At 41.7% G+C, this 60,948-nt stretch overlaps 1 protein-coding gene across 3 annotated transcripts; it reads left to right on the forward strand.

Annotated features, from left to right (window-relative positions):
- The first annotated feature begins 24,153 nt into the window (after nt 1-24,153).
- LOC121576323 lies at nt 24,154-57,955 on the forward strand. 3 transcript variants are annotated; one of them, XM_045215251.1, is made up of 7 exons: nt 24,154-24,707; nt 42,438-42,603; nt 54,713-55,054; nt 55,145-55,491; nt 55,620-55,680; nt 55,800-56,048; nt 56,274-57,955. In XM_045215251.1, exons 3-7 carry the CDS (start codon nt 55,046-55,048, stop codon nt 56,289-56,291), a joined length of 684 nt encoding a protein of 227 aa, XP_045071186.1. In that variant the 5' UTR covers nt 24,154-24,707; nt 42,438-42,603; nt 54,713-55,045; the 3' UTR covers nt 56,292-57,955. The 3 variants fall into 3 exon arrangements, with proteins under 3 accessions (XP_045071186.1, XP_045071184.1, XP_045071185.1); XM_045215249.1 differs by lacking the exons at nt 42,438-42,603; nt 56,274-57,955 and having other exon boundaries at nt 55,800-56,186; XM_045215250.1 differs by lacking the exons at nt 24,154-24,707; nt 42,438-42,603; nt 56,274-57,955 and adding an exon at nt 51,915-52,028 and having other exon boundaries at nt 55,800-56,186.
- The last annotated feature ends 2,993 nt before the right edge of the window (nt 57,956-60,948 follow it).

Raw genomic sequence — 60,948 nt, forward strand, 5'->3', positions numbered from 1 at the left:
CATTAACTTCTATTATCCATTAAATAATGTAGAATAATGTTTAAATAATAGTAGGTGTATATTAATGTGTGAGGGAAATAGCCTTGAATTGTACATCTTGTCTCTAAAAATTTGAGGGGGAGACGGTCATGTCCCCCTCAGAACTTTTGGCAGAACGCCCAGAATATGTTCCATAAGTTAAGATAGGAGACAGTGCCAGTCATATGCAGGAACCAACTGTTAATTATGAACTAATTATGAATAATGAATCATGTAAATCATGCAAATATAATATGTCTGTGTAAGCAGTATATAAGAGAACTAACGGGACTGCCCCGAAAGAGCTCCCGACCGATGTGTACTGTGGTGCATTAAGTTTGTTGGAACCTCTCCAGCTTGCTGATAATAAATAAATATTCATTTAATTTTGGCTTTGATTCCCTGGTGGTAATTTCCACGACACGTATTCAATACAAAAATTAATTAAATCCATTATCTTTTTTTATTTTTTATTTTCTTTGGGGGGAATGGATCAGCTTAATATTGCAGATAGATTGTATCTTCTATCAATGTAATTGTCTGCATCACTTCCAATCCCCCATGTTTATTTTTATTTTTTATATATATACTCCCCTTTATTACTTTTCAACCCCACCATCCTTTCCCTACTTGGAGTAAATTAGTGAACAACAATGCCCAGGCCTCTACTTCCGGTCTATACTTAATATCTACACCTTATGGACAGAGTTAATTTTACAATAATTCTATTATATATATATATATATATATATATATATATATATATATATATATATATATATATATATATATATATTATTATTATTATTTTTTTTGCTCCTGAACTTCTTCTACTCTCAACCTCTCCGATCATTTTCATGGTGTCCATCCGGTTTGCTTCTATATGCCATATCTTTCTAACTGTGCTCCTTCCCACAAGCTCCCAACATACAACCTATATACTTATTATGGACACAGTATGCTTACATTATTAGCTATCTTTGTTATTATTTGTTGTTATTTGTTATTAGTCCCATCCTTCAACTCTATTCAATACCTCCCATCTATCACCTTGCTGTCCCCAGTCCGCCTGGCCTTGCTGCTATTCCAGTTTCAACTGTTCTGCCTGCGGCTACGAAACCCCTACCTGTCCCAGACCTGCTGTTTTCAACTCTTTAATGATCGGCTATGAAAAGCCAACTGAGAGACCTGAGCCCTAGGACCATACGTCGGGACTACCGGCCGTGGTGACTCCTTGCTGTCCCCAGTCCGCCTGGCCTTGCTGCTATTCCAGTTTCAACTGTTCTGCCTGCGGTTATGGAACCCCTACCTGTCCCAGACCTGCTGTTTTCAACTCTTAATGATCGGCTATGAAAAGCCAACTGAGATTTATTCCTGATTATTATTTGACCATGCTTGTCACTTATGAACATTTTTGAACATCTTGGCATGGTTCTGTTATAATCTCCACCCGGCACAGCCAGAAGAGGACTGGCCACCCCTCATAGCCTGGTTCCTCTCTAGGTTTCTTCCTAGGCTTTCGCCTTTCTAGGGAGTTTTTCCTAGCCACCGTGCTTCTACACCTGCATTACTAGCTGTTTGGGGTTTTAGGCTGGGTTTCTGTACAGCACTTCGAGATATTAGCTGATGTAAGAAGGGCTATATAAAATAAAATTGATTGATTGATCTATCTCTTAACACCATCCATATAGGATTTCTATTTGCCATATATATTTCGACCGTACTGTGATGTTTTACAAAAATTCTGAACCTTTCTATTCTCATTGCTTCTACAGATTGTGAATTAAAAATAAACATTTTTGCTAAAAGTATTATTATATTATTGATTGATTGACTATGATTTTTCAGATCACCCAGTAATGCTATCTGCAAGGTTAGTTCCAGGTAAATATTGCAATCCTTTAGCCATTCCTGGACCTGTGTCCAAAAACAAGCTACAAATGGACAGAACCAAAAAAAATGATCTAATGATTCTGTCTCTTCACAGCAAAACCTGCAGAGCTGGGAAGATTGTATCCCCCATATAAATAACATTCTATTGGTAGCAAGAATTTTATATAATAATTTAAATTGAAAGATTCTAATTTTTGAATCCGGTGTCGTTTTGCGTGTCAGTTCATAAACACTATGCCATGGGATCGGTACGTCAAAGATCTCTTCCCAACTATTTTGCAATCTATATGGGACGGCTGTCAATCCTTTGGTCCTTAAGTGAAACTGATATACTTTTTTATTTATCACAGTTTTCCTTAACCAATTATGTTCTTTAATGCAAGGCCGACAGACAAGTTCCTTACTTTCTCCCCCTTCCACTTTCCTCTTCCACTTTTGCGGTAAGGCTGCAATTATTTGGTTGTAATTTTGGGTAGAGCAGACATTTCCATATGTTTTTGTTAGCTGCATGTGCGACATAACTCCACCAGTCCTACCGATGATATCATTTACGAAGATTATACCTTTTTTAAACATTCTGTCAAAAAAATAAAGGTTTTTTGTCAATTAGTATATTTGAATTTAACCACAATATTTGTTGCATTATTTGTTCTGTCGTTTCTGGAGGATTAAATTGAAATTGCAACCAACTTTCTATGGCTTGTTTTAGAAATAGTGACATTTGGGAGATTATTTCCTTTTCAAATAACTGAAAGTGAGAGGTTGTAATCTGAATAAAGGGAAAAAGGCCTTTCTTGAACATTGGGTGAGACAATCTTACTAATTTGCTTGAGAACCAGTTCGGATTTAAGTATAACTTTTGTATGACTGAAGCTTTTAGTGATAGGTCTAATGCTTTAATATTTAATAATTTCTGTCCTCCGAATTCATATTCATTATATAAATATGCTCTTTTAATTTTGTCTGGCTTGCCGTTCCAAATAAAATTGAATATTTTTTTCTCATATAATTTAAAAAACTGTTCGCTAGGCGTAGGCAAGACCATAAGCAAATAGGTAAACTGGGATAATACTAAAGAGTTAATCAGGGTGATTTTTCCACAAATTGACAGGTATTTTCCTTTCCATGGTAGTAAGATCTTATCTATTTTTGCTAACTTTCTATTAAGATTTATTGAAGTGAGATCATTTATTTCCTTTGGGATATGTATTCCGAGTATATCCACATCACCATCAGACCATTTTATTGGTAAACTACATGGTAATGTAAAATAGTTTTTTTTTAGTGATCCAATACGTAATATAGTACATTTGTCATAATTTGGTTGTAATCCAGAGAGGTTAGAAAATGTATCTAGATCCTCTATGAGGCTGTGGAGGGATTCTAGTTGTGGATTTAAAAGAAAACATGAATCATCAGCGTACAATGACACCTTTGTTTTTAAGCCCTGTATTTCTAATCCTCTGATATTATTATTGGATCTGATTTTAATAGCTAACATCTCGATGGCCACAATAAATAGATATGCCGATAGTGGACATCCTTGTTTCACTCCTCTTGACAGTTTAAAACTTTCGGAGAAATAGCCATTATTTACTATTTTACACCTAGGGTTACTATACATGATTTTGACCCATTTTATAAGAGATTCTCCAAAATTGAAATGCTCCAGGCATTAATATATAAACCCCAGTCGAACTTTATCAAATGCCTTTTCGAAGTCTGCTATGAATAGCAGGCCTGGTTTCCCATATTTTCCATAGTGTTCTATTGTTTCCAATACTTGCCTTATATTATCTCCAATGTATCTTCCATGTAAAAAACCTGTCTGATTAGAATGAATAATATCCGACAATACCTTTTTAATTCTATGCGCTATACATTTTGCTAGGATTTTTGCATCACAACACTGAAGTGTAAGGGGCCTCCAATTTTGTAAATGGACTGGATCTTTATATTTTCCACTTGTATCCTGTTTCAATAATAATGAGATCAGACCTTCTTCTTGAGTGTCAGATAATCTACCATTTACATAGGAGTGGTTAAAACATGCTAATAACGGTCCGCTTAGTATATCAAAAAAGTTTTGGTATACCTCGACTGGTATGCCATCCAACCCTGGAGTTTTCCCGGACTTAAAGTCTTTAATTGCATCCAGAAGTTCCTCCTCTGTAATTTCACCTTCACATGAGTCTTTCTGTGGGGCTGTTAATTTGACATTATCAATAGAAAAAAAATCTCTACAATTAGCTTCAGTTAGAGGAGATGGAGGCGACTGAAAAGAAAACATATGCTTAAAGTACTTTGTTTCTTCCTTCAAAATATCATTTGGTGAATTATGGGTGACTCCGTCAATTGTAACCAGTTTCATTAAGTTCTTTTTGGTAGCATTTCTATGTTAAAGATTAAATTATTTTGTGCATTTTTCCCCATATTCCATCCAGTTTGCTTTATTTTTATAATATATTACACTTGATCTTTCTTGAATAAGTTTCTCCATTTCTTTTTGTTTTTCCTCTAATTTATTCTGAGCCTCTATGTTACAGTTTTTATTGCCATCTATCTGTTCTGTTAGATTTTCTATTTCCTTTCTTAGTATAAACTCTTTTGACCTAAATTGCTTTTGTTTTCGAGATGAGTACTGAATTGCATGGCCTCTAAAGGCACATTTAAAGGTGTCCCATACAATAAGGGGATTCGCTGTACCTATGTTATGTTGGAAAAAGTCAGTTACAGTGGGGGAAAAAAGTATTTAGTCAGCCACCAATTGTGCAAGTTCTCCCACTTAAAAAGATGAGAGAGGCCTGTAATTTTCATCATAGGTACACATCAACTATGACAGACAAATTGAGGGAAAAAAATCCAGAATATCACATTGTAGGATTTTTAATGAAATTATTTGCAAATTATGGTGGAAAATAAGTATTTGGTCACCGACAAACAAGCAAGATTTCTGGCTCTCAAAGACCTGTAACTTCTTCTTTAAGAGGCTCCTCTGTCCTCCACTCGTTACCTGTATTAATGGCACCTGTTTGAACTTGTTATCAGTATAAAAGACACCTGTCCACAACCTCAAACAGTCACACTCCAAACTCCACTATGGCCAAGACCAAAGAGCTGTCAAAGGACACCAGAAACAAAATTGTAGACCTGCACCAGGCTGGGAAGACTGAATCTGCAATAGGTAAGCAGCTTGGTTTGAAGAAATCAACTGTGGGAGCAATTATTAGGAAATGGAAGACATACAAGACCACTGATAATCTCCCACGATCTGGGGCTCCACGCAAGATCTCACCCCGTGGGGTCAAAATGATCACAAGAACGGTGAGCAAAAATCCCGAACCACACAGGGGGACCTAGTGAATGACCTGCAGAGAGCTGGGACCAAAGTAACAAAGCCTACCATTAGTAACACACTACGCCGCCAGGGACTAAAATCCTGCAGTGCCAGACGTGTCCCCCTGCTTAAGCCAGTACATGTCCAGGCCTGTCTGAAGTTTGCTCGAGTGCATTTGGATGATCCAGAAAAGGATTGGGAGAATGTCATATGAAACCAAAATAGAACTTTTTGGTAAAAACTCAACTCGTCGTGTTTGGAGGACAAAGAATGCTGAGTTGCATCCAAAGAACACCATACCTACTGTGAAGCATTGGGGTGGAAACATCATGCTTTGGGGCTGTTTTTCTGCAAATGGACCAGGACGACTGATCCGTGTAAAGGAAAGAATAAATGGGACCATGTATCGTGAGATTTTGAGTGAAAACCTCCTTCCATCAGCAAGGGCATTGAAGATGAAACGTGGCTGGGTCTTTCAGCATGACAATGATCCCAAACACACCGCCCGGGCAACGAAGGAGTGGCTTCGTAAGAAGCATTTCAAGGTCCTGGAGTGGCCTAGCCAGTCTCCAGATCTCAACCCCATAGAAAATCTTTGGAGGGAGTTGAAAGTCCGTGTTGCCCAGCGACAGCCCCAAAACATCACTGCTCTAGAGGAGATCTGCATGGAGGAATGGGCCAAAATACCAGCAATAGTGTGTGAAAACCTTGTGAAGACTTACAGAAAACGTTTGACCTGTGTCATTGCCAACAAAGGGTATATAACAAAGTATTGAGAAACTTTTGTCATTGACCAAATACTTATTTTCCACCATAATTTGCAAATAAATTCATAGAAAATCCTACAATGTGATTTTCTGGATTTTTTCTCCTCATTTTGTCTGTCATAGTTGACGAGTACCTATGATGAAAATTACAGGCCTCTCTCATCTTTTTAAGTGGGAGAACTTGCACAATTGGTGGCTGACTAAATACTTATTTTCCCCACTGTATATATTCCTTTGTTCTAATTATGAATAAATTATCATCCATTATCTTACGTGAAGGAGATATGTCACACTGCATGAGGCAAAGGATGGTCACACCAGATACTGACTACCTTTTTTAAAAGGTATATGTGACCAACAGATGCGTATCTGTATTCCCAATCATGTAAAATCAATAGATTAGAGCCGAATTCATTTATTTCAATTGACTGATTTTTTTATATTACATTTTAGTCATTTAGCAGACGCTCTTATCCAGAGCGACTTACAGTTAGTGAGTGCATACATTTTTATATATATTTTTTTTCATACTGCCCCCCCCGTGGGAATCGAACCCACAACCCTGGCGTTGCAAACGCCATGCTCTACCAACTGAGCTACATCCCTGCCGGCCATTCCCTCCCCTACCCTGGACGATGAACTGTAACTCAGTAAAATCTTAGAAATGGTTGCATGTTGCGTTTATATTTTTGTTGAGTGGAAGAATAATTGAAGAAACTAATGAATAAATGAATGGGCCTATTACTGTTTTAGGTGTTCTATGTCAGAACTGTTTCAACGTGACTTACACCCATCAGAGTATCTGTGCTATGAAGGGCTCAACAGTGGAACTGCCCTGCACATATCAACATCCAAGTTATCATGTTGTCTCAGAACCAAACTGGTATATCCAAGAGAAATGTAATGAGGCGCCTAAAATCCTGGGCTCAGTGCCAGAGTATGCAGGTCATGCAGAGTACCTTGGGACTAAAGAGAAAGACTGCACCCTGAGAATCACAGGCCTGAGAGAGAGCAATTCAACTGAGTACAAGTTCAGATTTAAAACACAGTATGCAGAATGTGGGTACAGCTTCCCTGGTACAACTGACTGTCACAGGTAATATATAATATCTAATTGTAATAATTCATTAGAATCATTCAGACCTGCAGGTGAAGGTGTCTTCCTCCACAGAGGAAAAGTAGAGAACACTGACCTGTAGCACCACCTGTCTTCTGACCGACAACCCCAACCCCACCTACATCTGTAACAAGAACGGACAACATCTCCATGACCCTACTTCCCAACAATACTCCTGGAATAGAGAGAGAAGGGAGGAAAGTGTAGTCACAAGGCTGAGACTGGGACACACAAGGCTCAATAGTACATTGAAATTGGTGGGAAACATCCTACTGGGAGGTGTGATCATTGTCAGGAGGAGCTGGAGACAGTGGAACAGTGTGTGAGGGAATGTACATTTTGAGGAGTAATGGGGTTGAAGAGCCAGGATTAAGTGAACTGCTGGGGAAATCTTCAGGGGATGTAGTATTTAATTATGCATTTCATTACCTAAGGGAGACAAGAATATTGGGCAGGATTTAGACCTACACTGTCTCTGGTCCACACTCCAGTTCAGTTGGTGGTGGTACTGCACCTTAAAGTTGGTTACCAACCAACATATAAAATCCACAGAAGAAGAAGAAGAAGAATAAAGAGAGAGAGAGAGACAGACCACTGTGACTGACCAAAACTTAAGGAAAGCTTTGACTATGTACAGACTCAGTGAGCATAGCCTTGCTATTGAGAAAGGCCGCCGTAGGCAGACCTGGCTCTCAAGAGAAGACAGGCTATGTGCACAATGCCCAAAAAAGGAGGTGGAAACTGAGCTGCAATGACCATATTAAAGAGACATGTTTACTTCAGATTACACAGACCCACAAAGAAATCGAAAACAAACCCAATTTTGATAAACTCCCATATATATTGGGTGAAATACCACAGTGTGCCATCACAGCAGCAACATATATGACCTGTTGCCACAAGAAAAGGGCATTCGTCAGAAAACGAACTAGTAGCCAGTTGTTGTTGTCCATGGTGGAATCATATCCAACCCACAGACTCCTGAAGCTTATGTTATGTCCCCACATGAGCTCCCGAGTCTAGCTAACATGACATTAGCTAGCGTCGCGAATTTCGCTTCCTAGCTAAGCTGTTTCATGACAAAACGGATGATATGAATCAAATACTGTAGCTAGCTGGCAAGCCATCCTCGGTGACAATGTTATTGTGGCGCAGTAATGTCAGATTTGTTTTTTAATTTTATGTTAACTGTCATTGATGTTTACTACTGGTTTCAGATCTGAAGCAAAATAAATTACCCGCCATGTTTTGGGTTTTGTTAAGGGTCAGAGTGACGTCAAGCACTTAAGAAAGCACAACCAATCATCCGAATTCTGCCATCTTTATGCACTTTAGTCATTAATTTATTAATTATATATTGATGAAAATATCTGGGTAGTTCCACCCATTTTTAAAAGTGTAACTTGGTCAAAACATTTTAACATTGTGTAATAAAAAGCACATGTTGAACTTCATAAAAAACATGTTTTCCCATCTCAAGATATTGAATAACATTTTTACTATACTAAGTGCCTATGTGCCAAATATAGTAACATGGTTGACCGTAACAGGGGACTACTGAAAACACAACCACCAGATTACATGGGTAAAATAGTTTTTTAATCAGCCATAAAACTGCTTGTGATAGGGGGAATCAAAGGTTGTTTTGTGAAACAGGGAGTGGCAATTGAATGCAATCTTCACCAAAAAATGTAATTGTTAAAACATTTCTGGCATGTCTATGTATGGGTGAAAGGGCTGACTTGCTCAGTTTTCCACCACAAAACAGCAGTAAATTGACAAAAAGAGTAGAACCAGCTCACCTGATTTTACTCTATGATTTGACTTATATGGTCAATGTTTATTTTGAAAACATGTTTTTTTAAGGAATAGTTAAAAAATATTAAAATGAGAGTTCAGTTCATGTAACAGGATTGACCTTAAAATGAGGGACAGATGTAAATGAATCACAAATCACATTCATAAAAATCTTCAGAAATGATTGTCAAAGCAAAAAAATAACTAGTGCTTTACAATGAGTATTTTTACATATGTTCGTTTCTGAACAAACAGAGTAAAAACTCACAGACAACCAGAAAAAGCCATACATCTGCAAAGACAAAGACATGATTACACAAGCACATATATTTATACACTTCTACTAGGCAGAGTCAACTCCTTGCACATCTAGACAGCCAATAAATATCTGTTCCTAGTCAGGAACTTAATTGGTTCCTCTAACTGGTGTAGTCATGTTCCTGCCTGATGCTAGAACCTTTGTGGGCGTAGAAGTATATGTGTGTGAAATAGGACTGTTTCTTCTCACTTCATCTGACCTGACCTCGGGATGAATTCCTCACTCCTCTCTAATCCACGGCTGTCCTACCTTATCAGTGACTGAAACCAGACTGTTGCCCTTTGTCTCCCTCCTTAGGATCCATGAAATGAACAATAACATGTTTGACAGAATGTACTCTTTCTGCACTCCCCCTTGTCTCACTCAGAAACTTTACATACACTTAGTTCCTATCCACACTCCATTGACCCCAACATATACATTCCTTATACATGGAAAGTAATCAATAAGTTATAGTATAATAACATGAATAGGTATATTTCAAGCTAGAATCCAACACATGCACACTCATAATTTGACATTAAACCAGTTATAGCAGTAGGCTGAGCATGGCATTAGTCATGTAAACACCTTACTCTGCTTATCTTCATTGGCTTAAGGTGACAATCGAAGTAACGCTGTTAAAAACACCTGGTTTTCTGAGCAATCTTTAGAATTATTAGGACACTTAAATGCCTTGATCAGATTCATGTAGGCATATTTAATCTGTTCATGCGCTAGCACAAGCAGCGCAAACTTCCTTAGAAATAGTTTTCACATACAAACTTTATATGTCGGAATTGAGGAGCCCTGACTGCACACCAACGCATACACACAGGAGAGAAGCCTTATAGCTGTAATGAGTGTGGGAAGAGCTTTGCTCTATCTGGAAACCTGACTACACACCAACGCATACACACAGGAGAGAAGCCTTATAGCTGTGATCACTGTGGGAAGAGTTTTGCTCGAGATTTCACCCTGACTACACACCAGCGAATACGCACAGGAGAGAAGCTTTATAGCTGTGATCAGTGTGGGAAGAGTTTTGCTCGAAATTTCACCCTGACTGCACACCAGCTCACACACACTGGAGAGAAGCCTTACTCCTGTCTATGTGGAAAGATCTTTGCTCATTCAGGGTCACTGAAAAATCACCAGAAAGCACAAACATGTCATCTTTTATCTCCCTCCTCTCCTGCACTGGTTCCAGATCCCTAAATAATGTTTCAATAGAAAACATTTAGTAAAGAGTCATCCATCTCCCGTGCTCTAACAGTTTACTAAGTCTGAATACCATGGTAACCTGTGTAGCATAATATGAAGCTCTGGATCCATATATATCAAGTGTGTTGGAGTATGAGTGCTGATCTAGGAGCAGGTCGCGTGTCCATTTATTCTCATGCATTTTGATCTAAATGGCTAAATGTCATCATGGAAAATGTCATAGTGAACCATTTGTGTGTAGAGGGGGATGTTGAGGTGGGTCGGGGTGTTCAGTGCTGGATCTTATTTAATTAACTCCTATTATCCATTCAATAATTGTATAATGTAAAATAATGTTTCAACAATACTAGGTGTGTATTGATGTATTAAATTGATCACTAAATTAAATCCATTATCTGCTCAACAACATCTGTTTATCACTTCATTTATATGTTGTTTTTTATATGGACCTGTTCTAGAATAAATTTGCTCCAAAAAGATCAAGACATATTTATTGTAAAACCTTTTACCAGGTTTTAATGAAGCTGATGGGACATAAAGAAGTACAGAATAATGCAGCTATATGAATTGTAGTTGTGGTTCTCATCCTGTCTCTCTGGCTTCATGTGGTTCAGATGAGCATCTTTCTAAGACTTGTCTTTCACTTTATCATTTTTATTTGTTACTAACTTGATTGTTATTCAATGATTTATTCATTCATTTGTGTAAAAAACATGAAGAAAGCCCCCAAAACGTTAGTTAAACCTGTAGTCCGCACACAGACAGTGTCAATGTTACAATCAACTAACATTAGTTAGCTAGCATTCGAGGGTTGACTGTTCTCAAATATTTGTGCTGTATAAAAAGAAAATGTTGGTAATTGGTGTAATCTGACTACTGCAGTGGCCTACTGCTTGTCCATGTGCTAGCTGACAGCAAGAAACCCAGACGAGAGAAACGTGAAAGCATCCAGGCAGCAGAGATGAGCTTGTCATTAGCTAGCTAACGTTAGCTATATTGTAGCTATAAAGCATTATGTTTACTGTTATTTTGAAATGACATCTTTATTTTATTGTATACAAGTTATATACATTGGCAAAAGGGGGTTAGTTATAAATACAGTATATTTGGCTGTAGCTTAGTTTAGTTTTTGACCAGGGAATTACTTGTGAAATAGGTTTGATTCACAAGTTGCAAAGACTTGCATAAATAGCTCTTTGTCATATATGTGCTGGTAGTGTACAGCAGTTGCCATTAATCGTCATTCCCAGACATCCCCTCACTAGAGAAAGGCCTGTTGAGATACTCCCTCTTTGCTCATCGTTTCCAAGTGGCTGTCAGGTTAAAGTAGATGATAGCAGACAACAGGAGTCTTAGTGAAAGGGGGTGTTGTTGAACGTTTTTTTGACATTACTCGACTTTTACAGATCACGTAAAATGTTATCCAGGACATTTCTGCATATTCTGCGGTATTTAAATATATGTTTGATTGCTCTGGTCTAGGAGTGCATCAATTGCAGCCTTGAGACTGGAATTCTCTCCCGGCAACCCCCTAATCCTTATCTGAACACTGTGACAACAAAGTAACTGTATATGGTTGAGGCAGCGATGCCAGAGTCCCCTGGTGCGAGGAGTACGGTGGAATTAACTTTAGACAAAGATTTGGTTGGAGAGCCTCGTAAAGGCATCCCTTGAGAAAGCAAGAACAAGATGTATGTCAGGAGAAGTGCATCATAAGGAGACGTATATTGGAGGGAAAAAAGAGAGGCAGAGGAGGTCTAAGAGAGAGAGGGAGGAAGATTGTAAGCTTGAGTCGGTTAAAAATGGCAGAAAAAGGTAGAAGGTTTGTTAAAGAAGAATGGTAGAAAATGTAAGCAGAGTAAGCTGAAGACAGGAGGAGAAATGGAAGTGAATGAGGATGAATGAGGGTGAAGTATCGGAGGTGGTTGGTGTGGTGAAGTTCTCGGATCCCGAGGCTTGCACCGAGGGTCAGGAGAAAGATGAGTCTGTGACAGTAGGAGTGAAGTCTGGAAAAAGTGGACCATTGCCTTTTGGCTGATCCATTTGTGGTTTCAGGGTGGGTGAAAACAGATTTGGGTACAGTGGAATCGGTGAGGGTAATCAGAAATGATAATTGTTTGTGTTTCTGCTGGTCAGAGGGAGAAGGCGCTCTCAAGAAAAGCGCACCATTGAAAGGAGTGATTACTGGGGTAGCAGTAAATGTAAAAGTTGACCAACTGAAGGGGAAGATTCCCGGTGTTTGTGATGCTCATCGTTTGGTGCGACGCAAACAGGGTGGCGAGAGTGGTGAAACAGAAGAGTCATTGTATGTTCTTTTGAGTTTTGAAGTTGAGTCTTTGCCCGAAAAACTGAAGTTAGGATATACAGTGGCTTGCAAAAGTATTCACCCCCCTTGGCATTTTTCCTACTTTGTTGCCTTACAACCTGGAATTAAAATTGATTTTTGGGGAGTTTGTATCATTTGATTTACACAACATGCCTACCACTTTGAAGATGCAAAATATTTTTTGTTTGTTAAACAAACAAGAAATAAGAAGAAAAAAAACAGAACCCCCCCGCCCCCCCACCAAAGTCAATACTTTGTAGAGCCAACTTTTGCAGCAATTACAGCTGCAAGTCTCTTTGGGTATGTCTCTATAAGCTTGGCACATCTAGCCACTGGGATTTTTGCCCATTCTTCAAGGCAAAACTGCTCCTGCTCCTTCAAGTTGGATGGGTTCCGCTGGTGTACAGCAATCTTTAAGTCATACCACAGATTCTCAATTGGATTGAGGTCTGGGCTTTGACTAGGCCATTCCAAGACATTTAAATGTTTCCCCTTAAACCACTCGAGTGTTGCTTTAGCAGTATGTTTGGGTCATTGTCCTGCTGGAAGGTGAACCTCCATCCCAGTCTCAAATCTCTGGAAGACTGAAACAAGTTTCCCTCAAGAATGTCCCTGCCGATGAAAAACATACCCACAACATGATGCTGCCACCACCATGCTTCACTTTGGGGATGGTGTTCTCTGGGTGATGAGAGGTGTTGGGTTTAACGCCAGACATAGCATTTTCCTTGATGGCCCAAAAGCTACATTTTTGTCTCATCTGACCAGAGTACCTTCTTCCATATGTTTGGATGTTGGGGGAGTCTCCCACATGCCTTTTGGCGAACACCAAACGTGTTTGCTTATTTTTTCCTTAAGCAATGGCTTTTTTTCTGGCCACTCTTCCGTAAAGCCCACCTCTGTGGAGTGTACGGCTTAAAGTTGTCCTATGGACAGATACTCCAATCTCCGCTGTGGAGCTTTGCAGCTCCTTCAGGGTTATCTTTGGTCTCTTTGTTGCCTCTCTGATTAATGCCCTCCTTGCCTGGTTCGTGTGTTTTGGTGGGCGGCCCTCTCTTGGCAGGTTTGTTGTGGTGCCATATTCTTTCAATTTTTTTATAATGGATTTAATGGTGCTCCGTGGGATGTTCAAAGTTTCGGATATGTTTTTATAATCCAACCCTGATCTGTACTTCTCCACAACTTTGTCCCTGACCTGTTTGGAGAGCTCCTTGCTCTTCATGGTGCCGCTTGCTTGGTGGTGCCCCTTGCTTAGTGGTGTTGCAGACTCTGGGGCCTTTCAGAACAGGTGTGTATATATACTGAGATCATGTGACAGATCATGTGACACTTAGATTGCACACAGGTGGACTTTATTTAACTAACTATGTGACTTCGGAAGGTAATTGGTTGCACCAAATCTTATTAAGGGGCTGAATACATATGTACGCACCACTTTTCCATATTTTATTTTTTAGAATGTTTTGAAACAAGTAATTTTTTTCATTAAACTTCCCCAATTTGAACTATTTTGTGTATGTCCATTACATGAAATAAAAATAAAAATAAATTTAAATTACAGGTTGTAATGCAACAAAATAGGAAACACGCCAAGGGGGATTAATACTTTTGCAAGGCACTGTATAAGTTATCCTGTACGAGCTTATGTGCCGAAAACATTACGTTGTTACAGGTGTCAAACTTATGAGCATGTGGCAGCAGGGTGTTGGAGGGAGGTTCCAAGGTGTGAGAAGTGTGCAGAAGGGCATGAGACAAAGGAATGTGGAGCATTGGGGAAAGTAGTCATATGTGCTAATTGTAGGGGTGCCTATGGGGCTGGGGATCAGAAATGTCCCGTGCGAGAGAGGCAGGTTGAGGTTTCCAGGGTAAGAGTAGTGCAGAAGTTGTCATATGCTGAGGCAGTGAAGAAAGTAGAGGAAGATGGGTCAAGGGGGCGGAATGGTGAGAGTAGTAGATCTGTACCAGTACAGAGAGATAGGCCAACAAGTGATTTATGTTTCAGTAAGAATGGATTTTTAGCATTTATAGTAATGGTTATCAACTGTACTGAAGGGAAGGAATGTAAGTCGCAGAAAATTGAAGTTGTGGTGTCAGCTGCAGAGAGGTATTTAGGTGTGGGAGACTTGACATCAGAATAGTTATAGGGTGTGTTAAGTGGTGATGTCCTATCCTTTGAGGCCGTGAGGTAGGAATAAATATATTTAAATAGTTGAGTAGGGTGGTGTTAATCTTTTATTATTTTTCAATTTTTTAATTTATGTGAGTGTAGTGTTAGATGGTAGAGTATTTTCTTTATTTAATCTTTTTATTTTTCAAGAAAAGTATAAGGGAGTTGTACTCCAGTCTAGTAGGTGGCAGTAATGCAACATATTGGATGCCAACCACCGTTAAACCTCATCAAAGAAGAAGAAGAGTGATAGCAACAGACAGAGAGAGAGAGAGAGAGAGAGAGATAATTCACTCACCAACCAAGAAATCACAAAATGGGACAAACGCCAAATTGAGACTGCATGCTGAATTGTTTTTATTTGGCTGTTCCCATAGCAGAACCCTTTTTTGTTCCAGGTAGAACCCTTTTTGGTTCCAGAGCTCACAGAGAGAGGATTGAAAAGGAAATTAATTAATTTCGCAACAATGGACTTTCCACTGACTAGTACGCAGCATCCATTTTCATATTCCCCACTAGAGAAAACAGAGATGTGAAACATCTAATATAAGGAGAGTGTTGGCAAAGAAAGAGAAGTAAAAGAGAGGGAGATGGGGTGAGTGTGAGAGAGTGATGGAGGGATAGAATGATAGACAGACCGGGGGAGTTGAAGAAGGTCCTGGCCAGTTTGTGGTCTGTGGTGATGTTGTTGATCTCTGCTACCACGTCAACCAACCTCCTTACAGCCGGAGGGATCCTCCTGTACCCTAACACCCTGAGAGAGAAGGATCAGTATCTCACATCATTGGTTTCAGCATGGCTTGTCCTTAGATAGGAAAGGACATCACAAGCTTGAGCTGGGTCACTCCGGACTTCTGCACTGAGAATCACAGAGAGAGAGAGAGACGAGCTACCATGGCAATGCTTCACACTCACACCATTGCAACACCACGGCAACCAGCATCGTCGTCATCATCATCACAACATTTTCAGTCGGAACACTTGAAAGAAGAGGTGTGTGAGTTATCATAGCTTTAACCTAACACACACAGAGTACACACATGGAAACATAGTTTACTCAAACGCAAACATACACGCACGCACACACACAGACACACATATGATTCACACTGGGTTACTCAGTAAAACTGAAAAGGTCATCTGGTTGGCTTGTTTTCATCCTGCAGTTCTTCTATTAATCCACCAGTGGTCCCCCTACACCTGACTCAAAAAACATTTACATTTTAGTCATTTAGCAGACGCTCTTATCCAGAGTGCATACATTATTTTATTTTTTTCATATTGGCCCCCCATGGGAATCGAACCCACAACCCTGGCGTTGCAAACGCCATGCTCTACCAACTGAGCTACATCCCTGGACCAATTGTGCATCGCCCCATGGGTCTCCCGGTCGCGGCCGGCTATGACAGAGCCTGGATTCGAAACCAGGATATCTAGCGGCACAGCTAGCACTGTGATAGAGTGCCTTAGACCACTGCGCCACTCAGGAGACTACAGTCTATTAATCCACTAGTGGTCTCCCTACACCTGACTCAAAACACCACAACTACAGTCTATTAATCCACTAGTGGTCTCCCTACACCTGACTCAAAACACCACAACTACAGTCTATTAATCCACTAGTGGTCTCTCTACATCTGAATCAAAACACCACAACTACAGTCTATTAATCCACTAGTGGTCTCACTACACCTGACTCAAAACACCACAACTACAGTCTATTAATCCACTAGTGGTCTCCCTACATCTGACTCAAAACACCACAACTACAGTCTACTATTCCACAAGTGGTCTCCCTACACCTGACTCAAAACACAACAACTACAGTCTATTAATCCACTAGTGGTCTCCGTACACCTGACTCAAAACACCACAACTACAGTCTATTTATCCACTAGTGGTCTCTCTACACCTGACTCAAAACACAACAACTACAGTCTATTAATCCACTAGTGGTCTCCGTACACCTGACTCAAAACACCAAAACTACAGTCTATTAATCCACTAGTGGTCTCACTACACTTAACTCAAAACACAACAATTAAAGTATATTAATCCACTAGTGGTCTTTCTATACCTGACTCAAAACACCACAACTACAGTCTATTAATCCACTTAAGGTCTCCCTACACCTGACTCAAAACACCACAACTACAGTCTATTAATCCACTAGTGGTCTCCCTACACCTCACTCAAAACACCACAACTACAGTCTATTAATCCACTAGTGGTCTACCTACACCTGACTCAAAACACCACAACTACAGTATTAATCCATTAGTTGTCTCTCTACACCTGACTCAAAACACCACAACTACAGTCTATTATCCACTAGTGGTCTCCCTACACCTGACTCAAAACACCACAACTACAGTCTATTACTCCACTAATGATCTCCCTACACCTGACTCAAAACACCACAACTACAGTCTATGTATCTACTAGTGGTCTCTCTACACCTGACTCAAAACACCACAACTACAGTTTATTAATCCACTACTGGTCTCCGTACACCTGACTCAAAACACCACAACTACAGTCTATTAATCCACTAGTTGTCTCCCTACACCTGACTCAAACCACCACAACTACAGTCTATTAATCCACTAGTGGTCTCATTACACTTAACTCAAAACACAACAATTAAAGTATATTAATCCACTAGTGGTCTTTCTATACCTTACTCAAAATACCACAACTACAGTCTATTTATCCACTAGTGGTCTCCCTACACCTGACTCAAAACACCACAACTACAGTCTATTAATCCACAAGTTGTCTCCCTACACCTGACTCAAAACACCACAACTACAGCCTATTACTCCACTAGTGGTCTCCCTACACCTGACTCAAAACACCACAACTACAGTCTATTAATCCACAAGTGGTCTCCCTACACCTGACTCAAAACACCACAACTACAGTCTATTAATCCACTAGTGGTCTCTCTACACCTGACTCAAAACACCACAACTACAGTCTATTAATCCACTAGTGGTCTCACTACACTTAACTCAAAACACAACAATTAAAGTATATTAATCCACTAGTGGTCTTTCTATACCTTACTCAAAACACCACAAGTACAGTCTATTAATCCACTAGTGGTCTCCTTACACCTGACTCAAAACACCACAACTACAGTCTATTAATCCACAAGTGGTCTCCCTACACCTGACTCAAAACACCACAACTACAGTCTATGTATCTACTAGTGGTCTCTCTACACCTGACTCAAAACACCATAACTACAGTTTATTAATCCACTACTGGTCTCCGTACACCTGATTCAAAACACCACAACTACAGTCTATTAATCCACTAGTTGTCTCCCTACACCTGACTCAAACCACCACAACTACAGTCTATTAATCCACTAGTGGTCTCATTACACTTAACTCAAAACACAACAATTAAAGTATATTAATCCACTAGTGGTCTTTCTATACCTTACTCAAAATACCACAACTACAGTCTATTTATCCACTAGTGGTCTCCCTACACCTGACTCAAAACACCACAACTACAGTCTATTAATCCACAAGTGGTCTCCCTACACCTGACTCAAAACACCACAACTACAGTCTATTACTCCACTAATGATCTCCCTACACCTGACTCAAAACACCACAACTACAGTCTATTAATCCACAAGTGGTCTCCCTACACCTGACTCAAAACACCACAACTACAGTCTATTAATCCACTAGTGGTCTCTCTACACCTGACTCAAAACACCACAACTACAGTCTATTAATCCACTAGTGGTCTCACTACACTTACTCAAAACACAACAATTAAAGTATATTAATCCACTAGTGGTCTTTCTATACCTTACTCAAAACACCACAACTACAGTCTATTAATCCACTAGTGGTCTCCTTACACCTGACTCAAAACACCACAACTACAGTCTATTAATCCACAAGTGGTCTCCCTACACCTGACTCAAAACACCACAACTACAGTCTATTAATCCACTAGTGGTCTCTCTACACCTGACTCAAAACACCAAAACTACAGTCTATTAATCCACTAGTGGTCTCACTACACTTAACTCAAAACACAACAATTAAAGTATATTAATCCACTAGTGGTCTTTCTATACCTTACTCAAAACACCACAAGTACAGTCTATTAATCCACTAGTGGTCTCCTTACACCTGACTCAAAACACCACAACTACAGTCTATTAATCCACAAGTGGTCTCCCTACACCTGACTCAAAACACCACAACTACAGTCTATTAATCCACTAGTGGTCTCTCTACACCTGACTCAAAACACCAAAACTACAGTCTATTAATCCATTAGTGGTCTCACTACACTTAACTCAAAACACAACAATTAAAGTATATTAATCCACTAGTGGTCTTTCTATACCTTACTCAAAATACCACAACTACAGTCTATTTATCCACTAGTGGTCTCCCTCCACCTGACTCAAAACACCACAACTACAGTATTTAACTCCACTAATGATCTCCCTACACCTGACTCAAAACACCACAGCTACAGTCCATTAATCCACTAGTGGTCTCCCTACACCTGACTCAAAACACCAAAACTACAGTCTATTAATCCACTAGTGGTCTCCCTACATCTGACACAAAACACCACAACTACAGTATTAATCCACTAGTTGTCTCTCCACACCTGACTCAAAACACCACAGCTACACTCTAATAATCCATTAGTGGTCTCCCTACACCTGACTCAAAACACCACAACTACAGTCTATTAATCCACTTGTGGTCTCCCTACACCTGACTCAAAACACCACAACTACATTCTAATAATCCACTGGTGGTCTCTCTACACCTGACTCAAAACACCACAAGTACAGTCTATTAATCCACTAGTGGTCTCCTTACACCTGACTCAAAAAACCACAACTACAGTCTATTAATCCACAAGTGGTCTCCCTACACCTGACTCAAAACACCACAACTACAGTCTATTAATCCACTAGTGGTCTCCCTACACCTGACTCAAAACACCACAACTACAGTCTATTAATCCACTAGTGGTCTCTCTACACCTGACTCAAAACACCAAAACTACAGTCTATTAATCCACTAGTGGTCTCACTACACTTAACTCAAAACACAACAATTAAAGTATATTAATCCACTAGTGGTCTTTCTATACCTTACTCAAAACACCACAAGTACAGTCTATTAATCCACTAGTGGTCTCCTTACACCTGACTCAAAACACCACAACTACAGTCTATTAATCCACAAGTGGTCTCCCTACACCTGACTCAAAACACCACAACTACAGTCTATTAATCCACTAGTAGTCTCTCTACACCTGACTCAAAACACCAAAACTACAGTCTATTAATCCACTAGTGGTCTCACTACACTTAACTCAAAACACAACAATTAAAGTATATTAATCCACTAGTGGTCTTTCTATACCTTACTCAAAATACCACAACTACAGTCTATTTATCCACTAGTGGTCTCCCTCCACCTGACTCAAAACACCACAACTACAGTATTTAACTCCACTAATGATCTCCCTACACCTGACTCAAAACACCACAGCTACAGTCCATTAATCCACTAGTGGTCTCCCTACACCTGACTCAAAACACCACAACTACAGTCTATTAATCCACTAGTGGTCTCCCTACATCTGACACAAAACACCACAACTACAGTATTAATCCACTAGTTTTCTCTCCACACCTGACTCAAAACACCACAACTACACTCTAATAATCCACTAGTGGTCTCCCTACACCTGACTCAAAACACCACAACTACAGTCTATTAATCCACTAGTGGTCTCCCTACACCTGACTCAAAACACCACAACTACAGTCTATTAATCCACTAGTGGTCTCCCTACACCTGACTCAAAACACCACAACTACAGTCTATTAATCCACTAGTGGTCTCCCTACACCTGACTCAAAACACCACAACTACAGTCTATTAATCCACTAGTGGTCTCCCTACACCTGACTCAAAACACCACAACTACAGTCTAATAATCCACTAGTGGTCTCCCTACACCTGACTCAAAACACTACAACTATAGTCTATTAATCCACTAGTGGTCTCCTTACACCTGACTCAAAACACCACAACTACAGTCTATTAATCCTCTAGTGGTCTCCCTACACCTGACTCAAAACACCACAACTACAGTCTATTAATCCACTAGTGGTCTCCGTACACCTGACTCAAAACACCACAACTACATTCTAATAATCCACTGGTGGTCTCTCTACACCTGACTCAAAACACCACAAGTACAGTCTATTAATCCACTAGTGGTCTCCTTACACCTGACTCAAAAAACCACAACTACAGTCTATTAATCCACAAGTGGTCTCCCTACACCTGACTCAAAACACCACAACTACAGTCTATTAATCCACTAGTGGTCTCCCTACACCTGACTCAAAACACCACAACTACAGTCTATTAATCCGCTAGTGGTCTCCCTACACCTGACTCAAAACACCACAACTACAGTCTATTAATCCACTAGTGGTCTCCGTACACCTGACTCAAAACACCACAACTACAGTCTATTAATCCACTAGTGGTCTCCCTACACCTGACTCAAAACACCACAACTACAGTCTATTAATCCACTAGTGGTCTCCCTACACCTGACTCAAAACACCACAACTACAGTCTATTAATCCTCTAGTGGTCTCCCTACACCTGACTCAAAACACCACAACTACAGTCTAATAATCCACTAGTGGTCTCCCTACACCTGACTCAAAACACCACAACTATAGTCTATTAATCCACTAGTGGTCTCCTTACACCTGACTCAAAACACCACAACTACAGTCTATTAATCCTCTAGTGGTCTCCCTACACCTGACTCAAAACACCACAACTACAGTCTATTAATCCACTAGTGTTCTCTCTACACCTGACTCAAAACACCACAACTACAGTCTATTAATCCACTAGTGGTCTCCCTACACCTGACTCAAAACACCACAACTACAGTATTAATCCACTAGTGGTGTCCCTACACCTGACTCAAAACACCACAACTACAGTCTATTAATCCACTAGTGGTCTCCCTACATCTGACACAAAACACCACAACTACAGTATTAATCCACTAGTTGTCTCTCCACACCTGACTCAAAACACCACAACTACACTCTAATAATCCACTAGTGGTCTCCCTACACCTGATTCAAAACACCACAACTACAGTCTATTAATCCACTAGTGGTCTCATTACACTTCCAATCCCTACACCTGACTCAAAACACCACAACTACAGTCTAATAATCCACTAGTGGTCTCCCTACACCTGACTCAAAACACCACAACTACAGTCTATTAATCCACTAGTGGTCTCCTTACACCTGACTCAAAACACCACAACTACAGTCTATTAATCCTCTAGTGGTCTCCCTACACCTGACTCAAAACACCACAACTACAGTCTATTAATCCACTAGTGGTCTCTCTACACCTGACTCAAAACACCACAACTACAGTCTATTAATCCACTAGTGGTCTCCCTACACCTGACTCAAAACACCACAACTACAGTCTATTAATCCACTAGTGGTCTCCCTACACCTGACTCAAAACACCACAACTACAGTCTATTAATCCTCTAGTGGTCTCCCTACACCTGACTCAAAACACCACAACTACAGTCTATTAATCCACTAGTGGTCTCCGTACACCTGACTAAAAACACCACAACTACAGTCTATTAATCCACTAGTGGTCTCCCTACACCTGACTCAAAACACCACAACTACAGTCTATTAATCCACAAGTGGTCTCCCTACACCTGACTCAAAACACCACAACTACAGTCTATTAATCCACTAGTGGTCTCCTTACACCTGACTCAAAACATCACAACTACAGTCTTAATTCACTAGTGGTCTTCCTACACCTGACTCAAAACACCACAACTACAGTCTATTAATCCACTAGTGGTCTTCCTACACCTGACTCAAAACACCACAACTACAGTCTGTCCCAATTATCTCTCCTTCCTCCGAAAGTGTTCACTTGTTCACTTCCCTTCACTGATTTGAAAGGAAATGACTGGAATAAGAAATATGGTGGATACTCCCACTAGGCCATGCATCCACCAATCCAATGCTTTTAGATTTGTGGAAAGTAGTAAACGAGTGTACACTACAGGATAAATTATTGGAACTCAAGCGGTGACTGTAACAGTAGAACAGTATTGGCTTAGTGGACCACATGACGTTCCAGAGTGCTACTTCATTCTCTTTGTGTAGGGCCTAATACTCACCATATCTACCACTTCCATCCTTCATCAATTAGGGTCCAAAGCCCCCTCCACAACAGACCCACATCTCCCTCCTGCACTGACGATAAGGTGAGTGCTGAGCTGCTGGGCGAGAGGTACCATGTTGGGGTCTAGGTTGGGGTAGAGCTGCCAATGGGAGATACCAAGAGGAACATCAGCCAGGGAGGGTGGCTCTCACTGCTGCTTTTCCAATAGGCCTGGTCATAGTCAATGCCAGAGTATGCAATATTTCACACAAAATAGGATGGATGCACACAATTCTTGGTGATAGCCAAGTTAATTTAAATAATGTATGAATTGAGAATCTCAAATAGAGTTTGGTTTGAGAGCCAAACTGAGAGGCTGTCATGTTAGGTTAGGTTTTGCTCACCTGCAGACAGCATGTATTCAGGTCAAGCCGTTATTGGCCCCGGCAGCGCTTTCTCCTCTGTCTGAGCATTGATCTTGGCATCTGCAGAACAGAGACAACAGAGGAAGGATTCAAGATTGTTTTTCTGGGAACGCACTTTTAAAGGAGTATTAATCTACTTCCACTGTTGGCTAATGACCCCAGAATTTTATTTAGGAAAATCCGGCATCGTATTATTAAACAGACTTTCCAAACGTTGCTACCTGCTTACATCATGTCAAAATAAAAGTCCCCCACAATTTTTTTTGTTTTGTCCACATATGGTGCATGTGCATGACTTATTTTAGATTTTGTTCCAAATTCCTCCCTTCGTAATGACCAACCTTCCTGCCCACTGACACATTACGTTTAAATTGAATTTTATTTAACTTCTGGCATCCCGCAGACTGTTTTTGTGCAACCCAATACAATTGATAGCAATGTTAATGTAGATAAATAATTTTTTCCATCAACTCCCTTGAAGTTGCCTTGATCTGCCCGAGCTTTTATCCCTGTAACACAAACCCTTGTGACACCATGAAGGTCGGCATGGTGTTGGTCCAGATGACGACACCCGACGCTGACTCTCAGCCGTTCATGCCTTCACTCAACCCAAGTTCTGACCGAGTCCTGGTCCCAGCTGGGCAAGATATTGGATGCCAACCACCATTAAAGCCCACTGAAGAAGAAGAAGAATGAGACGAATTTGTCATTACAAATCTTTACCGATATATGATATAATTTACTTATTCTCTGTAATATCGTATAGCTTTGGAATCGTGACATTATCTAGTGTGGAGGAAAATATGCAGGTTTCTGGACTCATACCCTGACTTTGAGAAGGGATTGCGTGACCCAGCATGACAAGGTGAACGTGAATGTCCGACAGTCTGCTGGGTGAGCCGTTATACGTTCCTCCATTCATTGCCGAATGGGATTCCTAGATCCTCCTTTCTCTAATATCTCTGCCATGAGCTCTTAAATCGAGATAGCTGTGTATTTTGCTACTGCATGGCCAGTATGAACCGGAATGTCTGATGAAGAAACGCTGAAGGAAATTTGGCTTCCCCAATGGATCCGGTAAGTCTGCTTTCCTTTTAACAGTATAGGCATGCTGTATAAAATGTCTATGCCTAGTTTTTATAATATTTGATCCTCCACATTCCTCTGTTCCGTGTTTAATGGCTGGAAGAAAAAAAAGAATAAAACTTGTTGGGATTTGTTTTCCTTCAGCAAGGTAACCTACTACTTTATCATGTGTAGGAATCTGTGTCTAGTACTTAATGATCTCTCCTTCCTCCCAAAGTGTGCACTTGTTCACCTTCACTGATTTGAAAATCTGATTATCCATTATATGACCAGATACTCGGAAGTGGCCACTCACAATGAAAATACGTCTTCTTCTGTGGGGTTTATCCGCGGTTGTCATCCAAAGTTACGGTACATTTTGACACCTACTGTAATGGAGTGTGGGCCAGCGACAGCGATCGAGGAACTAAATCCTATATGACAGCCTTGTTTCTCTTAAAAAATATACATATTTGAGACTGTATCTAACGATGATCTACTTAGTATGCTTATCAAACTCAATTCCTGTACCCAATATCCCTCATACAGTTTGTCTCTCTCTTTCCCTATCATACTGCCCACACTGTATCAGTACATGCTCCACTGTCTCTGTTTCCTGGCAGTAATCACACCTTCCTGTTGGATGATTTCCTATCACATTTAATGACTTATTCAGCTGGCTGTGTCCCACCCTTAGCCTTGTAAGGATGGCCTCCTCTCTTCTGTCCATTCCTACCATCCTCCCCTACTTTACTCTGTACCTGGAATAGGGGCGGCAGGTAGCCTAGTGGTTTAGAGCGTTGGGCCAGTAACCCGAGCCGACTAGGTGAAAAATCTGTTAATGTGCCATTGGGCAACTTAACCCTAATTTCTCCTGTAAGTCGCTCTAGATGACATTGCCTGCTAAATGACTAAAATGTAAACAATCAATAGATGCCTGCCCTTAGTGTCACTGTTTCACTGCTCCTGCCATCTCTGCACCACCACTGCCCATATCATTCCCTTAGCCTCTGTCTTGCTTATTGGCACCTCTACCTCCTGTCTCCTAAGGGCCTGTTTAGCTAGCATATCTACTTCCTCATTCCCTTCAGCCCCCACATGGGCCGGGACCCAAGCAAAGCTTATATGGACACCCATCTGTCTCAGCCGGGCATGAATTTGAATTCCCTCATTTAGCAGTCATTGTCTGCTATGTGAGCTAACTGATTGCAGACTCATCAACACAGCACATGAGTCAGAACATATAACTACTCTGTCTGTCTTGACTTCCTCAACCCACAGCAAGGCCAACAGTATGGCCATCAGCCCTTCCTTGTTCACAGCCAGGTGGAATGTAATACGTCTCCTGACAGCCAACCCACTTTCTTGTTCAACGAAGGCTGATCCAGTCCGACCTGTCCATGGGTCTTTTGATCCATCTGTATATATGTCAAAAAATACAGATTTACCGTTTCCAGTCGCTTTTTAAAGAACTCACATGGATCAACCCCCTCCCTGTCTTTCCGTACTCTCTCCAACACTTGTAAATCAACTACTGGAGGTGGGAGTAGCCATGGTGGACTCACAGGGATAGGTACCGTGGGGCTAAAGTCCCTACCATACAATCCCATCTGCCTCGCCTGCTTATTACCCACCCATCCAAAGGTTTTATTCTGTCCATGTTCATGCTCCCAACTTTTCTGTAGCACCCTTTTTGTGGGGTGAGACACCCCATGTTCCTGTAAGTTAACCCAATAATTAATTGCCAGCAATTGCCTTCTAATATGTAATGGCAATTAAAATAAATGTCTAAAAAATGGAAGGCAGTCGTAACCACAAAGTCAAAACATAAATGTGCTTTTTTTATGTTAAGGTTAGGGTCAGGCATAAGATTAGCAGTGTGGTCATTGTGGAGTAAAAAGTACAAAAATAATAAATAATTCAACAGTGACTCGCTCCTGCAGGTTTTTGCTCTACGACATCCGTAGAGTACTGATATAACGACTTTTGATACAGGATTTCTTAATGTCTGTAAAATCATGAGCTGTATGTGAGTGACAGGACAATGACACACCGTGTGTTGTGTCGGTCACGGATGGGGGGCCAGAAGGTCAGTGTGCCAAGATAGATTGGGGGCCACTGTTGCTAATATTAGGAGGGGTACGTGATGGAATGGCCTGGCTAGGGTGCCACATGATACCATGTAGGGGGATCCTATTGTAGTCGGACACTCAATAATGGTTGGCAACTGTTGGACAGAAGTAGATTGGAGAGCATCATAAACTGAGGGATTTTCTATGGAAGTCATTCAGATGACAAGAGGCTACGCCCGTAACGCTTGTCATTGAATCCAGTACTGTAACAATCAAATAAACATGAATCAACTCTCCATCTAAAGTGTTCAACTATTCTCTTACATCCTGAAGTAGTCGATACCAGAGAAACTCGTCATAACAAGTACGATCAAACTTCACACAAGAAGCGGAGCAGATCCTAATCCAGGCGTTTCTCATCTCCCGTCTGGACTTCTGCAACTCAGTATCATGTTATTAACATTAAAAAATATATATTAAATGTTCTTATTACATGCTAGAACAAAACAAATATAGTGTTGAGTTTTTGCTCTTATCTGATTGGCAGGTAATCCATCAATCAACTACAAAGTAGCAGTAGGTGGGATCTCCACTCATAACAATAGTAACAATGCAAAACAAAACGTTTTACAATAAGATTCACATGGATACATTAATTCATATCAAATCCTGGTCTCTTCTACATAATACAACTAATGAATATGCAATCAGCAATGTAAAACAAAACAAGAAAACATGCAACCACATTCCAGATGTATGTTTTACAATGACATTTACATGCAAGCATTCGTTCCTTCTAACAAATCCCCAATAAAAAGTAGAATGGTAAGGTATAAGATATTATCAAGTGTATTTCCAGAGTGAAGAGAGAGAAGTTTGGTAGGAGACCTTAGTAGTCGTGAGAAAACAGAAGAGTGTGAGGTCTGTGGTTAACATTACCTATAAGTACTGATGGGCAGAGCTGGCTTCCTGCCCCCATGATGCCTCTTCCTAACAACCAACACATAATTCGCTTCACAATGAAAATGTGTGAACATCTTGTTGGAGCAAAGTTAATATACAATGACGAAAGTTGAAAGATATCCCTATTAAAATAATTTAAAACAAATACAACAACATAATTTGACCACACTAATAGGCCTATGGCTTCTGTACTTCCGTATGTCCCATCAGCTACACTAAAACCTGGTGAAGGGATTTACAAGAAATATGTGAACATCTTTTAGGACCAAACTAATTATACAAGAGGCCTATGCTCCTTATAAAAAATAGATTATTATTATAGATTAAAAAAACATAACTAATATGATAAGCAGATGTTGTTGAGCAGATAATGGATTAGATTTATTGATCTGTTGAATACACACCTAGTATTATTGAAACATTATACGATTATTTAATGGATAATAGGAGTTAATGAAATAAGATACAGCTCTGAACATCCCCATCCCACCACACACACACAGCACTCCTACTCCAAGACGCTTGATACATATGGATCCAGAGCTGCATATTATGCTACACAGGTTACCATGGTAATCAGACTTAGTAAACTGTTAGAGAATGGGAGATAGATTAATCTTTACAAAATGTTTTCTATTGAAACTTTATTTAGGGATCTGGAACCGGTGCTGGAGAGGGGGGAGATGAAAGAATACAGGTTTGCACTTTCTGGTGTTTTATCAGTGACCCTGAACGAGCAAAGCTCTTTCCACATAGACACTTATAAGGCTTCTCTCCTGTGTGTATGCATTAGTGTTTGCTCAGGGCTGCTGATTGATTTAAACTCTTCAGGAAGTCAGGACCACACTGATCACAGCTATAAGGGATTGCGCCTGTGTATAAGTTGGTGTGTAGTCAGGTGTCCTGACTTCCTAAAGCTCTTCCCACACTGATCACAGCTAAAAGCCTTCTCTCCTGTGTATAAGTTGGTGTGTAGTCAGGTGTCCTGACCTCCTGAAGCTCTTCCCACACTGATCACAGCTATAAGGCTTCTCTCCTGTGTGTAGGTGTTGGTGTGCAGTAAGGGCTCCTGATTTGACTGAAGCTCTTCCCACGATCAAAGCAGGGGTAAGGCTTCTCCCCTGTATGAATTCTCTGAGATTTAAGGTTCCCACACTGAGAGCAGCAGTACGGTTTCTCTCCAGTGTCAATCCGCTGGTGAATGATCAATTCCTTCTGTTTAGCAAATCTCTTCCCACAGTCAAAGCAGCAGTGGTGAGATTTCTTCTCTATACATCTCTGCTGGTGTTTCTTGAGGTGTTCTAATCTGGAGAGACTCTTCTCTTTCTTGTCAGCATCATGTTGTTGTTGAGGCTCCCCAGATGATAAGCCCCTCCCACTGAGAAAGCAATGGTTAGGGCTGTCTCCTGTGAAACAAATATATTGAATAGCATGGACATCTGAAATCAGGCTACCTGATGGGACTTTGATAAATGCTGAAAATTGACAATCAAAATAAACGTACTACCGCAGGGACCATGTTATTTTTGAGAAGCATACTTCATTCAGAATTCGGACATATAAAGTTTGTATGTGAGAACTATTTCTAAGCTGCATACTTTCAGTTTTTCTGAACTCACTGCACACGATCAAAATAAGTTAGCTTGCGCTGCTTGTGCTAGCACATGCACATATTAAATACACCGCTATATCTCTAATTAAAGTGTTTACATGTCCTAATAATTCTAAAGATTGCTCAGAAAAGCAGGTGTTTTTAACTGCGTTACTTGGATTGTCACCTTAAGCCAAATAAGATAAGCAGAGTAAGGTGTTTACATGACTAATGCCATACACGGCCTACTGCCATAACTAGTTTAATGTCCAATTATGAGTGTGCATGTAAACATACTCATTGTAAAGCACTAGTTATTTTGTTGCTTTGACAGTCATTTCTGAGCATTATTATGAATGTTATTAGTAATTCATTTACGTCTGTCCCTCATTTTAAGGTTGATATGATGAGTTTCTGTGGTATTAAGGAATTCAGGATGCACTAATATAACTAAACACTTTTTGATTTGATACAAGGTATTGAATAATATGGTACCAGATTCAAAACAACAAGATACAACTAAGTTGCCTCTTGCTATCCAAATGATAGACCCAGAGATCTCTCAGTTTATATACTTGAGTGTAAACAAGTTCTAACCAACAGTTGCCAACCATCATTGGGTGTCGCTCCCAACCTCGATGGTATCAGTTTGCACCCCAGTCAGGACATTCCATCACGTACTCATTCTAAGATTAACAGCAGTAGCCCCCCAGAATTCCTGGCACCCAGACTTTCTGGCACCCATCAGTGACATAAATACATTTCATCACCCACAGCGCTATAAACGTTTTCTTCAAATACACCATGTTCACGGGTGTTCAAAACAAAGCCTAACAACTGTAACCCATCATATGGATGTAGAGTTTTTTTAAATCACTTTAAATGGTTCCACGTCTTCATACCCACGTCTCGTGGATGCTTAAAAGTCTTTGACCATTCATCCAAGTTTTGGAGATGCTGATTTATGTGTGATTACTGTCAAGGGGGTTTGTCTTTACTCCCTTTAACAGCCTTTGTTCTGATTGGCCTAAGACATCGTTTGTCACCGCTGTCAGAATCTGTTGACTCAAAGCCAGGCAGTGCTGACCAGATGCTTGAAACCCGATCTGCCTTGCACAACTCAGCATGAGGGTAGAACAGAGAGCCCACAGGTGGGGGCCAAGTCTTCCTTTAGCACACATGCCTCCTGCAATTGTTGAATTTCCTCTTTTAATGTTTTTATCTGTTCACCAAGAGCCCTCAAACTCTCTTTATCTCTCTGCAATGTCCTATCATGAGTATCACAAAGGACTTTCTGATCTCGTTGTCTGACTTCAGCTAATACAGTTAAAGACCATCGTGTCTTTGTCAATGAGTTAGACATTCTCTGTATTTTTCCCCAAGCTTTTTGTATATCAGACAGATTCTATCAACAATGACATAATATTTATTTATTATCTCCTGCCTACACTTCTCTACTTTGAAATGGTTCTTCCTATCATTAGAAAGTGAATTTAATATATTTTTCATGTTCACATCCGGAGCAGCTGTCCCGCCCTTTTCCGGAGTGGTTCTTTCACTTAACAATGGCATTATATTAACTTCAAAAGTTGTGTGTGTGTGTATATATATATATATATATATACACACAGTGGGGAGAACAAGTATTTGATACACTGCCGATTTTGCAGGTTTTCCTACTTACAAAGCATGTAGAGGTCTGTAATTTTTATCATAGGTACACTTCAACTGTGAGAGACGGAATCTAAAACAAAAATCCAGAAAATCACATTGTATGATTTTTAAGTAATTAATTTGCATTTTATTGCATGACATAAGTATTTTATCACCTACCAACCAGTAAGAATTCCGGCTCTCACAGACCTGTTAGTTTTTCTTTAAGAAGCCCTCCTGTTCTCCACTCATTACCTGTATTAACTGCACCTGTTTGAACTCGTTACCTGTATAAAAGACACCTGTCCACACACTCAATCAAACAGACTCCAACCTCTCCACAATGGCCAAGACCAGAGAGCTGTGTAAGGACATCAGGGATAAAATTGTAGACCTGCACAAGGCTGGGATGGGCTACAGGACAATAGGCAAGCAGCTTGGTGAGAAGGCAACAACAGTTGGCGCAATTATTAGAAAATGGAAGAAGTTCAAGATGACAGTCAATCACCCTCGGTCTGGGGCTCCATGCAAGATCTCACCTCGTGGGGCATCAATGATCATGAGGAAGGTGAGGGATCAGCCCAGAACTACACGGCAGGACCTGGTCAATGACCTGAAGAGAGCTGGGACCACAGTCTCAAAGAAAACCATTAGTAACACACTACGCCGTCATGGAATAAAATCCTGCAGCGCACGCAAGGTCCCCCTGCTCAAGCCAGCGCATGTCCAGGCCTGTCTGAAGTTTGCCAATGACCATCTGGATGATCCAGAGGAGGAATGGGAGAAGGTCATGTGGTCTGATGAGACAAAAATAGAGCTTTTTGGTCTAAACTCCACTCGCCGAGTTTGGAGGAAAAAGAAGGATGTGCACAACCCCAAGAACACCATCCCAATCGTGAAGCATGGAGGTGGAAACATAATTCTTTGGGGATGCTTTTCTGCAAAGGGGACAGGATGACTGCACCGTATTGAGGGGAGGATGGATGGGGCCATGTATCGCGAGATCTTGGCCAACAACCTCCTTTCCTCAGTAAGAGCTTTGAAGATGCACACAGCCAGGGCAACTAAGGAGTGGCTCCGTAAGAAGCATCTCAAGGTCCTGGAGTGGCCTAGCCAGTCTCCAGACCTGAACCCAATAGAAAATCTTTGGAGGGAGCTGAAAGTCCATATTGCCCAGCGACAGCCCCGAAACCTGAAGGATCTGGAGAAGGTCTGTATGGAGGAGTGGGCCAAAATCCCTGCTGCAGTGTGTGCAAACCTGGTCAAGACCTACAGGAAACTTATGATCTCTGTAATTGCAAACAAAGGTTTCTGTACCAAATATTAAGTTCTGGTTTTCTGATGTATCAAATACTCATGTCATGCAATAAAATGCAAATGAATTACTTAAAAATCATACAATGTGATTTTCTGGATTTTTGTTTTAGATTCTGTCTCTCACAGTTGAAGTGTACCTATGATAAAAATTACAGACCTCTACATGCTTTGTAAGTAGGAAAACCTGCAAAATCGGCAGTGTATCAAATACTTGTTCTCCCCACTGTATATATATATATATAGTGAGGGAAAAAAGTATTTGATCCCCTGCTGATTTTGTATGTTTGCCCACTGACAGACATGATCAGTCTATAATTTTAATGGTAGGTTTATTTGAACAGTGAGAGACAGAATAACAACAACAAAATCCAGAAAAATGCATGTCAAAAATGTTATAAATTGATTTTCATTTTAATGAGGGAAATAAGTATTTGACCCCTCTGCAAAACATGACTTAGTACTTGGTGGCAAAACCCTTGTTGGCAATCACAGAGGTCAGATGTTTCTTGTAGTTGGCCACCAGGTTTGCACACATCTCAGGAGGGATTTTGTCCCACTCCTCTTTGCAGATCTTCTCCAAGTCATTAAGGTTTCGAGGCTGACGTTTGGCTACTCGAACCTTCAGCTCCCTCCACAGATTTTCTATGGGATTAAGGTCTGGAGACTGGCTAGGCCACTCCAGGACCTTAATGTGCCTCTTCTTGAGCCACTCCTTTGTTACCTTGGCCGTGTGTTTTGGGTCATTGTCATGCTGGAAAACCCATCCACGACCCATTTTCAATGCCCTGGCTGAGGGAAGGAGGTTCTCACCCAAGATTTGACGGTACATGATTGTCCCTTTGATGCGGTGAAGTTGTCCTGTCCCCTTAGCAGATAAACACCCCCAAAGCATAATGTTTCCACCTCCATGTTTGACGGTGGGGATGGTGTTAAATAATAATAATAATATGCCATTTAGCAGACGCTTTTATCCAAAGCGACTTACAGTCATGCGTGCATACATTTTTGTGTATGGGTGGTCCCGGGGATCGAACCCACTACCTTGGCGTTACAAGCGCCGTGCTCTACCAGTTGAGCTACAGAGTGTTCTTGGGGTCATAGGCAGCATTCCTCCTACTCCAAACACGGCGAGTTGAGTTGATGCCAAATAGCTCAATTTTGGTCTCATCTGACCACAACACTTTCACCCAGTTCTCCTCTGAATCATTCAGATGTTCATTGGCAAACGTCAGACGGGCATGTATATGGGCTTTCTTGAGCAGGGGGACCTTGCGGGCGCTGCAGGATTTCAGTCCTTCACGGCGTAGTGTGTTACCAATTGTTTTCTTGGTGACTATGGTCCCAGCTGCCTTGAGATCATTGACAAGATCATCCCGTGTAGTTCTGGGCTGATTCCTCACCGTTCACATGATCATTGCAACTCCACGAGGAGAGATCTTGCATGGAGCCCCAGGCCGAGGGAGATTGACAGTTATTTTGTGTTTCTTCCATTTGCGAATAATCACACCAACCGTTGTCACCTTCTCACCAAGCTGCTTGGCGATGGTCTTGTAGCTCATTCCAGCCTTGTGTAGGTCTACAATCTTGTCCCTGACATCCTTGGAGAGCTCTTTGGTCTTGGCCATGGTGGAGAGTTTGGAATCTGATTGATTGATTGCTTCTGTGGACAGGTGTCTTTTATACAAGTAACAAGCTGAGATTAGGAGCACTCCCTTTAAGAGTGTGCTCCTAATCACAGCTCGTTACCTGTATAAAAGACACCTGGGAGCCAGAAATCTTTCTGATTGAGAGGGGGTCAAATATTTATTTCCCTAATTAAAATGCAAATCAATTTATAACATTTTGACATGCGTTTTTCTGGATTGTTTTGTTGTTATTCTGTCTCTCACTGTTCAAATAAACCTACCATTAAAATTATAGACTGATCATTTCTTTGTCAGTGGGCAAACGTACAAAATCAGCAGGGGATCAAATACTTTTTTCCCTCACTGTATATACACCTGTTCTGAAAGGCCCCAGTGTCTGAAACACCACTAATCAAGCGGGCATATGAAGAACAAGGAGCTCTCCAAACAGGTAAGGGACAAAGTTTTGGAGAAGTACAGATCAGGGTTGGGTTATAAAAAAGTATCTGAAAATTTGAACATCCCACAGAGCACCATTAAATCCATTATTAAAAAATTGAAAGAATATGCAACACAACAATCCTGCCAAGAGAGGGCCGCCCACCAAAACTCACGGACCAGGGAAGGAGGGCATTCATCAGAGAGGCAACAAAGAGACCAAACATAACCTTGAAGGAGCTGCAAAGCTCCACAGCTGAGATTGGAGTATCTGTCCATAGGACAACTTTAAGCCGTACACTCACAGAGCTGGATTTTACGGAAGAGTGGCCAGAAAAAAAGCCATTGCTTTCAGAAAAAAATAAGCAAGCACGTTTGGTGTTAGCCAAAAGGCATGTGGGAGACTCCCCAGCTTTTTGGCCATCAAGGAAAACGCTATGTCTGGCGCAAACCCAACACCTCTCATCACCCCGAGAATACCATCCCCACAGTGAAGCATGGTGGTGGCAGCATCATGCTGTGGGAATGTTTTTCATCGGCAGGGACTGGGAAACTGGTCAGAATTTGAAGGAATGATGGATGGTGCTAAATACAGGGACATTCTTGAGGGAAACCTGTTTCATTCTTCCAGAGATTTGAGACTTGGACGGTTTTCCACCTTCCAGCAGGACAATGACCCTAAGCATACTGCTAAAGCAACACTTGAGTGTTTTAATGGGAAACATTTAAATGTCTTGGAATGGCCTAGTCAAAGCCCAGACCTCAATCCAATTGAGAATCTGTGGTATGACTGAAAGATTGCTGTACACCAGCGGAACCCATCCAACTTTAAGGAGCTGGAGCAGTTTTGCCTTGAAGAATGGGAAAAAATCCCATGGCTAGATATGCCAAACTTATAGAGACATACCCCAAGGGACTTACAGCTGTAATTGCTGCAATAGGTGGCTCTACAAAGTATTGACTTTGGGGGGTTGAATAGTTATGCATGCTCACGTTTTCTGTTTTTTTGTCTTATTTCTTGTTTGTTTCACAAATTTTTTTATTTTGCATCTTCAAAGTGTGTAAATCACATCATACAAACCCCCAGACAATCCATTTTAATTCCAGGATGTAAGGCAACAAAATAGGAAAAATGCCAAGAATATACTCAAGTGGCAACTCAAGATGAAAATACCTCTTCTGTGGGGTTTATCGTCAGTTTTTGTCGTGTGTCTGTAAATAGCCTGTAAATACCCTGTTTTTTTTTATTTTTCGTACATATTTTCCTATCAGACTTTTCATCCTTCTACAAAATATACTTTCCTGCAACCCGCCTCACTCAACGTGGAACGGATTCTATTATTGACTTACCTTTTATCTAGAATCTCCAGTTGAAACTAGCTAGCCAGCTAACTAGCTACTTGCTATTAGCCACAGTTGCTATTTCACCCAGAACATTGGATTTTCTGCCGGAATAATTTAATCACTGGACATTAATCACCGGATCGCAACTAGCTAGCCGCAACCGAATGGATGTTGCTGTTTGGCTAATCACCACTGCCCCCGATGCAAGCACCAGTTAGCCTCGAGCTAGCCTAGAGTCAGGCTCATATCCTGGCTATCTACCTCTAGGTCTACCGGACGGGAGTAGCCAGCTAACTAGCTACTTGCTATCAGCTACCGTTAGCGGTTTTTCACCATTGTCCGTGGCCTGCACCACCTACCAGCCAGCTCTAGTCCGGACTATTATTCGGCCAGTCTGCACAGCGCGTTATCGACCCAGAACATATCAGTTTTTCTGCCGGAATCACTGAATCACTGGACCTTTAACTCCGGATTCATCGCTACCAGCTAGCTGCTACAAAATGAACGTTGAGGTCTGGCTAATCATCCTGAGCTAGGCCCATCTCCCATCTCCTGGCTATCTACCTCTCTGTCAACCGGACGGGACCACCTAGTGTTGACACGGAGCCCCGCCGATCCAACACGAATGGTTTGCCGACGAAATAGTCTGATGTGGTTTCAACAGGCTTCCCGTTGCGACGACCACGAAGATCCATCTGCCAGCCCCGGCCCGCTAGCACACGCAAACTACAACTGTGCTCCCTGCTAGCTGTGCTGAAGCACCAATTTGAACTGCTCTCGGACTCACATATTGCTGTTCACTGGACCTTATGATCACTCAGCTGCACAGCTGATGCCTGCGGGACTGTTCCTTTACACGGTACCCTGTCCTGTTTATTCTGTTTAGTCTTAGCCCAAACGTTATCGCTATTTCCAGTTGTGTCTTAGCTCTCTCTAATAACACCTGTGACTGCTTTATGCCTCTCTCCCATGTCAATTATGCCTTGCCTATTGCTGTTTGGGTTAGTTCTTATTATACAATTTAACTGTAGAACCCCTAGTCCCTCTCAAACTGCCTCATATAGTTCCTTTGTTCCACCCCCCATACATGCCGAGACCGGCTCAATCGATGCCTCCAATGACGCTATCTCTTTCATTGTTACCCAACGCTTAGGGTTACCTGAACTGTACTCATATCCTTCCATATCCTTTTCTGTACATAATGCCCTGAATCTTTTCTACAACGCCCGGAGAACTGCCCCCCTTTATTCTATGTACCCAACGCACTAGAAGACCAGTTCTTAAAGCCTTTAGTCGTATCCTTATTCTAGTCCTCCTCTGTTCCTCTGGTGATGTAGAGGCTAACCCAGGCCCTGCAGCCCCCAGTATCACTCCTACTCCCCAAGAGCTATCATTTGTTGACTTCTGTAACCGTAAAAGTCTTGGTTTTCTGCACATAAATATCAGAAGCCTCCTTCCTAAGTTTGAGTTATTCACTGCGTTAGCACACTCCGCCAACCCTGATGTTCTAGCAGTGTCTGAATCCTGGCTTAGGAAGGCCACCAAAAATTCAGAAATTTCCATCCCCAACTATAAAATTTTCCGTTTAGATAGAACTGCCAAAGGGGGTGGAGTTGCAATCTACTGTAGAGATAGCCTGCAGAGCTCCATCATACTATCCAGGTCTGTGCCCAAACAGTTTGAGCTTCTACTTCTAAAAATCCACCTTTCCAGAAATAAGTCTCTCACTGTTGCCGCTTGCTACAGACCCCCCTCAGCCCCCAGCTGTGCCCTGGACACCATATGTGAATTGATTGCCCCCCATCTATCCTCAGAGTTCGTACTGCTTGGTGACCTAAATTGGGATATGCTTAACACCCCGGCCATCCTACAATCTAAACTAGATGCCCTCAATCTCACACAAATTATCAACGAACCTACCAGGTACAACCCTAAATCCGTAAACATGGGTACCCTCATAGATATCATCCTGACTAACTTACCCTCTAAATACACCTCCGCTGTCTTCAACCAGGATCTCAGCGATCACTGCCTTATTGCCTGCGTCCGTAGCGGGTCCGCGGTCAAACGACCACCCCTCATCACTGTCAAACGCTCCCAAAAACACTTCAGCGAGCAGGCCTTCCTAATTGACCTGGCCCAGGTATCCTGGATGGATATAGATTTCATTCCGTCAGTAGAGGATGCCTGGTTGTTCTTTAAAAGTAATTTCCTCTCAATCTTAAATAGACATGCCCCATTCAAAAATACAGAACTAAGAACAGATATAGCCCCTGGTTCTCCTCAGACTTGACTGCCCTTGACCAGCACAAAAACATCCTGTGGCGTACTGCATTAGCATCAAATAGCCCCCGCGATATGCAACTTTTCAGGGAAGTTAGGAACCAATATACACAAGCAGTTAGGAAAGCAAAGGCTAACTTTTTCAAACAGAAATTAGCATCCTGTAGCACTAACTCCAAAAAGTTTTGGGACACTGTAAAGTCCATGGAAAATAAGAGCACTTCCTCCCAGCTGCCCACTGCACTGAGGCTAGGAAACACTATCACCACCGATAAATCTACAATAATCGAGAATTTCAACAAGCATTTTGCTACGGCTGGCCATGCTTTCCACCTGGCTACCACTACCCCGGCCACCAGCTCTGCACCCTCCGCTGCAACTTGCCCATGCCCCCACCGCTTCTCCTTCACACAAATCCAGACAGCTGATGTTCTAAAAGAGCTGCAAAATCTGGACCCCTACAAATCATCTGGGCTAGACAATCTGGACCCTTTCTTTCTAAAACTAGCCGCGAAATTGTCGCAACCCCTATTACTAGCCTGTTCAACCTCTCTTTCGTAACGTCTGAGATCCCCAGAGATTGGAAAGCTGCCGCGGTCATCCCCCCTCTTCAAAGGGGGTGACACTCTAGATCCAAACTGTTACAGACCCATATCCATCCTGCCCTGCCTTTCAAAAGTTTTTGAAAGCCAAGTCAACAAACAGATCACCGACCATTTCGAATCCCACCGTACCTTCTCCGCTATGCAATCCGGTTTCCGAGCTGGTCATGGGTGCACTTCAGCCACGCTCAAGGTCCTAAACGATATTATAACCGCGATCGATAATAGACAGTACTGTGCAGCCGTTTTCATTGACCTGGCCAAGGCTTTCGACTCTGTCAACCACCGCATTCTTATTGGCAGACTAAATAGCCTTGGTTTCTCAAATGACTGCCTCGCCTGGTTCACCAACTACTTCTCAGATAGAGTTCAATGTGTCAAATCGGAGGGCCTGTTGTCTGGACCTATGGCAGTCTCTATGGGGGTGCCACAGGGTTCAATTCTTGGGCCGACTCTTTTCTCTGTGTATATCAATGACGTCGCTCTTGCTGCTGGTGACTCTCAGATCCACCTCTACGCAGACGACACCATTTTGTATACATCTGGCCCTTCATTGGACACTGTGTTAACAAACCTCCAAACGAGCTTCAATTCCATACAACACTCCTTCAGTAGCCTCCAACTGCTCTTAAACACTAGTAAAACTAAATGCATGCTCTTCAACCGAACGCTGCTTGCACCCGCCCACCCGACTAGAATCACTACTCTCGACGGGTCTGACCTAGAGTATGTGGACAACTACAAATATCTAGGTGTCTGGTTAGACTGTAAACTCTCCTTCCAGACTCACATTAAGAATCTCCAATCCAAAGTTAAATCTAGAATCGGTTTCCTATTTCGCAACAAAGCCTCCTTCACTCATGCTGCCAAACATGCCCTCGTAAAACTGACTATCCTACCGATCCTTGACTTCGGCGATGTCATTTACAAAATAGCCTCCAACACTCTACTCAGCAAATTGGATGTAGTCTATCACAGTGCCATCCGTTTTGTCTCCAAAGCCCCATATAATACCCACCACTGTGACCTGTACGCTCTTGTTGGCTGGTCCTCACTACATATTCGTCGCCAAACCCACTGGCTCCAGGCCATCTATAAATCACTGCTAGGCAAATCCCCGCCTTATCTTAGCTCATTGGTCACCATAGCAACACCCACCCGTAGTCTGCGCTCCAGCGGGTATATCTCACTGGTCATCCCCAAAGCCAACACCTCCTTTGGCCGCAATTCCTTCCAGTTCTCTGCTGCCAATGACTGGAACAAATTGCAAAAATCTCTGAAGCTGGAGACACTTATCTCCCTCACTAACTTTAAGCATCAGTTGTCAGAGCACCTTACCGATCACTGCACCTGTACACAGCCCATCTGAAATTAGCCCGCCCAACTACCTCATCCCTATATTGTTATCTATTTTGCTCATTTGTACCCCAGTATCTCTATTTGCACATCATCTCTTGCACATCTATCATTCCAGTGTTAATACTAATTGTAATTATTTTGCACTATAGCCTATTTTATTGCCTACCTCCATAACTTGCTAAATTTGCACACTGTATATTATATGTATTTCTGTTGTATTTTTGACTTTGTTTTGTTTTACCCCATATGTAACTCTGTGTTTGTTTTTATCGCACTGCTATGCTTTATCTTGGCCAGGTCGCAGTTGTAAATGAGAACTTGTTCTCAACTGGTTTACCTGGTTAAATAAAGGTAAAAAAAAAAAAAAAAAAAAAAAGTTGTTATGCAACGTTATGGTGCATTATACCACCTATTGTAATGGAGTGTGGGCCAGAGACAAGGATCGAGGAACTAAATCCCACCTGCCAGCCTCGTTTCTCTTTTAAAAATATAAAATATTTGCTACTGTATCTAATGTTCTACTCAGTATGCTTATTTACATTTACATTTCAGTCATTTTAGCAGACGCTCTTATCCAGAGCGACTTACAGGAGCAATCAGGGTTAATTGCCTTGCTCAAGGGCACATCGACAGATTTTTCACCTAGTCGACTCGGGGATTAGAACCAGTGACCTTTCGGTTACTGGCACAACGCTCTTAACCACTAATCATACTCAATCCCTGTACCCCCTTCTCCCTCATACTGTATCAGTCTCTCTCTTTCCCTATTATACTGCCCACACTGTATCAGTACATGCTCCACTGTCTCTGTTTCCTGGCAGTAATCACACCTTCCTGTTGGATGCTTTCCTATCACATTTAATGACTTATTCAGCTGGCTGTGTCCCACCCTTAGCCTTGTAAGGATGGCCTCCTCTCTTCTGTCCATTCCTACCATCCTCCCCTACTTTACTCTGTACCTGGAATAGGGGCGGCAGGTAGCCTAGTGGTTTAGAGCGTTGGGCCAGTAACCCGAGCCGACTAGGTGAAAAATCTGTCAATGTGCCTTTGAGCAACTTATCCCTAATTTCTCCTGTAAGTCGCTCTAGATAAGAGTTTCTGCTAAATGACTAAAATGTAAACAATCAATAGATGCCTGCACTTAGTGTCACTGTTCCTGCCATCTCTGCACCACCACTGCCCATATCATTCCCTTGGCCTCTATTTACTCAATGGCACCTCCACCTCCTGTCTCCTAAGGGCCTGTTTAGCTAGCATATCTACTTCCTCATTCCCTTCCACCCCCACATGGGCCGGGACCCAAGCAAAGCTTATATGGACACCCATCTGTCTCAGCCGGGCATGAATTTGAATTCCCTCATTTAGCAGTCATTGTCTGCTATGTGAGCTAACTGATTGCAGACTCATCAACACAGCACATGAGTCAGAACATATAACTACTCTGTTTGGCTTGACTTCCTCAACCCACAGCAAGGCCAACAGTACGGCCATCAGCTCTGCCATGTACACAGCCAGGTGGTCTGTAATACGTCTCCTGACAGCCACCCCACTTTCCTGTTCAACAAAGGCTGATCCAGTCTTACCTGTCCATGGGTCTTTTGGTCCGTCTGTATATATGGGCAAAAAATTAAGATTTACAGTTTCCAGTCGCCTATTAAATAATAACAGATGAATCAACCCCCTCCCTGTCTTTCCGTACTCTCTCCAACACTTGTAAATCAACTACTGGAGGTGGGAATAGCCATGGTGGACTCACAGGGATAGGTACCGTGGGGCTAAAGTCCCTACCATACAATCCCATCTGCCTCGCCTGGTTATCACCCACCCATCCAAAGGTTTTATTCTGTCCATGTTCATGCTCCCAACTTTTCTGTAGAACCCATTTTGTGGGGTGAGACACCCCATGTTCCTGTAAGTTAACCCAATAATTAATTGGCAGTGATTGCCTTCTAATATGTAATGGCAATGAAAATAAATGTCTTAAAAAATGGAAGGCAGTCGTTACCACAACCACAAAGTCAAAAATATACATCGTAGAAATTCATGTAAACAGAAATGTGCTTTTAGATTTTAAGGTTAGGGTCAGGCATAAGGTTAGAAGTGTGGTTAAGATTAGGTTTAAAATGACATTATTATTATTTTTTTTTGGGGGGGGGGGAGGTAAGTTTCCAGCATGTCACGTGACCTACTTTTATCAGTACACTCGTAACAACCTAATCATTATGAAATGTATTTTCGATCAAATAAGCCACAAGTCGCCTCTTCCTCTCTGTTTTGAAAGGAAATGACTGGTATAAGAAATATGGTGGAAACTCTGACTAGCCCATGCCTCCACCAACCCAATGCTATTAGATTTGTGGAAGTAGTGAATGATTGAACATTTTAGGAAAAATGAGATATTCTAGGGATAGACCCAAATCAATCAGAGTTGTAGACTAAATTAATAAAATATTTTGTTTAATGATAAACTGTTTAATATTTATTGTGGCCAACAGGACAAAGCTAGCCCGTTCCCCTCCACCCTCCAGGAGTCCCCAGGTCAAACACCTCCTGGTACCGCTTTACTGCAGGGTCTGGTCGACTGCAGGAAAACACCGGGGCAGAGTGGAACTGAGAGAGGAGGAGGAGAAGAGAAGGAAGATGGAGATTTGATTTCATTAAGTAAGAACCATGGTGTGTAGATTACACTACAGTCTGCTTCTGTAACAATAGTGGAGGTGCATAAAGATGGCGGCCCGCATGTACTTACCACAAATTCCTCGTTTTGCTAAATTCACTGTATTGTACATTGCTCTCCTTTACTCTTTTTTTGGTATGGTCATTAGCACAGTAAACATGTTCCCAATTTTCAATGACATATCAGAAGTCTATCATCTTTATGCACTTTAGTCATTAATTGATTAATCATATATTGACGAGAAAATCTGGGTAGTTCCACCCATTTTTAAAAGTGTAATATGGTATTTAAAAATAAATTTTAAAAAAATCACCTAATTTATCATTTGGTCATAAAGAGCACATGTTCAACTTCATAAACATGTTTTCCAATCTCAAGACATTGAATAAAAATATTAATATACTAAGTGCTATTTGCCAAATAACGTGACATGGTTGAATGTAACAGGGGACTGATGAAAACAACAAAGCCGGTGCATTACATGGGTGAAATAGTCCTTTAAATCAGCCATAAAACCGCTTGTGACAGAGGGAATGGAAGGTTGTTTTGAATGCAATCTTCACAAAAAAATGTACTTGTTAAAAGATTTCTAGCATGTCTATGTATGGGTGAAAGGGTTTACTTGCACAGTTTTCCACAACAAAATAGCATAACATTTACAAAGATTAGGACCAGCTCACCTGCTTTTACTCTATGATTTGACTATTAGATGATCAATGTTTCTTTTGCAAACATATTTTTTTAAGGAATAGTTTCAGGAATAGTCCTGTGTAGCTCAGTTGATAGAACATGGCGTTTGCAACGCCAGGGTTGTGGGTTCGTTTCCCACGGGGGACCAGTATGAAAAAGAAATGTATGCACTAACTGTAAGTCGCTCTGGATAAGAGCGTCTGCTAAATGACTAAAATCTAAAATCTAACTAGGGCTTTACAATGAGTGTTTACATGCACACTCATAATTTGACATTAAACCAGTTATGGCAGTAGTCATGTAAACACCTTACTCTGCTTATCTTAATTGCAAAAAAATCACCAAAAAAATGGCCTGGTTTAGATCCTACCTGTCGGAAAGATATCAGTTTGTCTCTGTGAATGGTCTGTCCTCCGACAAATCAACTGTACATTTCGGTGTTCCTCAAGGTTCCGTTTTAGGACCACTATTGTTTTCACTATATATTTTACCTCTTGGGGATGTTATTCGAAAACATAATGTTAACTTTCACTGCTATGCGGATGACACACAGCTGTACATTTCAATGAAGCATGGTGAAGCCCCAAAATTGCCCTCGCTAGAAGCCTGTGTTTCAGACATAAGGAAGTGGATGGCTGAAAACTTTTTACTTTTAAACTCGGACAAAACAGAGATGCTTGTTCTAGGTCCCAAGAAACAAAGAGATCTTCTGTTAAATCTGACAATTCATCTTGATGGTTGTAAAGTCGTCTCAAATAAAACTGTGAAGGACCTAGGCGTTACTCTTGACCCTGATCTCTCTTTTGACGAACATATCAAGACTGTTTCAAGGACAGCTTTTTTCCATCTACGTAACATTGCAAAAATCAGAAATTTTCTGTCCAAAAATGATGCAGAAAAATTAATCCATGCATTTGTTACTTCTAGATTAGACTACTGCAATGCTCTATTTTCCGGCTACCCGGATAAAGCACTAAATAAACTTCAGTTAGTGCTAAATACGGCTGCTAGAATCCTGACTAGAACCAAGAAATTTGATCATATTACTCCAGTGCTAGCTTCCCTACACTGGCTTCCTGTTAAGGCAAGGGCTGATTTCAAGGTTTTACTGTTAACCTATAAAGCGTTACATGGGCTTGCTCCTACCTATCTTTCCGAGTTGGTCCTGCCGTACATACCAATACGTACGCTACGGTCACAAGACGCAGGCCTCCTAATTGTCCCTAGAATTTCTAAGCAAACAGCGGGAGGCAGGGCTTTCTCCTATAGATCTCCATTTTTATGGAACAGTCTGCCTACCCATGTGAGAGACGCAGACTCGGTCTCAACCTTTAAGTCTTTACTGAAGACTTATCTCTTCAGTAGGTCATATGATTGAGTGTAGTCTGGCCCAGGAGTGTGAAGGTGAACGGAAAGGCTGGAGCAACGAACAGCCCTTGCTGTCTCTGCCGGGCCGGTTCCCCTCTCCACTGGGGTTCTCTGCCTCTAACCCTGTTGCAGGGGCTGAGTCACTGGCTTGCTGGTGCTCTTTCATGCCGTCCCTGGGAGGGGTGCGTCACTTGAGTGGGTTGAGTTACTGACGTGATCTTCCTGTCTGGGTTGGCGCCCCCCCTTGGTTTGTGCTGTGGTGGAGACCTCTGTGGGCTATACTCGGCCTTGTCTCAGGATTGTAAGTTGGTGGTTGGGGATATCCCTCTAGTGGTGCGGGGGCTGTGCTTTGGCGGAGTGGGTGGGGTTATATCCTTCCTGTTTGGCCCTGTCCGGGGGTTTCTTCGGATGGGGCCACAGTGTCTCCGGACCGCTCCTGTCTCAGCCTCCAGTATTTATGCTGCAGTAGTTTATGTGTCGGGGGGCTGGGGTTAGTTGGTTATACCTGGAGTACTTCTCCTGTCTTATCCAGTGTCCTGTGTGAATTTAAGTATGCTCTCTCTAATTCTCTCGTTCTCTCTTTCTCTCTGAGAACCTGAGCCCTAGGACCATACGTCAGGACTACCGGGCATGATGACACCTTGCTGTCCCCAGTCCGCCTGGCCTTGCTGCTATTCCAGTTTCAACTGTTCTGCCTGCGGCTACGAAACCCCTACCTGTCCCAGACCTGCTGTTTTCAACTCTAAATGATCGGCTATGAAAAGCCAACTGAGAGACCTGAGCCCTAGGACCATACGTCGGGACTACCGGCCGTGGTGACTCCTTGCTGTCCCCAGTCCGCCTGGCCTTGCTGCTATTCCAGTTTCAACTGTTCTGCCTGCGGTTATGGAACCCCTACCTGTCCCAGACCTGCTGTTTTAAACTCTAATGATCGGCTATGAAAAGCCAACTGAGATTTATTCCTGATTATTATTTGACCATGCTTGTCACTTATGAACATTTTTGAACATCTTGGCATGGTTCTGTTATAATCTCCACCCGGCACAGCCAGAAGAGGACTGGCCACCCCTCATAGCCTGGTTCCTCTCTAGGTTTCTTCCTAGGTTTTGCCTTTCTAGGGAGTTTTTCCTAGCCACCGTGCTTCTACACCTGCATTACTAGCTGTTTGGGGTTTTAGGCTGGGTTTCTGTACAGCACTTCGAGATATTAGCTGATGTAAGAAGGGCTATATAAAATAAAATTGATTGATTGATTGATTGAATTGGCTTAAGGTGACAATACAAGTAACGCTGTTAAAAACACCTGGTTTTCTGAGCAATCTTTAGAATTATTAGGACACGTAAACGCCTTAATTAGATTCATGTAGGCATATTTAATCTGTGCATGTGCTAGCACGAGCAGCGCAAACTTCCTTCTTTTGCACGAGTGCAGTGAGTTTGTAAAAAGTAAAAGTATGCATCTTATAAATAGTTTACATGTCCGAATTCGGAAACAAATATGCTTCTCAGAAATAATGTGGTCGCTGTAGTAGTATGTTTATTTTGATTGGCAATTTTCAGCATTTATCAAAGTCTCATCAGGTAGCCTGATTTCAGATGTCCATGCTATTCATTATCTTTGTTTCTCAGGGGACAGCCCTAACCATTGCTCTCTCAGTGGGAAGGGCTTATCATCTGGGGAGGCTCAACAACAACACGATTCTGACAAGACGTCTCTCCAGAAGAGTCACTCCAGATCAGAACGTCTCAGTAAACACAAGCAGAGACTTATAGGGAAGAATCCTCCCCACCGCTGCTCTGGCTGTGGGAAGAGTTTTTCTAAACAGACGGAATTGATTATTCACGAGCGGATTCACACTGGAGAGAAGCCTTATAGCTGTGATCAGTGTGGGAAGAGCTTCAATCAGGCAGCACACCTGACTATACACCAACGCATACACACAGGAGAGAAGCCTTATAGCTGTGATCAGTGTGGGAAGAGCTTCAGTCAATCAGGAGACCTGAGAACACACCAACGCATACACACAGGAGAGAAGCCTTATAGCTGTGATCAGTGTGGGAAGAGTTTCAATCATTTAGGATACCTGATTACACACCAACGCATACACACAGGAGAGAAGCCTTATATCTGTGATCAGTGTGGGAAGAGCTTCAATCATTCAGGATCCCTGATTACACACCGACGCATACACACAGGAGAGAAGCCTTATAGCTGTGATCAGTGTGGGAAGCACTTCAATAATTCAGGATCCCTGATTACACACAGACGCATACACACAGGAGAGAAGCCTTATAGCTGTGATCAGTGTGGGAAGAGCTTCAATCATTCAGGATCCCTGATTACACACCAACGCATACACACAGGAGAGAAGCCTTATAGCTGTGATCAGTGTGGGAAGAGCTTCAATTATTCAGGATCCCTGATTAAACACCAGCGCATACACACAGGAGAAAAGCCTTATAGCTGTGATCAGTGTGGGAAGAGCTTCAATCAATCAGGATCCCTGATTACACACCAGCGCATACACACAGGAGAGAAGCCTTATAGCTGTGATCAGTGTGGGAAGAGCTTCAACCATTCAGGATCCCTGATTACACACCAACGCATACACCCAGAAGAGAAGCCATATAGCTGTGATCAGTGTGGGAAGAGCTTCACTCAATCAGGATCCCTGACTACACACCAACTCATTCACACAGGAGAGAAGCCTTATAGCTGTGATCAGTGTGGGAAGGGCTTCAGGAAATCAGGAAACCTGACTGTACACCAGCGCATACATACAGGAGAGAAGCCTTATAGCTGTGATCAGTGTGGGAAGAGCTTCAATCGTTCAGGAGACCTGACTACACACCAACGCATACACACAGGAGAGAAGCCTTATAGCTGTGATCAGTGTGGGAAGAGCTTCAAACATTCAGGATCCCTGACTGCACACCAACGCATACACACAGGAGAGAAGCCTTATAGCTGTGTTCAGTGTGGGAAGAGCTTCAATCGTTCACTATCCCTGACTACACACCAACGCATACACACAGGAGAGAAGCCTTATAGCTGTGATCAGTGTGGGAAGAGCTTCAATCGTTCACTGTACCTGACTACACACCAACGCATACACACAGGAGAGAAGCCATATAACTGTGATCAGTGTGGGAAGAGCTTCAATCAATCAGGAGCCCTGACTATACACAAACGCATACACACAGGAGAGAAGCCTTATAGCTGTGATCAGTGTGGGAAGCGCTTCAATCATTCTGGATCCCTGACTACACACCAATACATACACACAGGAGAGAAGCCTTATAACTGTGATCAGTGTGGGAAGAGTTTCAATCAATCAGTACACCTGACTATACACCAACGCATACACACCGGAGAGAAGCCTTATAGCTGTGATCAGTGTGGGAAGAGCTTCAATCATTCAGGATCCCTGACTACACACCAACGCATACACACAGGAGAGAAGCCTTATAGCTGTGATCAGTGTGGGAAGAGCTTCAGTCATTCAGGATCCCTGATTAAACACCAACGCATACACACAGGAGAGAAGCCTTATAGCTGTGTTCAGTGTGGGAAGAGCTTCAATCAATCAGGAGCCCTGACTATACACAAACGCATACACACAGGAGAGAAGCCTTATAGCTGTGATCAGTGTGGGAAGAGCTTCAATCGTTCAGGAGAACTGACTACACACCAACGCATACACACAGGAGAGAAGCCTTATAGCTGTGTTCAGTGTGGGAAGAGCTTCAATCATTCAGGATCCCTGACTGCACACCAACGCATACACACAGGAGAGAAGCCTTATAGCTGTGATCAGTGTGGGAAGAGTTTCAGGAATTCAGGAGAACTGACTACACACCAGCTCACACACACTGGAGAGAAATCTTACTCCTGTCTATGTGGAAAGATCTTTGCTCATTCAGGGTCAATGAAAAAACACCACAAAGCACAAACATGTCATCTTTTATCGCCCTCCTCTCCTGCACCGGTTCCAGATCCCTAAATAAAGTTTCAATAGAAAATGTAACAGTTTTCTAAGTCTGATTACCATGGTAACCTGTGTAGCATAATATGCAGCTCTGGATTTGTATCAAGTGTCTCTTAGTAGGAGTGCTGTGTGTATGTGTGTGGTGGGGTGTGGGGTATTCAGAGCTGTATCTTATTTAATTAACTCCTATTATCCATTAAATAATTGTATAATGTAGAATAATGTTTCAACAATACTATGTGTATTCAATAGATCAATCAATTCAATCCATTATCTGCTCAACAACGGCTAATTATCACATTAATTCTGTTTTTTAAATCTATAATAATAATCAATTTTTTATAAGGAGCATAGGCCTCTTGTATAATTAGTTTGGTCCTAAAAGATGTTCACATATTTCTTGTAAATCCCTTCACCAGGTTTTAGTGTAGGTGATGGGACATACGGAAGTACAGAAGCCAATAGCCTATTAGAGTGGTCATATTAGGTTGTTGCATTTATTTTAACGTATTTTAATAGGGATATCTTTACACTTTCATTATTTTATGTTAAGTGTGCTCCAAAAAGATGCTCACACATTTTTATTGTGAAGCGAATTATGTGTTGGTTGTTTGGAAGAGGCATCATGGGGGCAGGAAGCCAGCTCTGCCCATCAGTACTTATAGGTCATGTCAACCACAGACCTCACACTCTTCTGTTTTCTCACGGCCACTAAGGTCTCCTACCTAACTTCTCTCTCTTCACTCTGGAAATACACTTGATAATATCTTATACCTTACCATTCTACTTTTTTATTGGTGATTTGGTACGACGAACGCATGCTTTCATGTAAATGTCATTGTAAAACATACATCTGGAATGTGGTTTCATGTTTTCTTGTTTTGTTTTACATTGCTGATTGCATATTCATTTTTAAATATATGTCATTTTTAAGTGTTTAGTTGTATTATGTAGAAGAGACCAGGATATGTTGTTGCCCTGTGTCTCAACACTCAATGTTATAGTCATGGTCCTGAGAATAAAACAGGTTTAAAACAATCAACAGAGAAACACATTACTTACAGTGCTACACATCTGTTATAATAAGTGCTGTTTCCTGCTTAATTGAAGTATCATGTGTAGTTTTTCACCAGTTATAAAGTTTGTTGTCTATCTTTATGTTTCTAAGGCTGAAGGGAGGGAGATGCAACAATAGCCTTGAGAACATCTGGACTAATATAGAACTCTGTTCCAAGTTGCTGTCAGGTAAAAGTAGAAGATAGCAGACAAAAGGATTCTTAGTGAAAGGGGTGTTGTTGAACGTTTTGTTGACTTTACTCAACTTTTATAGATCAGGTCAAATCTTATCCAGGAACTTTCTGAAATAGGATTAGCCTACATGAGATGTGAGATGTTATGTTGTCATAATGTAATTGAGTTTTGATATTTAAATAGATGTTTGATTGCTCTGGTCTAGGGGTGCATCAGTTGCACCTTGAGACTGGAATTCTCTCCCGGCAACCCCCTAATCCTTATCTGAATGCTGTGAAAACAAAGTAAACGTACCGTAGCCTACACATTTCTTGTCTTTGTAAGAAACGCTGAAGAAACAATAGCTTCCATGATGGATCCGGTAAATCTGGTTTCCTTTTAACAGTATACAGTGAGGGAAAAAAGTATTTGATCCCCTGCTGATTTTGTACGTTTGCCCACTGACAAAGAAATGATCAGTCTATAATTGTAATGGTAGGTTTATTTGAACAGTGAGAGACAGAATAACAACAAAAAAATCCAGAAAAACGCATTTCAAAAATGTTATAAATTGATTTGCATTTTAACGTTAGTTAAACCTGTAGTCAGCACACAGACATTGTCAATGTTACGATTAACCAACGTTCGTTAGCTAGCAATCAAGGGCTGACTGTTCTCAAATATTTGTGTAGTGTAAAAATAAAATGTTGGTAATTGGTGTAGTCTGACTACTGCAGTAGGCTACTGCTTGTCCATGTGGTAGCTAGCAGCAAGAAACCCAGATGAGAGAAAGGTGAAAGCATCCAGGCAGCAGAGATGAGCTTGTCATTAGCTAGCTAACGTTAGCTACATTGTAGCTATAAAGCATTATGTTTACTGTTATTTTGAAATAACATCTATATTTTATTGTATACAAGTTATATACATAGACAGAAGGGGGTTAGTTATAAATACAGTATATTTGGCTGTAGTTTAGTTTAGAAGAAAGACTTACGCAGTGTTGTAAAGTACTTAAATAAAAATACTTTAAAGTACGACTTAAGTAGTTTTTTTTGTGTATCTGTTCTTTACTTAACTATTTATATATTTGACAACTTTTACTTTTACTTCACTACATTCCTAAATAAAATGATGTACTTTTTACTCCATACATTTTCCCTGACACCCAAAAGTACTCGTTACATTTTGAATGCTTAGCAGGATAGAAAATGTTTCAATTCACACACTTATCAAGAGAATATCCCTAGTCATCCCTACTGCCTCTAATCTGGCGGACTCACTAAACACAAATGTTTTGTTTGTACATGATGTCTTAGTGTTGGAGTGTGCCCCTGCCTATCCGTAAATTTGTTTAGTATAAAGACATTTTAATTATTCATACTTTTACTTTTAATAATTAAGTATATTTGAGCAATTACATTTACTTTTGATACTTAAGTATATTTAAAACCAAATACTTTTAGACTTTTACTCAAGTAACATTTTACTGGGTGGCTTTCACTTTTACTTGAGTCATTTTCTATTATGGTATCTTTACTTATACTCAAGTATGACAATTGGGTACTTTGTCCACCACTGGATTTACGTTTATTTTTTGACCGGAGAATTACTTCTGCAACCATTGCAAAGACTTGCATAAATAGCTCTTTGTCCTATCCGCGCTGGTAGTCTACAACAGCTGCCATAATAGCAGCAGCGAAAGACCGGAACCAGTAATTCCCAGAGAGATAAGGCTGTTGAGATTCTCAATTTTTTTGCGCATGTGTTCCAAGTGGCTGTCAGGTTAAAGTAGACGATAGCAGACAACAAGATTCTTAGTGAAATGGGGTGTTGTTGAACGTTTTCTTGACATTACTCGACTTTTACAGATCACGTAAAATGTTATCCAGGAACTTTCTGAAGTAATATTAGGCTATATGAGACGTTTATTTGTCCTAACTTAATTATGTTTTGATATTTAAATAGATGTTTGATTGCTCTGGTCTAAGGGCGCATCAGTTGGAGCCTTGATCGATTTTTCTCTCGGCAACTCCCTGGTAATTATCTGAACACTACAACAATGTAGTCTAACTGTACTGTAGCCTACAACATTTCATGTCATACAAAGAAACAATGGCTTCCACAATGGATCGGGTAAGTCTGTTTTTAACAGTATAGGCCTGCTGTGTTGTATAAAATGTCTAGGCCTAGTTTTCATCATCTTTGAACCTCCACATTCCTGTGTTCGGTTTAAACGGCTGGACAAAAGAAAAATTGACTGTAAAACTTGTTGGGATTTTTTTCTCCAGCAAAGTAGCCTACTACTATATAATGTTTAGGAATCTGTGCCTATGACCTAATGATCTCTTCTTCCTCCCAAAGTGTTCACATTCCTTAACTGATTTCGAACACATGATACATTATTTGTAGTCCTCTGTAGCTCAGCTGGTAGAGCACGGTGCTTGTAACGCCAAGGTAGTGGGTTCGATCCCCGGGACCACCCATACACAAAAAAATGTATGCACGCATGACTGTAAGTCGCTTTGGATAAAAGCGTCTGCTAAATGGCATATATTATTATTATTATTATTATTATTATTATTTGACCAGATACTTAAGTGGCCGCTCTAACAAAGAAAACAAATGTCTTCTAGAATGGAAGGCAATCAGGAAGAGGCAAGATCAGGTGGGACCATTATAGCCAATGAGAGGGCAGATATGCGTGTTTCAACTAGTTACCACAGCCACGAAGTCAAACGTCTATATCGTATTTTTATTTATTTAGGGTTAGGCATAAAGTTAGAAGTGTGGTTAGGGTTAAAATCTAATTTTAATAAGACTAATGGTAGAAATGGGCGTGATTTATGACTTTGTTTGCGGTAACTTGTGACGTCCAGGCACTACTCCCATACAGTGTTTTTTTTTGCTTCCAAAGTTGCCGGGATGTCACGTGTTCTACTTTTACAAATACACTCCAATCATTATAAAATGTGTATTCTGAAAAATAAGCCAGAAGCCTGATTTTGGACCCAGTTAACCCTCTTGCTTCGCCTCTTCCTCGCTGTTTGAAAGGAAATGACTGGTATAAGAAATATGGTGGAATCTAGCCCATGCCTCCACCAATCCAATGCTCTTAGATTTGTGGTAAGTAATGAACGATTGAACATTTGAGGAAAAATGAGATATTCTAGGGATGCACCCAAATCATTCAGGGGCGTATGTTGAGGTGGGTGGGGGTGTTCGGAGCTGTATCACACCAGATACTATCTTTTTTTTAAAAGTTATCTATGACCAACAGATGCATATTTGTATTCCCAATCATGTGAAATCCATAGATTAGGGCCTAATTCATTTATTTCAATTGACAGATTTTTTTACATGAACTGTAACTCAGTAAAATCGTAGAAATTGATGTATGTTGCGTTTATTTTTGTTGAGTGCAATAATAAATGAAGAACCTAATTGAATAAAGTAATGCGCTTACTACTGTATTAGGTGTTCTGTGTCAGAACTGTTTCAACGTGACTTACGCCCATCAGAGTTTCTGTGCTATGAAGGGCTCAACAGTGGAACTGCCCTGCACATATCAACATCCAAGTCTCAGAACCAAACTGGTAAATCCAAGAGAAATGTAATGAGGTGCCTAAAATCCTGGGCTCAGTGCCAGAGTATGCAGGTCGTGCTGAGTACCTTGGGACTAAAGAGAAAGACTGCACCCTGAGAATCACAGGCCTGAGAGAGAGCGATTCAGCTGACTACAAGTTCAGATTTAAAACACAGTATTCAGAATGGTGTTACAGCTTCCTGGAACAACTCTGACTGTCACAGGTAATATATAATATCTAATTCTAATAATTCATTAGAATCATTTAGACCTGCAGGTGAAGGTGTCTTCAGCCACAGAGGAAAATAAGAGAACACTGACCTGTAGCACCACCTGTCTTCTGACCGACAACCCCAACCCCACCTACATCTGGTACAAGAACGGACAACATCTCCATGACCGTACTTCCCAACAATACTCCTGTAATACTCTAGTGGTCTGGCGTTACTCTGCAGACAGTTTCTCCTGTACTGTAAAAGACCATGAGGATTTTCTCGCTCCTACAGTGTAGTCTGGACTCACCTTTAATAATCATCTTAAGTATCAACCATTAAGGCCTGTGGACCAATAGTAGAACATGTGGGGAAAAACAGACAAATCTGTGAACTCTTGGATAGTAACACTAGTAGAAATTATACGGTATAATATAAAAGGTAGAAAATGGCTGATATTTATGCATAGTCACTTTAACTCTACCCACATGTACATATTACCTCAACTACCTCAACTAGCCGGTGCCCCCGCACATTGACTATGCAACGGTACCCCCCTGTATATATAGCCTCCCTACTGTCACTTTATTCTATTGTATATATAGCCTCCCTACTGTCACTTTATTTTTACTTCTGCTCTTTTTTTCTCAACACTTTTTTGTTGTTGTTTTATTCTTACTTTTTTTGTTTAAAATAAATGCACTGTTGGTTAAGGGCTGTAAGTAAGCATTTCACTGTAATGTCTGCACCTGTTGTATTCGGCGCATGTGACCAATAAAATTTGATTTGATTTGATTTATCTTGTTATACCGTTTATGATTATATATTTTTTTATCCATTTTAGAATGAGGCTGTAACAAAATGTGGAAAAAGTCAAAGGGTCTGAATACTTTCCGATTGCATTGTATGTGTCTATATTCTTTATTCATTTTAAATGAACCAGTCCAATACATCTAAAACACTTGAAAATAGTCTCATTATCGTTTCAGGAATTGATCAGATAGATACGTTTTTTTTTTCAGGTGTTCATGATCAGAGCTGTTTGAATGTGACTTACACCCATCAGAGTATCTGTTCCTTGAAGGGGTCAACAGTGGACGTTACTTGCACTTATAGACATCCCAGCTGGCATAACGTCACAGAAGTATCCTGGTTCAACAAATGGGAGTCTGGAGTACTGCAGATCTAAGCCAGGACCCAGAGTATGCAGGTCGTTTGAAGTACCATCCAACTACAGACAAAGACTCCACCCTGAGAATCACAGACCTGAGAGAGAGAGTGACTTTGCTGAATACAAGTTTAGATTTACAACAACTGAGGTAAAATGAGATACAGCTTCCCTGGAATAACTCTGAATGTCACAGGTAATTCTGCCATTACAGTATTATATAATCTAGTCTAAATCATTATATTATTGGTGGAAATGATGATTGTGCTCTTTTGTCTTCATTTAGCCCTTTTCAGACTTGCAGGTGAAGGAGACTCCTGCCACAGAGGAAGGGATGGTGACACTGACCTGTAGCACCACCTGTACGCTAACTGACAACTCCAACCCCACCTACATCTGGTACAAGAACAGACAACGTCTCACCAACCCAAACACCCAAGATAACTACCTCTCCCTAGACCAAATCAGCAGTGAGGATGCAGGCAGCTACTCGTGTGCTGTAAAAGGCTACGAGAATCTCCGTTCTCCTGTTACATTTGTTGGGGAACCAAAGTCTTTGAAGAATCCAATTGTAGGAATCATAGTTGTTGTTCTAATTCTCATAATCTGTCTCCTTGGGTTCATGTGGTTCAGGTGAGTGAGAAGAATTTACCCTTTTTCACATACTGTTTTATAATCAATGAAAATATTTATATTGCTTGATTGATTGTTGATTGATTTATTAATTGATTAATTGATTAATTAATTCACAAAACATGAAGAAGGCCTCCATTATCCACGTTTGACACACAAGACAGGAGAGACACAGTAGAGAATGGACAGGTGAGTCTGTTGGAATCAGCTGACTGAGAACTACAGTGATCTGTGTATAGATGGACTCAATGACTGTGGTAATATTTAAGTTTTCACCCCTCATGTTGTCTGTCTTCTCTCCCCATCAGAGAGACTCTAATCCAGTGTATGACAACGTCTCAGGCATGCCCATGGCCCCTACTGCAGCACAGAGACCAATCACAGACGAGCAGGATGACGTTACCTACGCAAGCATCCAACACAGAAACCAGGAAGTGCCTCTGTACTCCACCGTCCCACCCCCAGAAACAGGACCAGGATTTCCAATATGCTACTGTGAAATTCAACAGCCCCAGTGCTGCTCAATAGACATTGGGTTGGATTCAATCAAATCATGGGTAATAGGCATTGCAGCTTTTAATGTAATATAAAACAAATTTTAAATATGCTTTTTGAAAATACTATAATTACTCAATTAGAATTACTTAGATTTTGTCTTGAACTATCCCTTTAAATAAAAGTATATGCAAAACTGTGCAGTCCATATTCTACTGTTCTATTATGGTGCAGTGATGTCATTTTTTAAAGTAACTTTTTTGTTGTTTTAATATCCCAAAATAAAGAAACCAACCAGCGTCTGAGATGGGGAGCGGGAGTAGACTTGACAGTATCCCCCCCTCTCCAGCCACAGGACAACGCCGGCCAGAAGGATGGCCCCGAGGGTGAGGAGCGGGCCGGTCCGGAACTGGGATGATGTTGTGATCTTTAATGTCGTCTACCGGAACCCAAACCGCTCCTCCGGACCGTACCCCTCACAGTCCACTAGTTACTGGAGCCAACCCCCATGACGTCGGGAGTCCAGGAGGGATCTGACTGCTTAGGCCGGGCTTCCCTCGACGTCCAGGGGAGGCAGAGGGGGACGGCATCAGCCAGGAGACCAGGAACCACCGGCCTGAGGAGGGAAACGTGAAAAGAGGTTGAGATACAGCAGTTAGTGGGGAGCTGTAATCGGTAAGTAGCCTCATTGATCCCCCTTAGGACTTTGAATGGCCCCACAAACCGGGGGCTCAGCTTCCGGCAGGGCAGGCGGAGCGGGAGGTTACCGGGCCGCCCCTCTGCTCTAGTGGACCCTGGGTTAGGGCGCACCAGACACCTCTGAAGCTGGTGCCCCTCCTGGCCGCAATAGGAACAGAGCCCCAGCTGTCTCCGGCGACGCGGAGAGGTGTGTGGCCCCTACCTCCATTGGTTCAAGCTCTGCCTCAGGACAGCCAAAGGAGGGAGGCGAGTGGCGACATAAACTTCTAACCTCCCAGAGAAGATTATCCAGACAGATGGCCATCGAGATGAGAGCATCCAAGGATATGTTGTCATCCCGACATGCCAACTCCGTCTGGACCTTCTTGTGCAGACCACTAAGGAATAGAGTGCAGAGAGCCGGCTCATTCCATCCGCTGGAGGCCGCCACAGTGTGGTGAGGGCGTACTCCGCAGCGGTCTGGGCACCCTGCCGGAGCTGGAAAAGTCACTCACCTCCCTCTCTACCCTCTGGAGGATGGTCGAAGACCGCCCTGAACAGATACATTAACCTTGAATACGAACCCGGCTCCTCCTCTCTCCCAGACGGCAGTAGCCCACTCCAACGCCCCTCCGGTCAGCAGGGAAATGACTGTGGTAACCTTGGACCCCTCGGTGGTGTGGACTCCCATCTGATAGACGAAATAGAGGGAGCACTGGAGTAGGACGCCACAGCATTTCGATGGAGTAGTGGCATATTTCTCCGGAAGGGACAGTCGGGCATCGCTGACCTGGGTGGACGGCTGGGTAGTCTGGGGGGCTGGCTCACTGTGACAACCTGTGGTTGGAGGACCTCGGCGGTGGAGAACGCGGAGGACCTCCTCCATGGCCGTACCCAGTCTTGCCAGCTGGTCGTGGTGTTGATGGAGTAGATGACCTTGTTCGTTAACTGTCTGGAAGAGGGTTGAATCTTCTGCTGCTTCCATATTGGGAGGTGTTATTCTGTAACGTATACACCGGGAGTCAGAAATCAGGTGCAGAAAGTGAGTGTTAATACTGAACAGATACAAAAGCACAAACATGGGAAGTGTACTGAACGTGAGAGAAAAACCAATAACACCTAAGGACTGATGACAACAGGGGCTAAATAAAGAGGAAGTAATCAGGGAAGTGATGAAGTCCAAGTGTGCCTAATTATGAGGCGCAGGTGTACGTAATGAAGGTTGCCAGGTGTGCGTAATGATGGGTTGCCAGGACCGGTGGTTAGCAGACCGGCGACGTTGAGTGTCGGAGAGGGGGAGCGGGTTTAGACATGACGATCGTCAGATTGGGGGAGGAGAAGAGGTAGGGGGCCTACGTGGGTAACTGGGGGGCCATGTCTTGATGGGTAACTGATTAATACAAAATAAACAAATAAACAGAAAAATAAATAAATGTGACTGGTCAATTTTATGAGTCAGGGGCTGGGCCCAAGACACATTTTTTATCCAACCACAGGAGCTCACGCTCAATGTTCAAAATACACCAGAGAGCTTAATTTAGTCAAAAAAATTACTGTGGATTAAGTTTAAGTTTAATCACAAGCACATACAGGTAAATGCCGAGCCCTTTCCCAACAATGCAGAGTTCAAAAGTAAGAAAAAAATTTGTTAAGGAAAATAGTAACACAATACAATATCAATAACGAGGCTATTTACCGAGTCAATGTGCAGGGGTACAAGGTAGGTAATTTTGGTAATATGTACATGTAGGTAGGGGTAAAAGTGACTAGACAATCAGCACGTGTGTAATGTTGAGATGGAATTGCCAATCAGTAAAGCAGAAGCCAAGGGGTTAATAAGAACAGTGGTTAAAAACAAATGGTAAGAGAGAGAAAGGGAAGACGCCTTTATAAGATCCAGGAAAAGGTGGAGGCAGGGAGGTCCTCAGGCCGAGAGAGAAGGGGGGAAAGTGTAGTCACAAGGTTGAGACTGGGACACACAAGGCTCAATAGTACATTGAATCTGGTGGGGAAATATCAGACTGGGAGATGTGATCATTGTCCGGAGGAGCTGGAGACAGTAGAACAATGCCAGAAATATGTGAGGGAAAGGGAGCGATTGTTATTCGTTTTGAGGAGTAATGGGGTTGAAGAGCCAGGATTAAGTGAACTGCTGGGGAAATCTTCAGGGGATGTAGTATTTAAAGACGTATTTAGTTTCCTTAGGGAGACGAGAACATTGGGCAGGATTTAGATCTTCACTATCTCTGGTCCACACTCCAGTCCAGTTGGTGGCGGTATTGCACCTTAAAGTTGGTTGCCAACAACTAAATAAAATGCACAGAAGATAAAACCCATATTTACAGTGGGGAAAAAAAGTATTTAGTCAGCCACCAATTGTGCAAGTTCTCCCACTTAAAAAGATGAGAGAGGCCTGTAATTTTCATCATAGGTACACGTCAACTATGACAGACAAAATGAGAAAAAAAAATCCAGAAAATCACATTGTAGGATTTTTTATGAATTTATTTGCAAATGATGGTGGAAAATAAGTATTTGGTCAATAACAAAAGTTTCTCAATACTTTGTTATATACCCTTTGTTGGCAATGACACAGGTCAAACGTTTTCTGTAAGTCTTCACAGGGTTTTCACACACTATTTTGGCCCATTCCTCCATGCAGATCTCCTCTAGAGCAGTGATGTTTTGGGGCTGTCGCTGGGCAACACGGACTTTCAACTCCCTCAAAGATTTTCTATGGGGTTGAGATCTGGAGACTGGCTAGGCCACTCCAGGACCTTGAAATGCTTCTTACGAAGCCACTCCTTCGTTGCCCGGGCAGTGTGTTTGGGATCATTGTCATGCTGAAAGACCCAGCCACGTTTCATCTTCAATGCCCTTGCTGATGGAAGGAGGTTTTCACTCAAAATCTCACGATACATGGCCCCATTCATTCTTTCCTTTACACGGATCAGTCGTCCTGGTCCCTTTGCAGAAAAACAGCCCCAAAGCATGATGTTTACACCCCCATGCTTCACAGTAGGTATGGTGTTCTTTGGATGCAACTCAGCATTCTTTGTCCTCCAAACACGACGAGTTGAGTTTTTACCAAAAAGTTCTATTTTGGTTTCATCTGACCATATGACATTCTCCCAATCCTCTTCTGGATCATCCAAATGCACTCTAGCAAACTTCAGACGGGCCTGGACATGTACTGGCTTAAGCAGGGGGACACGTCTGGAACTGCAGGATTTGAGTCCCTGGCGGCGTAGTGTGTTACTGATGGTAGGCTTTGTTACTTTGGTCCCAGCTCTCTGCAGGTCATTCACTAGGTCCCCCTGTGTGGTTCTGGGATTTTTGCTCACCGTTCTTGTGATAATTTTGACCCCACGGGGTGAGATCTTGCGTGGAGCCCCAGATCGAGGGAGATTATCAGTGGACTTGTATGTCTTCCATTTCCTAATAATTGCTCCCACAGTTGATTTCTTCAAACCAAGCTGCTCACCTATTGCAGATTCAGTCTTCCCAGCCTGGTGCAGGTCTACAATTTTGTTTCTGGTGTCCTTTGACAGCTCTTTGGTCTTGGCCATAGTGGAGTTTGGAGTGTGACTGTTTGAGGTTGTGGACAGGTGTCTTTTATACTGATAACAAGTTCAAACAGGTGCTATTAATACAGGTAACGAGTGGAGGACAGAGGAGCCTCTTAAAGAAGAAGTTACAGGTCTGTGAGAGCCAGAAATCTTGCTTGTTTGTAGGTGACCAAATACTTATTTTCCACCATAATTTGCAAATAAATTCATTAAAAATCCTACAGTGTGATTTTCTGGATTTTTTTTTCTTAATTTGTCTGTCATAGTTGACGTGTACCTATGATGAAAATTACAGGCCTCTCTCATCTTTTTAAGTGGGAGAACTTGCACAATTGGTGGCTGACTAAATACTTTTTTTCCCCACTGTATGTTTATTTATTTTCCGTTTTGTACTTCAACTATTTGCACATAACATGACATTTTAAATGTCTTTATTCTTTTGGAACTTTTCTCATTTTAATGTTTAGAAAGATGAACCTGGAGAAAAGTCCCCTAAGCAAGCTGGTCCTGGGGCACTGTTCACAAACACAAACAGACCCCACAGAGCCCCAGGACAGCAACACAATTAGACACAACCAAATCATGAAAAAACAAAAAGATAATTACTTGACATATTGGAAAGAATTAACAAAAACACAGAGCAAACTAGAATGCTATTTGGCCCTAAACAGAGAATACACAGTGGCAGAATACCTGACCACTGTGACTGACCCAA

This window comes from Coregonus clupeaformis, unplaced genomic scaffold, assembly GCF_020615455.1.
Source record: "Coregonus clupeaformis isolate EN_2021a unplaced genomic scaffold, ASM2061545v1 scaf0403, whole genome shotgun sequence".
Lineage (NCBI taxonomy): Eukaryota > Metazoa > Chordata > Actinopteri > Salmoniformes > Salmonidae > Coregonus > Coregonus clupeaformis.

Excerpts from the sequence above, each read along its gene's own strand:
- LOC121576323 (XM_045215249.1), top strand. Across the intron at positions 55,492-55,619 it reads CTTGGGTTCATGTGGTTCAG|AAGGCCTCCATTATCCACGT; the intron begins GTGAGTGAGAAG and ends CAAAACATGAAG. Across the intron at positions 55,681-55,799 it reads ACACAGTAGAGAATGGACAG|AGAGACTCTAATCCAGTGTA; the intron begins GTGAGTCTGTTG and ends TCTCCCCATCAG.